This window comes from Lygodium microphyllum, chromosome 11, assembly GCF_053477565.2.
Source record: "Lygodium microphyllum isolate KBCC chromosome 11, Lygodium_microphyllum_v1.1.10, whole genome shotgun sequence".
In the NCBI taxonomy this organism is placed as follows: domain Eukaryota; kingdom Viridiplantae; phylum Streptophyta; class Polypodiopsida; order Schizaeales; family Lygodiaceae; genus Lygodium; species Lygodium microphyllum.
The window spans coordinates 154,769,818-154,841,906 of NC_141145.1; the positions used below are offsets into that span (position 1 = coordinate 154,769,818).

Here is a 72,089-nt window from a genome sequence, read left to right on the forward strand (position 1 = left end):
GCTATCAAATCTTGGTATTAGTGTTACTCTTACACTACATTTGGACTCTATGAGTGTTATTTAGTTAGCTAAGAATTCGATCTTCCATGTGATGACAAAGCACATTGATGTGCACAATGACTTCAAGGAGGTGGTAGAGGATGAGTCTATTGAGCTTGTCACGATCTCAACTAATGAGAATCCCACTGATTTGCTCACTAAAAGTTTCTCAACGGAATGTTTTGGCTTCTTTAGGAAGATGATGGGTGTAGGAAGATGATGGGTGTAGAATGAGATGATGTCTATCCCTCATCCTATTGTACTATATGTACATTTGTACTTTGTCATTGTTTTCTTATTATCTCCTCATTAGAGGCACATTTACCTTTAAGTGGGAGGTTGTTGGGGATAAATGTATCTATGCCTATGCTACGTTATATTTACTTCACACACTATGACTGCATACCAGTACCTTGCAAATGGAAAGCGCCTATCACTATCACTTTACTCTTTATTCTTTCAGTGACTATTGAATGAGGGAAGAGACCGGTCACACATTGACTATTGGAGTTCCCATGGATGATGTCTCTCTCTCTCTTATTCTCTTGCTCCATCTTCCATAGTTCTTGCTTTCACTTGTGTGCATGCATTATTTGGGGTAAAGGCACCTGTGCCTACACCACCCTATATTTACTTCACATACTCTGACCACCACAGATCCATACACTGCAGGTGGTAGGTGCCCATCACTATCTTTCTATCTCTTGTTCTCTTGCTCCATCTGCCATAGCTCTTGCTTTGCTCTTACTTCCACTTGTGTGCTTCCACTCAAGCTCTACCCTTTAGATCTGAAATGTAGAGTATCTTGCTTAGTTAACTTTGATCTCTTGCAATGCTACCAATTGGGGCCCATGTCTTCTATTAAACTATAGTAGACTTGTTTTCTTAGCTCACTTGATAGACCTTGTATATTCCAAGAACACAATTTGAGTTTTGGAGAGAGGCACCTCCTCTCAAAGCACCTAATGCACGTGATCCAAGAGCTCATGATTCTTCATTGGGGAAAAGTAATTCATATCCACCAAAGGTATCCTTGAGATCAAACAATGCCTTGTTATTTATGAAAATGACTCAGATATCTAAAGTCCTTCCCTTGCCCCTAAGGGCCCTTAAAATCCTATTTTAGAATCCACCGTAGTAGTTGTGAGAACTACTGCTAGTAAGCTAATAGCTACCAAATTCATGTTTTTAAACCACACAGTCCTTCTCAAACTATACATACCTTTTGATTTTAAACATAAATCTTATTTCACAATAAAAAAATTTGTTGAAGTCATATGTATCTTTTGATATTAATATATGATCTTATATTATATTTTAGAAAAGTTGCATGTTGGTGGCTATAACTCAAAATAGACAACCTTTACTTTGTGTAAAGTACCATTTTAATACTTATGGCTCCTCAATTCATGGTTCTCTCTCATCTTAGTTGGATTTCCAATCTCTCACCTCCACCCGCCACTATAGAAGAAAATTTCCAACCTTTATACACTTACCCCTTGAATCATGCTAGCTGCTCTGTGCAGGATATTCCTCCTCAAACTCTCCCTTGGGATTCGCAATTGCAATCCTTTTCTTCCCTAACACCATGAAACTCTTGATAAAAGTGCCATGCTAACTCTTGTTCACTATTGTAGTTCATCTTTTGTGGTGATGTTGTGCCTAACATATTTGCACACCTTCAAGAAATCATATTTCCAAAAAAAAAACTCCATTATGATTTCTTCCCATTGAGCCCTTCAAATTCATGATGACCACCTAATGAAGGCCATAAACCCCAGATAACTTTTTGAGGATATAATCAATACTTGTTATTTGTAAATTTCTTTTTGAGGATATAATCAATACTTGTTATAGATATAGATGCAATGGAAGATTCAAAGAATATGGGAGAAGGCCAAAATGATGAGAAAGAAGTGACCGCACCAAAGAGGCTTTCCCTTGCACAAGAATTTGGATTGTCAAAGAGGATGAGAAGAAAGTAATTAATGAAATATGAAGACCCATATGAGGTTGTCGCCTGGATTGAAGTCGCTCGATAAGTGAGAGGTGTAATCAAGCAGAGCCAAAAGAAGTTTGGCTTTATGATTAGTGTATTGTAAACTGTAGTCTAGGTGCATAGAATGATCTTGTATATAGATTGGCATGTGTGTATAAGCAATAGATGAAACTTGGTTAATCCCAATCTAAGGGTGAGGTTCTATTATGATTTGTGAAGGCTTGGAGATGCTATGGAGTGGTTTTCGAGGCATTCATTCATGCTAGTGTTCGTCCAAGAAAACCTTCCCTCAGTTCATGATCCTCCGACAAGAAAGAGGCATGTCCTTGATATACCATCTTCTTCATGGTACGTGACCTTTGGGATTCTAACTGTGGCCCACACAATAGGCATGCATGATAACCTGAGGTAACCAAACATGTCCCAACACCCCTATTTAGTCAGCACAAACTTGAATGAGCTATGATAGATATGCCCAACAAGAACGGAAGCCTACTTACCTGAGCACTCCCTGAATCCCAAAAAAGTCATGCATGGTCCACATGAGAATGGCTCGTATATTGGCAGACCATCAACCCTTGAATTTGCTCATATCTTCCATGACGGCGACCCCATTGAATTGATTAATCATCCCTTTGTAGGCATTGATGCATTTTTATTGCTCTTTCCAAAATTTTCTTTGTAATGAGACTCAAATTATTTTTGCAATTCTCTATGTCAAAATGTTATAAGCACCACTATTTGGTTTATTTTTATTTTTATTTCTTTATTGTAAAATATGCATATAGATTATGTGGATCTATTAACAATGCTTTTAAAATAAAGACATTGAACACAATTGAATTAATAAATGCGGTAGTCTTTTCTTTGAGAACCAATGATGATCAACTTCTGGCATACGATCTTCAAAAGTTCATGTGCATGTTGAAAAGAAGGAACCTATGCATGTGGCATCCAAACCATGAGATACTTCCTTTGGATACTATGCAAGTAAAAATTGTAAGAGAAGTAGCTTGAAGATATGGTTATACAAGAATTTGTCATTATTTGGGATGTAGGAAATGCATGTTATGGAAAATGCTAGGCAATTCTTCCATGAATTTAAACTAGAATGGGATCGATAAATTAATTTTTTGTTGGGGGTAAAGGCGCCTCCGCCTAGCCGCCCGTGTATTACTACACTGACAGTCACCGCTCCACTGCACACTTCAGGTGGCGGGCGCCCGTCACCGTCACTTTATTCTTTATTCTTTTAGTGACAGTTTGAATAAAGGAAGGCCCAGTTACACATTGTGACTATTGGAGTTTCCATTTCTTGTCTCTCTCTTTCTTGCTCTTGCTCTCCTGTCATAGCTCTCGAGTGCAAACTTTGATCCTTCTCACCTTTCAACTGGTATTAGAGCATGGCTTCTCGACTCTTGAGCTTGGCTCATGGCATTTTCAACTTCCCATTGACTCCCCACTTGCATTGGGTCTCCTTCCCGGCAGCCATAGCTCATTCTCTTGAGCTCCCGCCACTCCCTAGCTTCTCGAGCTTCTTCCCAGCCTATTGAGGCACCATCAAGGCATTGGCATTGAGGTATTGATTCATTTTTTTTAGAGTTTTACTTCAGTCCACAGGTCTAGGTAAACAGGGGAACAACCATTGAAGCTTCCAACCTTCATATCTCTTTGCCCCCGGTTTGTGGACTGCTAGAGGCTTGTTCCCAGGCCCCTTTGGCTCATGTTTGAGCCCTCCAACCACTCCAGAGTTGCCACATGGACCAATAGGAGCAACAGCAACATCACGCAATCTGCGCCTGTTTTTTGGGTAGCCACACAGTCAGCCACTTCAGCTCCAGCTCCAGCTTGGCATTGATCACTTGTTTGGGCTCCATTTCAAGCCTTTTTGCACATCTATTGTACTTGGCATTGATCCTTTGAGATTAGGCATTGGTTGGTAGCTGAAAACAATGTTTCAGGACTGTTATAAATAGTCCACAAACATTTGATGCCATTGCTACATTCGCAATCTATGCCTATGCTTGTTTGGGCATGACTATATAACCAGTTTGATGCCTATTGCATGATTAGGGGATTGAAGCTACATGTAATTCTATGATTTTGGCCTGATTTTAGGGTTGGAAATACTCAGTTTATAATAGAAAAATGTATGCTGAATACTCTCGAGCTGAAGCTATCTTTCATGCTTTGGCATATGCCTATTGGTTCCGAGTGTATGTCTTGGGTTATGCTATGATGTATTGATCATTGATGGACGACTTCGAGCTTGTCATTGGATCCAGATGCTTTTGGAAGCTTGAGCTTATTTCAGCCCGCACTTATTGACATTGGTCTATGCTTGGCAGTGGTCAGTGCTTTGACAGTTATATGCTATTTGGGTACATGCTTACCCAACGCCTACGGCTTGATGCATCTTGTCTTGGCATAGTGTACCATGTACTTGTTGAGCTTCAGTGCTTCCTGAAGACTTGGCTTGGATTCTCATTTGCTATTCTAGAATTTTGTATTGGATGTCATTTTGGTTGTCAGAGATATTTATTGGGATGTATGTCTTGCTCATGGATGCTACCTACAGTTGCCTTGTAGCCGTCTTGCTCTTGGGATGCTATTGAGACATTGTCTTGGTTACCTGTCTTTGGCACTTTGACTTGGTTTGATTGAGCTGTTGAGCTCTTTTATCTGCCTCTTGTGCCAGTGGGAGCATCTTGTATGCTTGACCGACATTGAGCAGGAAGTTTATGCTATTTTCAGCATTTTGCAGATACTTGAGACTTTGGGATCTTTTACACTTAAATGTTGTATGGTTCATGCACTGATATCTTGGAGTTGCTTTTGACATGAGCTTGGGCTTTGCACTCTTGTGAGCATACACCTATTGTTGTCAATGTATAATTTGCCCTACTGACAAGGGGGAATGGCTACTCATTGACGGATGCTTTGGGGACATGTTTGGGTGTTTGCTCAGGGTCTTGATGACTATTTGGTGCTGATTTATGCCCGTTTATGGCTGGTCATGTCTTGGCTGTCATTTATTGACTTGGTGCAGAGATTTGGTCAGCAATTGACTCTCACAGTACCTTGCTGTCATTTATTACAGCAAGCGTATAACTCCGGCCTCACATCGATTTTTCATGCTAAAATATTCTAAAATGATGTACTTTCACTAGTACTTGGTGGGCAGTAGCTTTGGTTACACTTTTCTCGCCATTTTCTCTCTATTTTAGTGATTTTTTGGTCATTTTTTGTAGTAAACAACAAGCAGTTTTGAACTGTCTATAGTCTTCCAGCCTACATTATGGCGAGTTCGTCCACTAATCATGTTATTTTCAACGTCACTAAGCTTGATGGTACAAATTACTCTTATTAGAAGAGCCAGATTTGGTAGGTATTAGTGCAGAAATCGCAAATCAAACCATTGAGGTTCAGCGGGGACAACCACCTGCAACTATGCCAGATGAGGAATGGTTTGAGCTTGATGAGTTATGCAAGTCTACCATTGTATTATCTCTCACAGAATAGGTTCATTACAATGTATTTGAGGAAGAAAAGAGTGCATGGAAATTGTGGGATAAAATCAAGAATCTCTATGACAAGAAAAGACCAGCGAGTTAGATGTTTTGGCTGAAGCAACTTATGGATCTATGCATGACGCAAGTTATCATGTATCTTTTGGAGACTCTGCATGGAAGATCACTCGTGGCTGACTTGTGATTGCGAGAGGTGCCAAGGCTGGCAGCCTCTATCCCTTGCTTGTATCCGCTTCTTCCCTTGATCATGTTTTGTCTGTGGGTTCTATCCCACATGTATCTCTTTGGCATGCCCATTTGGGCCATATGTCTTTGAAGGGAATGAAAATGCTTTTTGGTTTGTAGTACTTACCAACCCTTGATTATGCATGTTTTGATTCCTGTGAGCATTGTCTTTATGGCTGGCAGACTAGGTTTATGCATAAGAAGTCTGGTAGGCCACGCATGAGTGAGCCCTTGGCATTGGTACATTCAGATGTCTGTGGGCCCATGCCTTGTCAGTCTATGGGTGGTGCAAAGTATTTTGTTACTTTCATAGATGATTTTTCATGGAAAGTTTGGGCTTATCCCATTAAGCTGAAATCTGATGTCTTGGCTGTGTTTTAGAGATGGCTTGCATTGGTTGAGAACCAGTCTGCGTATAGGCTAAAATTCCTAAGGACATATGATGGGGGTGAGTATGTCTCACGTGCTTTTGAGCAGTTTTGTGATGAGAGGGGTATTAAGCGTCAGTTGACAGCCCCCTACACCCCCCCAGAATGGTTTGGCTGAGCGGATGAATAGAACTATCCAAGAGTGTGTACGCAGTATGCTTAGCCATGCAGGCCTACCACAAAGCTTTTGGGGTGAGGCAGTTAGTACAGCTGTGCATGTCATAAACAAATCACCTTCTAGTGGTTTGGATTTCCAGGTTGTAGAGGAGGTATAGACTGGAAAACCTCCCTCTTATGCACATCTCCGTGTCTTTGGATGTGAGGCATTTTTCCATGTGCCCAGGGACAAGAGAAGTAAGACGGATCCTAAGAGTGTCAAATGCATTTTCCTTGGTTATGGGGATGCAGGAAAGATGGGTTACCATCTCTGGGATCCGCAGGCGTGGAAAGTCATCCGCAGTCATGATGTAGTCTTGCATGAAGACAAGATGCATAGGCAGCCTGAGAGAGTTGTTGAGATCCGTAGGGTCATATTTCAGGAGGAGCCGAGGGCTCCCGCACAGCCAGTTGGACAGCCTACAACTGCAGCAGATTCTCATGGTCAGGGTGTTGGACAGGCAGTTGGGCAGGCAGCAGAGCCTGCCGTGAGATGGTCTACTAGAGATAGATGTCCATCTGATAGATTTCAGCCCTCGATGCATTATGTATTGGTTACAGATGTAGGAGAGCCTTTCACCTATGATGAGGCTATGTGCAGGGGTGACAGTCAATCCTGGGAGAGGGCTATGCAGTCTGAGATAGACTCCTTGCATAAGAATGAGACTTGGGATTTGGTTTCCTTGCTTGAGGGCAAGAAGGCTTTGCCATGCAAGTGGGTGTACAAGCTGAAAAGTATCCCCGGATACCCCAAGCTGGCATACAAGGCTAGACTGGTAGCAAAGGGTTTTAAGCAGGAGCATGGTGTGGACTTTGATGAGGTCTTTTCTCATATGGTTAAGATGACCACCCTGTGCTTAGTCTTGGCTTTGGTTGCTAAGCTTGACTTGGATTTATGCCAGATGGATGTCAAGACAGCTTTCTTACATGGGGACTTGCATGATGAGATTTATATGGAGCAGCCTAAGGGCTTTGCATAGCCTGGCAAGGAGCACCTACTGTGCAAATTGAAGAAAAGCCTTTATGGCTTGAAGTAGGCACCTAGGGAGTGGTATCATAAGTTTGATGCCTTTATGCAATCACAGGGCTACAATAGGAGTGCTATGGATCCGTGTCTTTACACGAAGAAAGCTCGTGATAGTTCTTTATTGATTTTGGTACTCTATGTGGATGATATGCTGATGCAGGGAAAGCTCATGATGAGCTAGATGCTCTTAAGGCTTAGCTCAAGAAGAGCTTTGAGATGAAAGATCTGGGACAGGCCTCTTGCATACTTGCTATGCGTATTAGACACGACAGGCATCAAGGACTCCTCTACTTGTCACAAAGGGAGTACATTCATAAAGTCCTTGAGCGCTTCCGCATGCAGGACGTAAAGCCTATTGGTTGTCCATTGCCTTCTTATGTGAAGGTATCATAGGCTGATTGTCCACAGATAGATGAGAGCAAAGGGCCGAGATGGCGAAGATTCCCTATGCATCCGCAGTGGGCAATCTTATGTATGCCATGATAGCCACTCATCCAGATATTGCCTTTGCAGTTGGTATTGTGGCACGCTATATGGCTACACCTGGCAAGAAGCATTGGGATATTGTGAAGGGTATCATGAGGTACTTGAAGGGTACTGCATATATGTGCATATGCCATGGTAGCCAGGATACAGGAGTCATGGGGTACACTGGCTCTGATTATGCAAGACATGCAGATAGTAGGAAGTCCACTTCCTGCTATGTCTTCACCTATGCTAGAGGTGATGTTTCTTGGATGTCCAGGGTGCAGAAAACCACGACCCTTTCTACTACAGAGGCAAAGTATGTTGCAGCCACTGAGACTTGCAAGGAGGCCATTTGGTTGGGTCGTTTGGTTGCTGACCTTGGTATTGATGCTATCCCTACACTGCATTTGGATTCTATGAGTACTATTCAGTTAGCCAAGAATCCGTTCTTCCATACGAAGACGAAACACATCGAGGTGAGGTATCACTTCATACGTGGGGTTGTTGAGGACAAGTCTGTTGACCTTGTCAAGATCCCGACTGACCAGAATCTTGTAGATCTGCTCACAAAAAGCCTCTCTACAGAGCGCTTTGCCTTCCTCAGGAAGTTGATGGGCGTGGGATGAGATGACGTCTTTCCTCATCCTGTTGTACATGTGTACATGTTGTACTATCTTTTTTTTCTTTTTCTTTTCACTCCTCACTAGGGCAGATTCACCTTTAAGTGGGAGGTTGTTGGGGGTAAAGGCGCCTCCGCCTAGCCGCCCTTGTATTACTACACTAACAATCACCGCCACTACACACTGCAGGTGGCGAGCGCCCATCACCCTCACTTTATTCTTTATTCTTTTAGTGAGAGTTTGAATAAAGGAAGGCCCTCTCACACATTATGATTGTTGGAGTTCCCATTTCTTGTCTCTCTCTTTCTTGCTCTTGCTCTCTCGCCAAAGCTCTCAAGTGCAAGCTTCGATCCTTCTCACCTTTCAATTTTAAACAATTTGATAATCAAAGAAATAATAGTACTTTGGTAAGTTTTGAAACTTAAGAGTATTTTTAGGCTTTTATAACTTTTGAGCCCCCTTTTATAACTTGTACACTATACATATGGCTTAACTTTGCAAAGAGAACTCACTAAATCAAATTCATGATAGCTAGCAAGAGCTCTCTTTTCTCACCAGACCATTCTCCTTTGGTCTTTGGTGCTTGTTTCTTGGCTTTTGCCTTCGTCTTTGGTGACTCCTTATCCTTATTGGGGTCGGCTTTACCATCTATGGCCTTGAGAGGTCCACCTTCCATATTGGGATTAAGGGCTTGTGTCCCCTTATCATCTTGCTTGCGGTTTCCCTCAACAGGATTTACCTTGGCTTTATCGACATTGATGCAAATAGCTTCTATAAGGCTAACTCCACTGCCACTAGGTAGCTCCTCTACCATATCTTTCCCTCTTTGTTCATCTTGCTTGAAATTATTCCCTTACACTCGATGATTAACTAGACTTAGCTGCTTCCTTGCAAGAGAGAGCTAATCTTACTCCAACAAGTGCTCGCTAAATGGCCGGACTTCCCACATGTGTCACATTTAACATTTGGACAATTCCTAGGGAAATATTGGCCACCACATCACTTACAGGTGAATCTTGAGGGTGCACCCTCTTCATGGTGTTGACTCCCTATCAAATTCTACTGCTTCTTAAGGAAATTAACATCAACGGCTATTTGTCTATATCATTTAATAATCATATCAGTATAGTACTTCATCATATCATTAACTTCACCAAGGACATTCGAGACACTTGACTCGTAGCCGCAATCATCTACCTGTCATTCCATTGGCCTAACCACTTGATTAGGGATTGGCTATTGATTCCCTACAAGGGTAGGATTTATCGTTGGGGTTCCAACAGTTGGTGGAGCCATTTGACTAGTCATAGGCATGGTCACACTAGGAGGAGCTGGCAATATGGGCACATCTAGAATTATGCTTCCTCTCCCATTAGGAGGACTCACAAGCATCCCCTAATCTCCATTCGTCACCGCTAAAGTATTTCCAAACCCTAAACTCAAATTCTAGTTTTCCCTAGAGGCATAAGCCACTTGTAATCATGATTCCACCTCTTCTGTTCGTGTAATAGCCATATCAATGTCGACAAGAGCACCATTGCTCAATTGCACTTGAATGTTAAAGTCTAGCCCATTCAAAAAGTATTGCAACTAAGCAGTAGAGCTAGAATAGGAATATAGGTTTACAACTTATGGAATACCTCCTTCAATTTCTTGGCATACCCACCACGAACATTCTCGTGAGGTTCTTGATGTGTAACATTGAGGAGACATAGCCAATACTAACCTCCCCTTTCAAGGGAAAACTCTCTTCTTTGAAAGTCCGCAAAGAATAAGTCGACTAGCCTCTATGCTGTGATACGCTGTGATACCACACTGTTACTCATCCTTTCAAAGTCATGTTGAAGAACATCATCAAGTGTCCCTTATCTTAAATTTGACATGTGTTGAGATAACAAGCTCAACACATGCAAACATTAATGATGGACCGCTTGGTTAGATGGATCCACACGTCTACACTTAGCACGTCGGTGGTCATTATGACTCTCACATGGCCACTGACTCATTACTTATTATATTCAGGTTGTTACACCTATTTACAGCTAGCATAGTTATAGTGCCAGTCGACTAGTGTAGTCGGTTATGCATTGTTTGAATTAGTAGGCCACTTTCCTTTATGTTGTATCTTATCTATACTTTGTATACATTGTAAAGAGTGTGGAAGAAGAAGAAGAAATCAGCAAGAAAACGTTTTGGCCTCCATCTCTCTTCTTGTCTCTTGAGTGAGCTTCTCCTTGTGCATTCTGTGTGTGTTTGGCGTAGCATCTTGAGCAAGTCCCCCCACCACGTGATTCTTGACATGGTATCAGAGCCGCGCCACTGAGAGAGGCTGATGTCAAAGGCTGAAGTGAAGGAAAAGAAGCAAGGTTCGAGCAAGCAAGCCACGGGTAAGAAGCTCTCCCATCCTTCCACTCTCTCTCTTGGATAGTGCCTGTGGAGGCACTAGAAGCAGGGCAGAGCAAAAATCTCAGATTGCAATGAGATTTGGTGTGCGCGAAGAGCGCTGTGTATTCTGCAGATAAGCCCTATAGGGCAATCCGTTGCTATTTTGGCCATCCGAGGTCATTTCAGACCTCGTTTTAGACTCGCAAGGTTACGGACAGCAGTTCGAGGTATCTTGCAATTTCAGTTGTGTCTGTCGTATACAGGTGCACAGGTTACATATTTCAAAGCTGTAAGTTCAAAGGTGTTTACCAACGAATAAACACAAGGTTTATCTGCAAACTAGTTGCAGATTGCATGCATTGTTGAGCAGACAGTGAAAAAGACTGTCTGGTGTATTGCCGTGCATTATAGGTCGAGAGTTGCAGAAGATTTGCTTGTTGTTTGGTATTAGTTTTGTGATAATGGCAGAGAACAGTGGAAACCTCATCATTGAGAAGCTTGACAAGGACAACTACCCTTCATGGAAGTTCCGTGTCACAAACTTCCTTATTGGAAAAGGCCTCTACGAGTTTGTTTCAGGTGAAGAAAAGGAGCCGGAGGTGAGTGATCCTCCAATTGCAGAAGAGACAAAGACACGAAAGGAATGGAATGCAAAAGACAAAAAGGTCATGTATTGGTTGTCTGCAATAATTGACAATAATATGCTGGGACATATTAGAAATACAGAGAATTCATATGCAGCTTGGACCATACTTGAGAGTATGTTTTCCGTAAATACAAAGGCACGAAAGATTCAACTCAAGCAAGAGTTGAATACATTGAAGAAAGGGAAGATGTCTATCAATGAGTATGCACTGAAGGTAAGAAGCATTGCAGATGCCTTGGCAGCAATTGATGCAATGCCCGATGATGATGATTTGGTGTCGCCTACCTTGGGTGGACTTAACAATGAAAAGGCTTGGAAGTCTTTTGTAACTTCCGTATATGTCAAAAAGCCATTTCTAGATTTCGATGAGTTGGTCTCCCTTATGATCACTGAAGAGATCAACATGCAGAGTGAGACATTTGAAAGAAGTGGTGAACAGGTCCAAGTTTTCTACTCCAATTCAGGAAGGAGACGTGGCAGGTTCTCTTTAAGAGGTCATGGTACAGGACGTGGTAGTGACAACCAGCAAAACAGATTGAATCAGCAATTTGGCGATATGCAGGTTTCAGGAGGTCGTGGTAACTTTAGAGGTAGGGGGCTTTAGAGGAAGAGGTGGATGGTAGAACAGAGGTTCTAAAAACTCTGGTATTGTGTGTCATTACTGTGGCAAAACAAGTCATATTGCAGTCCAATGTTATGCTAAGAAAGATGATATTCGCAGTGGTAAGTTGCAGCAAGGAAACTATGCATCGTCTTCACGACAGAATGAAGACAAAAATGAACATCTATTTGTTATGTAACATATGCTGAATGCTGTTACAAGAAAGGGAACACATGATGACGTTTGGTATGTTGATTGAGGTGCATCCAATCATATGACCAGCCATGCAGAATGGTTTGGAGAGATGCAGGATTTGCAAAATGCAGGTTATGTGCAGATGGGTGATGATTCATACCACCCAATTTCACACATTGGAAAAGCTCCCTTGTCTTTGCATGATGGTAAGACAAAGAGTCTTTCAAATGTATTACATGTGCCATCTATTACAAAGAACTTGATGTCAGTCAGTCAAATGGTAGAGCAAGGACTGCAAGTTAGATTTAATGCAAAGGGCTGCTTTGTAGAAGACTTCAATGACAAGTGCAGGTTGGTAGCAAAGGGAAGTAGAGTTGGAGGTATGTTCACTCTGGATGCTGGAATTCCTACTATGAATGCTGCTATGTATGCTAAAGGAAAAGGTGTTGTTGCAGATATTGAAATTTGGCACAAACGCATTGGACATGCAAATGTACAAAGGCTAAAATTAATGCAATCCAAAGGGTTGGTTACAGGTTTGCCTACATTTAGAGTTGCAGAATTTCATAAGGTATGTGAAGCATGTCAGTTTGGTAAGCAGGCAAGACAACACTTTTCACATGACAGAAATGTAAGCAGAAATATCCTTGATGTTGTGCATACAGACATTTGGGGGCCTACACAAAATGTATCTCTTGGAGGCAGTTCATACTTTGTCACATTCATTGATGATTGTTCTAGAAAGCTGTGGGTATATTTTATGAAGGAAAAGAGTGAAGCGTTTGAGCATTTTAGAACTTTCAAGGCTGCAGTTGAAAGAGAAACAAGCTTGAAAGTAAAGTGCTTGAGGTCAGATGGAGGGGGAGAGTACCTCTTGAATGAGTTCAGGGATTTTCTGAGGTCTCATGGGATACAAAGACAGTTCACATGCAGGTATACCCCACAGCAAAATGGGATTGTAAAAAGGAAAAACAAGCATATTGCAGAAGTTGCACGTGCCTTGATGGCTGAAAAGAATATGCCTAAGCATTTTTTGTCTGAGGCTGTTCATACTACTGTTTATATTATGAACAGAACTACCACAGCTGCAGTTCATGGAATGACTCCTAAAGAATGCTTTACTGGCAAGAAGCTTGATGTATCGCACTTGAAGGTATTTGGCTGTGTTGCATACGTTCATGTGCCAGATGAGCTACAGAAGAAGCTTGATCCAAAGGTAGAAAAATGTGCTTTTATTGGATACTCTTTAGAGCAGAAAGGGTATCGTTGTTATAACCCTGTCACATGTAAGTTCAGAGTGAGCAGGGATGTCATCTTTGATTAAATGAGTAATTGGTATGCATCTAGTGGTGATGTATTGTATGATGATCATGATCATGACACTCATGTGCAGGCTAAAAAGCAAGAATCACAGACTCTTAGTGGACCAGAGACATCATCTGGTAGTCCTTGGTTTGGGGAGTAGCTCTACATCTTCAGGTGCATCTAGTAGCACTACAGGTAAAGACAAAGGAAAGAATAAAGTGTCAAATGGCATTGATGCAGTTCTTGATGGAGACTCCAATGGCTCAGAGAGCTTGGATGATGAGCTTGGCATTCCTTCTGTCAGGACACCAGGTGTACAAAGAGCTCATAGTAATGTAAAGGCTCCATTGAGTGATCCGGTGGTACACAGATCTAGCAGGGTCAGATACCCTGTTAAAAGATTTGGTTTTGAAGGTTATACAACTCACCATTATGCTTATATGGTGAAACTAGTTGAGGATGTTGAGCCTACTTGTTTTGAGGATGCTATTGGTCATACTCATTGGGATGTAGCAATGGATGAGGAGATGGCTGCATTAGAGATAAGACTTGGGATCTAGTATCATTGCCGAAGGGCAAGAAAGCTATTGGATGTAAGTGGGTTTATAAGATTAAGCACAATGCAGATGGTTCTATTAGTAGGTACAAAGCCAGACTGGTTGCAAAAGGCTATGCCCAGACATATGGCATAGATTATGATGAAACCTTCAGTCCAGTTGCTAGGATGGCAATTGTCGGATGTGTGATTGCTTTGGTAGCAGCCAAAGGTTGGAGGTTGCAGCAAATGGATATGAAGAATGCCTTCTTGCATGGTGATTTGCAGGAAGAAGTGTATATGGATCAGCCAGCAGGTTATGAAGATTTAGAGCATCCCACGTATGTGTGCAGGTTAAAGAAGGCGCTCTATGGGCTCAAGCAAGCACCTAGAGCATGGTCTGACAAGATCAGAGAGGATGAAATAAATCAATAAAATAATCAATGTGTCTAGCAAATTGACTTTTGAACTATAGCAAAATGCTACCAACTCCTCAGTAAATAGTAAAATAATAAGTGGCATGCATGTGTACTACCATGTAGCACTGTCACCTACCTATAACCTATCCAATCTACCCAACAAATGGTTGAAAATGCCCAAAACTAATAGGAGATGCATAAATATTCTCAAGAGAACTAACTATACTGTCTGTAACAGCCTCAGAATGGTAGTCGAGGGGATGACTAGATCTCTAACACCCCCTCTTAGATCCCAAACATAAGACTCTGGGTTCTTAGAGTATTATAGTAGAACAACTTGAGGAAGTGCCTTCGTAAACAAATCCATTAGATTATCCTCAGTCTTGCAGTATACCACATCAATAGTCTCATCGAAGATCTTCTCTTGCATGAAATGGTATCATATCCCAATGTGCTTTGACCTAGCATGAAAGATAAGGTTCCGTGACAAAGCAATGCAATTAAACAGCCAAGCTCTTCTACAAACCTCCAAAGCCATATTGTCTCACATGTAGTAGAAGATGCCACTCTATACTCCACCTCTATAGAAGAAAGGGCAATTGTGGGTTGCTTCTTGCTACTCCACAAGATAACAACTACACCCAACGTAAAGCAATATCCTATCATTTGCTTCCATTGGTCAACATATCTGGCCTAGTCTGAATCTATCCAACCTATAAGAACCAAAGCCAAATCTTCAATACCTATTAGATAATGAATACCAAGATCAAGGGTCCCCCTCAAGAAGAACCGCAAAATCCTGATAGCATCCTTCCAATGAACCACCTTGGGTTCACTCATGAACCTAGCTAACAAAGTTACCAAAACCATGAATCAATCCAAGTGCTAAGGAACCATATCAACAATCGAATGTACTATTTGTAGCAAGAGACATCTGCTACCAATGAATTTTCATGAATCATAGCCTTCTAGTTCAAATCCATAGGAGTAGAAATGGCATTGCAACCCTCCATCTCAAACATAGCCAAAAGCTCTTATACATACTCCTATTGGGAGATGAAAATCCCCCTCAAATTTTTCCAAATCTCATGACCTAAAAAGAAATGGAGAAGGCCCATATCTGTCATCTCAAATACCTTATATAGTACCTCCTTCATCTACTTACCTTCTAGGCATGGTCACCTGTCAAGATGAGATCATCCTCATAAGCACAAACAATGCATGCCGGAAAAGGTGTGGACATACAATTGAGGATCACAAGAGGAATGTGAATACCATAATCTCCCTTGGAGGAATGAGTCTATCTTCTCATTCCAAGCATGTGTAGCCTATTTGAGGCTCTAAAGGGCCTTTGTCAACCTGTACACCTAACCACATGAGGCTACTCAACATAGATCTCCTCCTTCAAATCACCATTAAGAAAGGAGACTTCACATCAAGTTAATAAACTAACCATCTCCTATGGTTGGGTAAGGCAAGAATGGCCCTAATGGTAGCCATCCAAGTTGTAGGTGCAAAGGCATCATGGGAATCCACCCTTGGTTGCTATTTAAAGCCCTTTATAATGAGCCACACCTTGTGATTATCTAGAGTGCCATCACTATGGTATTTGGTCTTAAAGATGCATTAGCTCCAATGAACTTTCTATGAATGGGTAGAGGCACAAGATCCCAAGTACCATTCCACTCAATAACATCCAACTCCTGCACCATAGCCTTCTTCCAATGTTGTGACTGTAAAGCCTCATTCACAAAAATGGGCTCCTTATCCTACATAGCATGAGTCATCAAATAGTAATTAGTACAAACAAGCTCAGTGGAATATGCTTGGTTTCTCTGATAGTGTCGCGGGCCATCCTATGGTTGCCTCTCCTCAAGGACTCCCTCAATCCCTAAATCATAGAGTATATCATGAGGAGGAAGTCGATACTCCCCTTGCTGCTCTACCTATATCGAAGCCTCCAAAATATCCAGTGAGGATGAAGCTTCAACAGGTAGCGATTCCAAAGGTACTAGAGTAGGTTCCCAACTATCATGTGGATCTCCAAGAATGAGATGCTCAACAACCCCCCCCCTACAGCAACTAGAAACTCCACAAACCAAACATCTCAACTCATGTATACCTCTTTTGAAATAGGATCATAAAGCTTGTATCATTAAAACTACAAGCTACAACCCATATCATTCAAACTACAAGTTATAACCCATGAACACATGTTTCTTAGAAGTCAACTCAAACTTGTTCCTCTTTTTGTTTGGGGTATAAACATAAGCATCACACCTGATCTTGACTCATGTTACACCTATCGTGAAACAAGATCATAAATCATGTATCCTTCAAACTACAAGTATAACCCACTAACACATATTTCTTGGAAGTTTTCTCAAGCGTGTCCCTCTTTTTCTTTCGGATGTGAACATAAGCATCACACCTAATCACCTTGACATAAGAGACATCTAACTTTTGACCAAAGTAAGCCTCAAAAAGGTATCAGACTAATGACAACCAATGTAGGGGATTGATTAATGATGTGGATAGTGGTGGCCACTACTTCTACCCATAGATACTCAGGTGTCTATCAATGCCCCATCATAGTCCATGCCATCTCAATCACACTACGATTCTTTGGCTTCAATATGTCATTATCCTAAGGGGTATTTGTGTTAGCAAATCTTGATAAATGCCACAATCTACACAAAAATGAGTTGGCTCATGGGAGACAACTCCCCTAGCTTGTCAAAACACACAAGATCTTGAGTTTCCTATCGTATTTGTTCTCCTCAAAGATCGACCAATCCTCAAAATGTGAGAATGCTTCTAACTTCATCTCCAAGAAGTAGGCCCACATCATCCTACTAAAATCATCAATAATTAGCATAAAGTGAAAACTTCCCTTAAGAGACTCCATTCTCATCAACCCACATAAGTCCATCCAAACAAGCTCCAAGGGCTCCTTGGTGGGTGGCTCACCCCAATCTCTAGTAATCCTCACACTAGCTAACCACAAGTTGACTTCCAAAGGTACTCATAATCGAGGTGGCCAAACTAAACATGCCATAGATTAGTCTAAGTTTGAGAAGAAAGAAGAAGACAAGAAGAGGTAGAAGAACGCCACATCTTCTAGACTCAATTCTCCTCATTTCTTGCACAAAGAACCTATCTGGACATGCCATGATGTTGATGATTTCTTCTTCTCCCCCTTTATGCTTAGAAATATCCAAAGCTTCTAATCTCCTTGGTTTCTTCCCTAATGTCTTCTAATATGTCCTTAAACTTGCTGAAGATCGACCGATCCTCGAAATCTGAGAATGCTTCTAACTTCATCTCCAAGAAGTAGGCCCACATCATCCTACAAAATCATCAATAATTAGCATAAAGTGAAAACTTCCCTTAAGAGACTCCATTCTCATCAACCCACATAAGTCCATCCAAACAAGCTCCAAGGGCTCCTTGGTGGGTGGCTCACCCCAATCTCTAGTAATCCTCACACTAGCTAACCACAAGTTGACTTCCAAAGGTACTCATAATTGAGGTGGCCAAACTAAACATGCCATAGATTAGTCTAAGTTTGAGAAGAAAGAAGAAGAGAAGAAGAGGTAGAAGAATGCCACATCTTGTAGACTCAATTCTCCTCATTTCTTGCACAAAGAACCTATCTGGACATGCCATGATGTTGGTGATTTCTTCTCCTCCCCCTTTACGTTTAGAAATATCCAAAGCTTCTAATCTCCTTGGTTCCTTCCCTAATATCTTCTAATATGTCCTTAAACTTGCTAAAAATTACTCTTTATACGTGATAAAATAGACTTCAAGATCAAAATAGGATGAAAGAGGAGAGAAGAACTTGAAAATTTAAAGAAGTGGACAATCAAGAACTTTGGGGGGGGGGGGGGGAGGGAAGGGGGGGAATATGAGGGTATGGGATTTGTAGCTATACTATGGCATTGGAGCTAGAAACACCTATAGGGACTGATAGTGTAATAAAGCATAAATGCCTTACTCTAGGGTAAGTATAAAAGGTGGAGGTGTAACATGTCTAGGATCTTTTTGCCATTTTACAAACATTACTTGTTTGAGGTCTCAACCTCCCACCATCTAAGGGGGTGAATACTCTTGGCCACCATAGCTTGGGTGCATACCTTGCTACAGCCTCTCATCATTTGATTCTCAACCAATATTGGTAATACCATTTCTTGCCAAGCCACCTTGGCTATGGCTTCTTGGCATTTCATGTTTATTTCTTATATTTTCAATTTAAAAGCTTGCTGTGGAATTTAGCTTTATTACATTGGTATCAGAGCATGGCCTTTGATCCATGGGAAGTGTCATTTTCTTGGAGAATTTAATCATTGGGATAGGAACTAGTTAACTGGAGCACCAAGATTTGGTCAACAGGGTTTTATATAGTTCAAACCGTGACTAGTCAGAGTTCTCTGCAACAAGTCGAGACTAATTTTGAAGGCTTCTCAAAGAAGATCTTGAGGAAGATGGAGGTTCTTGGCCGAAATAGCAGGACGTGGTCAAATGGAGATCTATTTTGAAGACTTTTGACCCTAATTGAAGTCTAAGTGGGGTTATAATGGTTAAACTGAGATTACTTTTTGGGGACAGTTTCTCTCTCTTCTTCCTTTCAAGCTTCTCTCCAAGAATCCATGGAGTCACTTACTGAAATCTTCTTCCAAGATCTATTTTATCCTGAAGAGACAACATAGCCTGATTCTTTCTGCCAAGAGCTCCAGATTGAGTAGCATTGTACTCACCTTTGATGAGTGTGATCAGCCAAGATAGTAGGCTGAATCAGTGCATTTTTCGCTGAATTTCTTGCTTATCTTCTCCATGTTCCCAGTAGTCAAAGGCATCACCTATGCCTTGAGAAATAAGTAATCAACAATCTCTGAGTCTCCATTCTAGTATACTCAGCTGAAGGCCATTCTATTGAGCATTCTTGAGCTCTCAAACCCTAGCTATGGTAGATTTCAAGACAGCAGTGATTTTCTTGGAATTTCTTCAAAGAATCAAAGGGCTTTTACTCTAGCAAGTATCATGGATCTTCCTCAACACTCAAGGGACCGACATTGAAGCCTTCTTGGACATGAAGCTTCAAAATATAGTGGCTATGGAGTCAAAACAGGGCAGCAAGCTTCAAGAATCCAATTCTTGGATTATCTTCTTCAATTTCATGGGGCTTTTGTTGTCTACAACCCCGGGAAGGTTCAATTGAAGGCATTTTTCAATGATTTGGTTTACATTGAAGGAATTCTTAAAGTTTGAAAGCATTTTCAGTCCTTTACATGGCAATGTTTGAAAATTCATGGAATCCATGAATTTAATGAGAAATTACACGTATCAAAGCTCAAAGGATCTTCTCCAACAAGCTATTGTGGATTCCTATCAAGTCATTGACTTATTCTGATTGCATTGGATCAATCTTATTGATCGAGAGCTGAAGATTACTTGGGAGCAATCATATTGGACAAATCCTTCTTGAAGATTGGTCTTATTGATTTAAATCTTGGTCTATTGATGGTGTCTTATGCTGAAGGTTGATTGATTGGATTCATCCACTACTTTCCATCAGCATTAAAGAGGTAACGCTAGTACTTTCAGCTTAATCTCTCTTTTATCCAATTGTTGAACCAGTCCTATTGTTCATAAGAGAGATTAAGTGTAATAGAACCTCTTAATTCCTATTGAAGGCATATAGAATTGAGCCCAGTACTAATTATTATTATTTGATGAGTTCTTTTCTGCTCATTCAAATTTTGAAGCTCAATTGATTGTATAAATTCTACTCACTCCCTACTTGACTTGGATTTTTATTGGATGTTTGAGCATTGATGCTATAGGACTGAAATAATGATGAAAATGGTAAGTGGAAACATTGTAAAAGCAGTGAGTCTCTGCAAAAGGGTAATGCCCTATCCATAGCCTTTTCAATTCAGTCATTTCCCAATACCCAATTGTATTTCATTAAAAGTTCAAAGGCTTTTTCGATCAATGCATAGCATCATTGTTTGATTAGCCATTTGCCATATTGGTTCCCACAAGGAAAAGCGGATGCCAGGTGAGTCGGGAAGACAAAAGAGAGGTGACCCTCCCTTCCCGATTAAGACCCTGAAGGGGTGCACAACCCGGCTTGAGGTGGAACTTTGCACACCCCTCTTGTCCCGGAGCCCATACTATTCTCAAATTTAGGTGCAGGTACATTTCCATTATCAGAGTTTGGTCCAAGTACAGCATTGATCAGCAATAATCAGGGTTCCATAAGTGGTTGATGAACCATTGGAAGAGAGGCAGGGCATCTTCTATTTTCAGGACACCTACAGGTGTTTGACAGATAAAATAGCAGGTATATATCCATTTACAGGTTATTCTTGAGCCCTAAAGGTGCCCCATAACCCCCTCATAGTTGCTACAGTGGTTTACGAGGGTTTACTTCACTCAGGGTATTCCTATAGGGTCAATGTGTTAACAGGTTGCATGAATTCTTTGGACAGGTACATAATTCCTATTACAGAAACTTTTTTCGTGATCTGATTTAGGATCTTACTAGCTTGATTTGAAGAGGGGATCCTAAGCTCCAATTTGAATCAAAAAGTTAGTAAATCCGACATTGGAAGCAAAAGTTATGGCCAATTTACTGACAGGGGGCCTAGTGGACTGCACCTAAATAGGATGTCTGGAATACACTGTTTGAGTTCAATCTACCTATATACCTTATTGCAAGTTGAGATATTACTAAGTCTACTATATTCCCATATAATAAACTTTCCATAGAGCTATTAAGCATTGGGATTGGTGCCATATTCAGAGACAAACAAGGGGTTTAGTGACAAATTGTCTACTATTACAGCATTGTTTCCTAATGGCCAAGAATAAGAAGAAAGACCCTATTACCAGTAGATGAAGAATTAAGCATTGGGATTGCTCATAGCACACATCAAGGACAGCAAGACATACATGAAGAGCATGCATGGAATGATTATCTCCTACCGTCAAAAGAGTTGGGACATGTCAATGAAGGCCTTTCTAAGGATTTGAAGGCTTTGAATGAAGGTTTAACCCATATGAATCAAGGTTTGTTGCAAGGGATGGTATAGATAAACCAAGGAATCTCTGAATTGCAACAAAGCAATAAATTCTTATTCCAAGAGCTCATCTCAACCATAAAGGAAATCGGAGGCAAACCACAAAGTGAACCTCAAAATATTGAAGACTCCCATGCGATTCCCTTTGTTGGTAATCCTTCCCATCCAAACAAAGAAATGTCTCAACCAGTAATTCACACCTTTGAAAGGGGAAGAGCCATCTAGAGTCAGGGGCAACCATCATCCTTCACAAATTCATGGTATTCATATCCCAAGGCCTCAGTTTAGCAGTCCAAAGGATAATCATCGACATGAAGGGGAATAGGAAAACACTCAATGAGACAGTGATTATCAATCAGCCCCTCAAATGCACAAAAAGGAAATGCAGTCAACAATCAAGTCATGAAGGTGGAAGGCATGATGAGCGAACATCAACCCATGACATCCCAAACCAAGAGCGTGTTTCAAATGGACAACCCTCATCTCATGGTTTTGGGCCACCTACTTTTAGAAAAAATTCATGGAATAAAGATTCATGGAGACAACAATCTCATGGGCAGCCATCTTACAATGAAAAAGAATATAAAGAGAATATCAATATCACTAATTTCAAAGGAGATAATGCATCACCTTCAGAATGGGAGGAGTGGATCAATAATCTTGAATTGTACTTCACCCTTTACCCTAGAAGTGAAGAGACCAAAATTTATTTTGCTGCCCTTCATCTTGAAGGTTATGCCCATACTTAGTGGCGTTACATGCAAAATATTGGGCAAAGTTTTGACTCTTGGGAGGAGTTCAAGCAAGCAATGATTGATATCTTTGTGTCTCCTTTGGAAAAAGAAAGGATTCAAAGAAGATGGTATGCATGCGCTCAAAGGGGAATGTCCGTTAGAGACTATTCCAATGCCTACTTGAATCTTTCCATGTATGTTGAAGGTATTTCAGATTTTGCTAAGCTGAATAAATACATTTTTGGTCTTGACCCTGCCCTATCATCGAAGGTAGGAGCTCAACAACCAAAAACATTACATGAGGCCATATAATTGGCTGAAAGATATTCTTTGAAGTACAAAAGGGATGCAATAAGTTTTCAGCAAAGAAGTATGGGTAATAATGTTTCCAATCAACCTACAAAGTATGGGCAAGTTTTTAGCCAATCAAGAGACTCTTTTAGACAAGAAAACAGAGGTTATAATAGTCCAAACAATTATAACAACAAAGTGCCAACATTTTCCACTTGTTTATGCCTCTAAAAAGAGTGGAAATTTTGTACCAAAACAAGGACAAACTTTTATAAATGTGGCTGAGCCAAGAAATACTTTTTCAAGAGCTAAAAATGCTCCTAAACTGCCCCAAAACAGTTCTAACAGCAACTTCCTTCCTCACGACAAACTTTAGGAAATGCATGCAAAAGGATTATGCTTCAAGTGTAGGGAGAAGTGGTCACAAGATCATAAGCTGAAGTGTAAAGCTAAGAACTCAAAAATCAACATGGTGATCACTCAAAAAGTGGAAGTTGAAGAAGAAGAAGATCAAGAGGGAAATTTACTGCATGTTGATGCATACCCAATGGTTGAAGAGATTCATGAAGAAGAGCATGCCACCAACGAAGAATTCTATGATCCCATGGATGGATTTCCTTTTGATCTAGGTGGTAATCATGATTCTCATGTTTCCTTGTATACTATCTCACATGATGCATGGACCGGTTGCAAAGGGGAAAATACACTTAAACTCAAAGGTTTCATTAATTGCAAGGTTGCACATATTCTAGTGGATACGGGCAACACTCATAGCTTCGTCAACACCAAATCTTTGAATGGCTTAAGTTGCTACCCATTGATATGGATTCTTCCTTGCAGATACAAGTTGCCAACTGTGCATGAGTCTAGTAAAGAAGTGTGTCCATGTACCTCAATTGAGTTATCATCCTCTTGCACAATAAAAGTGGGCTTGATCACTTTGGATATGGGGCCTTTTGACATTGTCATTGGTTGTAATTGGCTAAAAACACTTGGCAAATTTACCTTGGACTTGGAGCAAATGCTAATGGAATTTAATTGGCAAGGACAACACATAGAGTTGAAAGGCATAGACCACAAACAAATAGAACTCATCTCCATGAAGAAATTGTGAAAAGAAATCAATGCAAAGTCATGCATCTTCACTCTTTTGCTTGCGAAAGTAGATGAAGGACAATCAACAAATCAGCCATCTTCTTCTTTAAAGGAAAGGGATCCAAGATTAGAAGAGCTATTGGAGGAGTACAAGGATTTATTTCAACCACCATCATCTTTACCTCCAAAGCGAGAGGTTGACCATCCTATTGACTTGTTGCCCAATACAAAACCCATCAACAAACCTCCCTATCGCTTGTCCAAGTTTGAAAGGGAATAAATGGAGCATCAAGTCAAGGAATTGCTACAAATGGGTTTAATTCAGCAAAGTCAATCACTGTTTACCTTTCCTGTGCTCTTAGTCAAAAAGAAGGATGGATCATTTCACCTGTGTATTGATTATCGGGATTTGAACAAGTCAACGGTCAAGAATAGGTATCCTATTCCCCGAATTGATGATCTTTTGGATGAACTTAAAGATGCAAAGGTCTTCACCAAAATAGATCTTCAATCGGGTTATCATCAAATTCGAATGAATGAAGGAGATGAGTTCAAAATAGACTTTAGAACTGAAAGAGGATTATACTACTTCTTTGTTATGCCATTTGGACTTTCCAATGCACCTGCTACTTTTCAAGCCCTCATGAATAAAATGTTGCAGCCCTTCTTGTTCAAAACAGTTCTTGTTTTCTTTGATGATATCCTAATCTATAGTAAATCCAAGGATAAGCATTTGAAGCATATGAGAGAGGTCTCTTTGACACTTTACGAAGACACACACTCTTTGTCAAGATGACGAAGTGTTCTTTCATGGAAGATGGAGAACAAGGGATTAGAGTGGACCCCAATAAGGTAAAATGTGTCAAAGAATGGCCTACTCCTACGAATGCAACCTCTTTGAGAGGATTCCTTGGGTTGTCATCCTTCTATAGAAGATTCATCAAGAATTATGCTCATGTGGCGGCTCCATTGACGGATAGGCTCAAAAAGGAAGCTTTCCTTTGGGACTCCATCACACCGATCAAAGTTTCAATGAGCTGAAATCTCTTCTAATTTCAGCACCCATCCTTGTATATCCGGATTTCTCTAAGGAGTTTATAATATGTGCGGATGCTAGTGGAAGAGGAATTGGGGCTGTTTTATGTCAAGATCATGGAGTCATAGCTTATGAGAGCCAAAAGCTTGATGACAAGGAGCGTCAACAATTACATGTTTATGAGCAAGAGATGTTAGCAATATTACATACTATCAAAAAGTGGCATCATTACATTTATGGCAACCATTTCAAGGTCAAAAGCGATCATTGTGCGCGCTGAAATATTTTCTTTCACAATCAAATTTATCTCCCAAGCAACGAAGATGGTTAGCTACTCTTCAAGGATATGACTTTGAAATATCTTATATGGCTCGAAAAGACAATGTGGTGGTGGATGCCTTATCAAGAATGTGGGCATGTTCCATTTCTACCATTTCAACCGTGCATAAGGATTGGATCCACGATATTCAAGAGGAGTATTTGTTGATGAGCAAGCATCAAAGACGATGAAGGAATTTCAGCAAGGCAAAGGAGAAGAGTATCCAAATTTCAAATGGCACAATGGTCTTTTATGGTATCGTGGTAGAGTATTCTTGACACCACAATCTTCTTTCAAAGACCGTATCTTGCATGAGATGCACTCTTCACCCTTAGCGAGACACCATGGGCTGTTCAAAATATTTGACAATATCCATAAGAGTTTCTATTGGAAGGGAATTTGGAGGAATGTTAAGGATTATGTTATGCAATGTCTTCCGTGTCAACAAAATAAAGATTCCTCTCTTCTACCCAGTGGTTTACTTCAGCCACTTCCTATTCCTCAAGGCAAGTGGACTGATATTACCATGAATTTTATCCCTACCAAGGCTCAATTTACAGCAAAGCATGTGGATGAACAGTTCATGGAATGTGTTTTTAACCTTCATGGTATGCCATTTAAGATAGTATCCGATCGTGATACTAAGGTCATGGAAAGCTTTTGGAGGAGTTTATTCACTTCTATGGGAACAATTTTGACTCCTAGCATGGCATATCATTGCCAAACCGATGGCCAAACGGAGCGTGTGAATAAATGGTTGGAAGTCTATCTTCGTCATTTTTGCCATGACACTCAAGCTTTGTGGGATCATTGGTTACATCTTGCTAAATTCTATTATAATAACACTCATCATATGAGCATTGGCATGTCACCATTTGAAGCACTTTATGGATACAAAGTGCAAATACCTTCAGCCCTTTTTCATGAAGACGTGAACCCACAAGCCAAGGTTGAAGTTGAGAAAATGAAAGCTCTTTTGCATCAATGCAAGGAAAACATTCAAAAGGCACAAGATGTTATGAAGGCTTATGTTGATGAAAAGCGGAGACCTTTGGAGTTTGAAGAAGGAGATTGGGTATTCCTCAAAGTGCCTAAATCTAGGTATGCTTCTCTCAAAGGCGGTCATAATAAGTTGGCTCATTGTTACTATGGGCCTTATCAAATCCTCAAACAAGTTGGTGATCTTACATACAAGCTTAATTTGCCTTCTTCAACAAGTATTCATTCTACCTTCCATGTTTCTCAACTTAAGAGATATGTGGGTCCATCCATAAAGGTTTTAGAAGAGTTACCTCCCATGGATGAAGATAGTCTTATCATTTATGAGCCTGAAAATGTTATTGGAAAAAGAGAAAAGGTTTTAAGGAACCGTCTGCTACTACTGGAGTACCTTATTAAATGGCGAGGTTTGCCCATGGAGGAGTCTACTTGGAAACCATCATCATACCTTGATTCTTTTCCATGGCTTTTGCAGGAAATAGAGTAATATCTGAATAGGACAGCTTGATGTATTAAATTTATGTCATAAAAATTTTTACTCTATGGTCATCAAAATTGGATATTTATGGCATGGAAGGATACTAGGGATTGTCCTCTACATTTCTATAGCTGATCCATGATGATTGGACATTCCTTCTTCAAGTTATGGCCATTCTTGTGCAGCAGCCTCTTTTGGATAGTTTCCAGCAATATATTCAAATTTCATACCTATACTTCATTGATATATGAGATCTTCTTCAGCCTGGAGTTTCATTCAGCATGGATTCATCACTTACAAGCTATTCTTGCAATCTTTCTTCATCAATTGTCCGAATTCCAGCTTTGAGGACAAAGCTCTTTTAGGCCGGATGGCTTGTAATAAAGCATAAATGCCTAGCATAAATGCCTTAGTCTAGGGTAAGTATAAAAGGTGGAGGTGTAACATGTGTAGGATCTTTTTGCCATTTTACAAACATTACTTGTTTGAGGTCTCAACCTCCCACCATCTAAGAGGCTAAATACTCTTGGCCACCATAGCTTGGGGTGCATACCTTGCTGCAGCCTCTCATCATTTGATTCTCAACCAATATTGGTAATACCATTTCTTACCGAGCCACCTTGGCTATGGCTTCCTAGCATTTTATGTCTATTTCTTGTAATTTCAGTTTAAAAGCTTGATGTGGAATTTAGCTTTATTATAGATAGTCACTCAAGCCTTACTTGGGATGTGCTTTTACAGATGATTATGTATACTCAATGTGAACCCTCACATATGCAGTATCACGAGGATATAGTCTTGAGATATGCCTCAATATTGTATATTTCTATATCATGAATACAAAGGATTCCTTATTGATATATCTTGTGTGCCTGTCCATTATGCCATTTATGTGCCTTATAACAAGTTACAACTTGAAGTCCCATGAAGGTCCGTAACACTTGGTATTAGAGCAACTCTAGCACGTAATATACTAGCTTGAGAGAGGAGCATGCTCATAGATGCAGAGGAGATGGGGGGAAGATATAAGGGTATGGGATTTATAGCTATAACATGGCATTGGAGCAAGAAACACCTATAGGGAGTGATAGTCACTCATGCCTTGCTTGGGATGTGCTTTTACATGTGATTCTGTATACTCAATGTGAACCCTCACATATGCGGCATCACAAGGGTATAGTCTTGAGATATGCCTCAATATTGTATATTTCTATATCATGAATACAAAGGATTCCTTATTGATATATCTTGTGTACCTCTCCATTATGCCATTTATGTGCCTTATAACAGGTTACAACTTGAAGTCCCATGAAGGTCTGTAACACTTGGTATTAGAGCAACTCTAGCACAAAATATACTAGCTTGAGAGAGGAGAAGGCTCATTGATGCAGAGGAGATCCTATCATAACATGTCCGCAATGCAACACCACAATGTCGACATGACATGATGCAACACGACACGATACAACATGCTGTGATGCCCCACGTCATGATGCCCCCCTGGATGTGTTACTTAGCTGCTGAAAATTGGGAGAGAATCTGTTGTGCCAACAAAGTTGAGATGGATCGGTAGCATGATAGGGGCATGCGACATACCATTCAAAAATGTCTTAGTAGAGAGAGCTGAAGCTATGGAAGGGCACTTTCTTTGAAGAGGAGGACAAGCTATGTCACTGGCTCAAAATCACATACACGAAGAAAGATTTGCGACTCAAACTAATCGAGCTGACAAAGAAGACCATTAAAGCATTGGAGAAGACCCAGAAAGGAACAAAAGTGCTACATAATCTCGAAGAGAAAGCTAAAAAGCTAAATGAAGACCTGGAGGAGGTTGACTACAAATTGATCATGATGTAAGAGAGAGCCAGGCTATGGCAAGTGAAGATGGCCCAAGACCTCGACACATAGCTACAAGAAGAAATCATACTAAGGTATCAGTAGGAGACTACCTCTAGACCTAAAGAAGACAAAGAGCGAGCCGAACCATACTTGAAGCAGATGAGAGTTGAAGGAGTCCAAGAGTTGAGGAATGGAGTAAAGCCAACCAAAGAAGAACCAAGGAGCCAAGAAAAGAAGAAAGAGGTGAGAGAATAAGAAGAGTTCTTGTCAGATGAAGATGAAGAAGAAGACCAGGAAGAGGATGAGCTAGGCCCATCTTGGAATACCTCGGCCCCAACAAGAAGGAGCAAACTACTACTACCCCGACTACTATCTTGAAGACTACTACCAAGAAGGTTACCCTAAAGACCAATACCTCTACAACAAAGACCATCCTGAAGAAGATGGATACTACCATCCCAAAGATTTTCCCATCGACTACTATCATCCAGAAGGTGAATACTTCCACATCAGACTACCCCTATCCCGAAGAATATCAACCTGAAGAACTTCAAGAAGAGGAAGAAATAGAGCTTGATCTTGATCTTGGAACACCTCCAACCATTGAGATTGAGGGTGAGACCAAGTTGGCACCCTCTTGTGAGGCACGGGATGCCTTTGGTGAAGAAGATGATGAATAAGTAGGTGAGGAGATAGACTTAGGAGATGAGAATGGAAGGGTGATAGCACCTTGGGTAGGGCATCCGCTACATAGAGTCAACACTTCTACTTTTGATGATGAGATAGGTGAAGGAGGAGAAAAAAATGAAGAGTTAGAAGATAAAGAATAAGAAAAGGGAGAGGATGAGTTCAACCCAGACCTTGGAACACCTCTATCCCAACAACTCAAAGAAGAAGAGAAGGGCGAGGATGAAAGAAGAAGAAAGTTAGGAAAAAGATTGAGCAAGTAGAAAGGGGCAGAGGATCCAAGCTAGAAGAACAGGTGTGGAGACTAGGAAGCCAAATGAAGAAGAGATAGAAGATGACTTAGACTTAGGTAAGAACAAGAAGGAAGAAGAGGACTAAAAGATAGACCTAGGCAAAGAAGGCCAAAAAGAGGAATGAAAGATAGAGAAAGAGGAGAATGAGAATTAGAAGAAGAAGAAGGCAAAACCAAACACTAAGAAACAAAGCCAAGCCACTAGAGCCAAGATGAGAGTTGACAATGAAGATAGACCCAGGTGAAGAAGGCCAAAAAGAGGAAGGAAAGATAGAGAAAAAGGACAATAAGAATGAGAAGAAGAAGAAGAAGAAGAAGAAGAAGGCGAAACCAAATGCCAAGAAATGGAAGCAAGCCACTAGAGCCGAGATGAGAGTTGAGAATGAAGATGCCTCCAAAACCCCCCAAGCTAAATTCATGGCTAAGAATGAAGCAAACCAAGCTTTCAATCCCCAAGGCCACATCTCATCCCAGCCAGCTTGGATCAAAGTAGAAACCAAGTGCACTTCAGCAAAATGGAGTCACTAACTATGCCTTTGAGCCTAAAGAAGAAAATCTTTATGAGCTTGGATAGAATGAGTCGAAGGATAAAGCCTCAAAGAAGGGAGAGCATGAGGGAGTGCTCACAATATGATCCAATCAAGGTAACTTAGTACCATGGAAGAGGACCTTGCTATTTGATTCTTGGAGAACCCTCCAACTCACTCTTAAGGTGAATGTCTTTGGACTATGGAACCCATTCTTAGTGCCATGGAAGGGAACCTGGCTAGTTGAGTCTTGAAGAACCCTCCAACTCACTCTTAAGGTGAATGTCTTTGTACTATGGAACCCGTTGGGACCATACTCAACACTAATAAAGATTGAGATCTCACCGTTTGGGTTGTAAGTAATGAAAGGAGTTATCATCCCGATCCCATGGATCCCTAAACACCAAGTACCCCAGATATGGGCGTCACCCCAAGAACTTCAATGATACCTCTACTTCTGCAACCCGAATTCTAGTCTAAGTGTGAGAATTCAGTCGATTCTCCCCCAAGAACTTCAACTCCAAATGAGGCTAAGAAGAGCCAAAGAAGTGCCATACACCAAGACCGCACCTTCTTGTGAAAAGGCAAGTCGAACCAGCTAGTTTGTCTAAGTTCCAAGGCAAGCAAGAAAGATCCAACAAAGAGGCCAAGGAAACCATCCAAGTTCTTAACTTAGAGCTAAGGGCAAAGTGTCTTGGTAAACAAACCAAGAGACCTAAGTCCCCAATGCCCAAGGTGATGGCCACGAGAAAGGGAGGAATGGTGCAACATGGCAACAATCATGTCACCACGCCTTGACCCCAATAGCATGAAAACTTAGGATTGTGCCTACAAAGCCTAGCATGCAAAGCCATAATAAGCACCAAGCCAAATAAAAGTTAGGACTATAAAGCCGCTACTCCTCAAATATAATTGAGTCGAGTGTGGAGGACTGGAATGAAGAAGAATTTAAAAAACTAAGTCTAGATTGATAGACCTTGGCTAGCTAGATAGAAAAAGTTGTGTTAAGATCCCCAAGTCGTAGTGGGACAGACACCGATCAGCTTGATAGAAAATTTTACATTAAAACCCCACAGAAAACATTGACCAACTTGATAGAATGAGCTGTAATAAGACCTCAGAATGAGTCAAGAAAACCACCCTTAGATTGATGAGGACAATGATCCACTAAGTGAGGGTGAGTGTAAGGGTATGGGCTTTGTAGCTACACCATGGCATTGGAGCCAGAAACACCTATATAGAGAGTAATAGTCACTCAAGCGCTACTTGGGATTTGCTTCTACATGTAATTCCCTATACTCAGTGGTGAACCCTCACATGTGCAGCATCATGAGGGTGTAGTCCTAAGATGTGCCTCAATGTTGTATCTTTCTATATCATGAATACAAAGGATTCCTTATTGATATATCTTGTGTGCCTTTCCGCTCTACCATTTCTATGCCTCGAGACACCCAGGTTTACGACTTGAAGTCCTGCGAAGGTACGTAATGGGGGGGGGGGGGGGGGGGGGGACTGTCTTATAAAGGGAGTTGCTAAAGAGGGAAAAAAATACACAAGAAAGTGGGGACCATTTTCATGGGAGCATGTTGATGATTTGTTGCAACATTTGGTCTCATTTCTAGTATCTATAGGCTGCAATTGAGATCAAACTCAATTGTCAACTCTAGAGCATAGATCTTGCCCACTGAAAGGAGATGATACCCTAAACATGGCACATAGAGCATCTCTGATGTGTGGGCATCACCTTGCACATCCAAAATAAGCTGCATATCACCTTTGCCTTTTATCGATACTGAAGAGCTATCACCTATGAGAATTTTCTCATGCATTGGACACATACAAGTAATACCATCTAAAGAAGGAGTCATGTAGTGGGAAGCACCACTATCCACAATCCACTCATGAGACTGTGGAGCCATCATCGCTGCATCAATGGCCATCGGAGGAACATCATCTATCACCTTCAAATGGAAAAAGGTGACCAATGAAGGACAGCCATTGCTCATAACTCTTTTGTAGTCAGAGTGCCTTTCTACACTGCTTTGATACCATGTTAGAGTGCATTGAATGCAAAAGCATATGGACAAGACTAAAAGACAATGAACATGAGAGAAGAGGGAGAGAGAAAAGAGACAGAAGAACGAAAAATCTGTAGTCAATGAATATTGAAATCAAGAAGGCAGATATACAAACGGACTACAAAGTATCTCCTCAAGGTAATATCTCTCTCTACCACCTGGAATGACAAGTGTGATGGGCAAGCTGCCTAGTCACTATATATAGGATAAAATAAAGTAATAAAATAATCAAGGTGGCTAGTAAACTAGCTTATCTATAACAAAATGATACTGACTTTTCACTAAATAATAAAATAATCAATGATCTGTATGTGTACTACCACGTGGCACTACTGCCTACTTGTAACCTATCTGACCTGTATGGTAAATAGTGGCTGCACTTGATGACTACTGAAAATGCCTAGAACTGATAGGAAATGCGTAACTGTGCTGCTCAAGAAAATTGATTGTACCAACTGCAGCGCGAGAATGCCAATCGAGGGGATGATTAAATCTCTAACAAAAGTACTCATGTATAAATCATCCATGGTGATCAAAAAAAGTGATTCCCTCCAAGTTGTTGTAGAGAAGTAGCGATATTTTGAAATCCTCTGATCCCATCCCTCCTCGCTCCTTGTAAAAAGTTGACCACTCTGATACCAACTATAAGACTTACTATCCTAATGCATGACTCAACATAAGATGGGAGAACCCAACAAAGGCAAAGGAGATCCTCAAATCTTAATTAAAGTGATTAAATAGACATTTGTACAAGTATTGGCTCCATGCGCCAAGTAAGAACTAGTACTTCAAAATCCACCAGTCATTGAATTGTCCTATATGGGACAAATCTTCACTTTATGATGTTCCTTGGAACATTTTCACCTTGATCAAGCCACAAACACTCCAGCTTGCCTCAATCTCTTGTGCACTACAATACACATGTACACTCGTGTAATGCTCCTTGCGATCGGGTATGAATAGAAGAAGAAGAAGATATGATTCTTCACTTGATCTGCCATGATGTTCACCACCATGATGATCCCAACAATTGGCATCAGCCTTGCTTTATCCAATTTGCCCAAACACGTAGCCCATACAACTTCTCAATTGAGGAAACCAACCAAAAAATGTATCATTTTTGTATTTTCAACAATTGACACTTTGTTTACTCATCACCTTGTGTTTCCATAAAACAAAGCAACCAACCAGAAAAGGTGCCATGTTACCAAAATTAAAAACACCTTTGCAAAAAACATCATATTCATCCTTGCACACTTATGAAGACAAGTTACTCTCCATGATCATTGAAAGGTGAGAAGGATCGAAGCTTGCACTTGAGAGCTATGGCGAGAGAGCAAGAGCAAGAAAGAGAGAGACAAGAAATGGGAACTCCAACAGTCACAATGTGTGACCGGGCCTTCCTTTATTCAAACTGTCACTAAAAGAATAAAGAATAAAGTGACGATGACGGGCGCCCACCAATTGCAGCGTGCAGTGGCGGTGACTGTCAGTGTAGTAATACACGGGCGGCTAGGCGGAGGCAGCTTTACCCCCAACAACCTCTTACTTAAAGGTGAATCTGTCCTAGTGAGGAGTGAAAAGAAAAAGAGAAAAAAAGACAATATAACATGTACACATGTACAACAGGATGAGGAAAGGCATCATCTCATCCCACACCCATCAACCTCCTAAGGAAGGCAAAGCGCTCTGTAGAGAGACTTTTCATGAGCAGATTTGCAAGATTCTGGTTCGAGATCTTAACAAGATCAACAGACTTGTCCTCAACGACCCCACGTATGAAGTGATACCTCACCTCAATGTGTTTCGTCTTCGCACGAAAGACTGGATTCTTGGCTAACTGAATAGCACTCATAGAATCCGAATGTAGTGTAGGGACAGCATCAATACCAAGGTCAGCACAACCAAACAACCCAACCAAATGGCCTTCTTGCAAGCCTCAGTGGCTGCAACATATTTGGCCTCTGTAGTAGAAAGGGCCGTGCATTTTTGCACCCTGGACATCCAAGAAACAGCACCTCCAGCATAGGTGAATACATAGCCGGAAGTGGACTTCCTACTATCTACATGTCCTGCATAATCAGAGTCCGTGTACCCCATGACTCATGTATCCTGGCTGCCATAGCATATGCACATATTTGCAGTGCCCTTCAGGTACCTTATGATACACTTCACGGCATCCCAATGCTTCTTGCCAGGTGTAGCCATATAGCGTGCCACAACACCAACTGCAAAGGCAATATCTGGATGAGTGGCGATCATGGCATACATAAGACTGCCCACTGCAGATGCATAGGAAATCTTGGCCATCTCGACCCTCTACTCATTTGTCTGCAAACAATCAGCATGTGATACCTTGCACATAAGAAGGCAATGGACATCCAAAAGGCTTTACGTCCTGCATGCAGAAGCACTCAAGGACTTTATGAATGTACTCCCTTTGTGACAAGTAGAGGAGTCCCTAATGCATGTCGCGTCTAATGCACATAACAAGTATGTGAGAGACCTGTCCCAGATCTTTCGTCTCAAAGCTCTTTTTTAGCTGATCCTTAAGAGCATCTAGCTCATCATGAGCTTTCCCTGCTATCAGCATATCATCCACATAGAGTACCAAAATCAATAAAGAACCATCACGAGCTTTCTTCGTATAAAGACACGGATCCATAGCACTCCTGCTGTAGCCCTGTGACTATATAAAGGTATCAAACTTATGATACCACTCCCTAGGTGCCTGTTTCAATCCATAAAGACTTTTCTTCAATTTGCACACTAGGTGCTCCCTGCCAGGTTCTGCAAAGTTCTTAGGCTGCTCCATATAAATCTTATCATGCAAGTCCCCATGTAAGAAAGCCGTCTTGACATCCATCTGGCATAAATCCAAGTCAAGCTGAGCAACCAAACCCAAGACTAAGCGCAAGGAGGGTGGTCATCTTAACCACAGGAGAAAAGACCTCATCAAAGTCCACACCATGCTCCTACTTAAAATCCTTTGCTACCAATGTAGCCTTGTATGCCGGCTTGGGGTGTCTAGGGGTACTTTTCAGCTTGTACACCCACTTGCATGGCAAAGCCTTCTTGCCCTTAAGCGAGGAAACCAAATCCCAAGTCTCATTCTTCTACAAGGAGTCTATCTCAGACTACATAGCCCTCTCCTAGGAGTGAATGTGACCCCTGTGCATAGCCTCATCATAAGTGAAGGCTCTCCTGCATCTGTAACCAAGACATAATGTATCGAGGGCTGAAATCTATCAGGTGGACGTCTGTCACTAGTAGACTATCTCACGACAAGCTCTGCTACTTGCCCAGCTGCCTGTCCAACACCCTGACCATGAGCATATGCTGCAGCTGTAGGCTGTCCAACTGGCTGTGCGGGAGCTCTCGCCTCCTCCTGAAATATGACCCTACAGATCTCAACAACTCTCTCAGGCTGCCGATGCATCTTGTCTTCATGGAAGACTACATCATGACTGCGGATAACTTTCCGAACCCATCTCATCTGCATCCCCATAATAAGGGAAAATGCATTTGACACTCTTAGGATCCATCTTACTTCTCTTATCCCTGGGCACATGGAAAAATGCCTCACATCCAAAGACACAGAGATGCGCATAAAAGGGAGGTTTTCTAGTCAATACCTCCTCTACAATCTGGAAATCCAAACCACTAGAAGGTGATCTGTTTATGACATGCACAGCTGTACTAACTGCCTCAGCCCAAAAGCTCTATGGTAGGCCTGCATGGCTAAGCATACTGCGTACACGCTCCTGGATAGTTCTATTTATCCGCTCAGCCAAACCTTTCGGGGGGGTGTAGGGGGCGGTCAACTAACACTTAATACCCCTCTCATCACATAACTGCTCAAAAGAACATGAGACATACTCACCCCCATTATCTGTCCTTAGGCATTTTAGCCGATACCTAGACTGGTTCTCTACCAATGCAAGCCATCTCTGACACACAGCCAAGACATCGGATTTCAACTTAATGGGATAAGCCCAAAATTTCTGTGAAAAATCATCTATGAACGTAACAAAATACTTTGCACCACCCATAGACTGACAAGGCATGGGCCCACAGACATCCGAATATACCAATGCGAAGGGTTCGCTCATGCGTAGCCTACCAGACTTCTTATGCGTAGACCTAGTCTGCCTACCATAAAGACAATGCTTACATGAATCAAAACATGCATAATCAAGGGGGGCGGTAAGTACTGCAAACCAAAAAACATTTTCATTCCCTTCAAAGACATATGGCCCAAATGGGCATGCCAAAGAGATACATGTGGGATAGAACCCACAGACAAAACATGATTAAGGAAAGAAGCGGATACAATCAAGGGATAGAGGCTGCTAACCTTGGCACCTCTCGCAATCACAAGTCTGCCATGAGTGATCTTCCATGCAGAGTCTCCAAAAGATACATGATAACCTGCATCATCAAGTTGTCCAGCTAACATGAGACTACATATCAAAGCAGGTACATGATGTACATCCTGCATAACAAAACTGCTGCGAGAAGGAAACTGCAGCCTAACATCACCAATGCCCACAATATCAAGAGAGTTGTCATCACCCAAGCGCACAGAACCCGAAACAGTACGGTATGAATGAAACCACTCTCGGCAAGGTGTCACATGAAAGGATGCACCTGAGTCCAAGAGCCAACATTGTGCATACATAGAGTGTATCTCTGTCATCTGCGAAGCACTAGAAGAAGCTGCAAGGATATAATCATCATCAATATCCTCAGGCTGCATAACATTGATCTCTTTAATTTTAACACTGGACTTTGCAGGCACTATGCTGCGATCAGAAGACCTGCACTTTGTCTTTCCCCTTATCTTTGTGCCTTTCATTGCACAGTTCATGGCATCATGGCCTAATATGGCCCTTTTTTCCACAATGGTGACAAGTAACATCTGCATTCCTACCACGGGATTTGCTACATGACTTCCCACGAGACTTGGACAGAGATTTCTGAGAATCCCATCCACGGCCATTGCCACTGCCATGCTTTCACTCTCAACATCAGATAATTTCAAGGTAGCAGTAGAGGCACATAATACAATGCGAAATACATTCCATGACTCATTAAAAGTACCAAGCAAGAAAATAGGAGTGACATCCTCTGCAAAAGTGATGTCCTACAAAGTCAAGTTCTTGAGTATAGCATGGAACTGGCTCAAGTGAGCAGACATCGTCACATTCTCCTTCATGCGCAGATCCATAAGTTGCTTCAGTCAATACATCTGACTCGCTGGACTTTTCTTGTCATAGAGATTCTTGATTTTATCCCACAACTGCCATGCACTCTGTTCTTCCTCAAATACATTGTAATGAACCTATTCCGTGAGAGATAATACAATAGTGGACTTGCATAACTCATCAAGCTCAAGCCATTCCTCATCTAGCATAGTTGCAGGCGGATGCCCGCTCAATCTCAATGGTTTGATCTGCGATTTCTGCACCAACACCTGTCAAATCTGGCTCTTTCAATAAGAGTAATTCGTACCATCAAGCTTAGTGATGTTGAAAATAGCATGATTAGTGGACGAACTCGCCATAATACTGGCTGGAAGACTATAGACAGTTCAAAACTACTTGTTGTTTACTGCAAAAAATGACCAAAAAATCACCAAAATCGAGAGAAAATGGCGAGAAAAGTGTAACCAAAGTTGTTGCCCACCAAGTACTAGTGAAAGTGCATCATTTCAGAATATTTCAGCATGAAAAATCCATGTCAGTCCGGAGTTGTCAAAGTACCAAAGGCAGGTAACCAAGACAATGCCTCAATAGCATCCAAGGTCGTAATGGAAAAAGCCAAGTCATAACGAAAAAATCCAAGTCAATGTCCAACTGCTCAAGGGAATACTCAAATGAATGTCGAGATGAGCTCAAACAACTGCCATCCACAGCCAAAGCATAAAGCATTCACCAAGACATCATAACTCGTACTGGGTAGCCTATGCATAAACCATGTCATAGATGAAATGCCAATTGCAAAGAAGTGACAGTCAAGCCCAAATCGAGCTCTAATCTCAGCTCAGAAGCATTCCGGAGCATAAACAAGACATGCGGCATAGTCCAAATACATCATGACATCATACCGAGTAGCCGAGAGCACCCCATGACCAATAGGCATAACCCAACTATAGCATAAATAGCTTCAACCCTGAAGTTTCCAGCAACATATAACCTCTGTAAACTGAGCTGTTTTGGATAGATCTAGGATTGTTCAAAACAATCAATGGCTGAGCTAAATCAGCTCCAAATGCATCTCACATAAGAGGCATAACATCCACAAGTGATCCGGTATCAATAGACATCAGTAGAAGCATCACATAAGCCATAGGCATACAAATACATGCTGTCTCAGACATGAAATCTGTTGCAAAATATTCTGTCATCAAAATTTGGCAAATCCGGCATCACCATCGCGTCCGGAGCATGCCAAAACCCCAAGTTAGACTCTTACCTTGCCTGAATCGGGTTCCAAATGCCCGAGATATGACAAAAAGAGTAATTTTTGGGCCAGATTTTGAAACGGGTGCAAGAAGAAGTGAGCTGGCTGGGGGGGTCTAATGTCCCACGTGTCAACAATGGGACCCAAAGGGGGCACAAATGGGGGCCAAATAAGGCCTACACCAAGTCTCAACAAGCCTTGATAGGCTGGAAGCAAGATCCAGGTGAAGGAAGCTCCAAGAGGTGTGAGCTATGGCTGCCCACAACCTGTGAAAACCCTATTTACCTAGACCTGTGGACTGAGATAAATCTCTAAAATAATGAAGCAATACCTCAATGTCAATGCCCTGATGGTGCCTCAATAGGCCGGGAAGAAGCTCGAGAAGCAGGGGAGTGACGGGAGCTCAAGAGAATGAGCTATGGTTGCCAGGAAGGAGACCCAATGCGAGTGGGGAGCCGATGGGAAGCTGAGAATGCCACGAGCCAAGCTCAAGAGTCGGAAGCCGTGCTCTGATACCAGTTCAAAGGTGAGAAGGATCGAAGCTTGCACTCGAGAGCTATGGCGGGAGAGCAAGAGCAAGAAAGAGAGAGACACGAAATGGGAACTCCAACAGTCACAATGTGTGACCGAGCCTTCCTTTATTCAAACTATCACTAAAAGAATAAAGAATAAAGTAATGGTGGCGGGCGCTCGCCACCTGCAGTGTGCAGTGGCGGTGACGGTCAGTGTAGTAATACACGTGCGGCTAGGCGGAGGCGCCTTTACCCCCAACAATCATGTTGTACCCCATGGCATGTCTCTCCTAGCACATGCCTTGCCTCTTGTGCAATCCATTTTTTGTATGCTCTTGGCCACATCATCTACCTCTGCCAATCCCATCACATGCCCAATCCATAAGCACATGTATGTGCGTTGCACCCAAGTGGATTACAAAGGGACTATCTAGACTCCACTTTATTCAAAGCAGTAAGAAAGAAGAGATACACAACATGTATTGAAGGTGATGAATGTAGTGTTTTGGATGGGGGCAAGGGGAGGAGACTAGCATTCTTGTACATCAAGCACAAACCTATTATCAATTATCTATATTAGGATAGGTCCTTTTAAGATTTTGAACAAGGTACCAAGCTTGCTTTCCCATGGAAGTCTTGTTATTCTTGGTCACTCCTTCTTTACAAAATGAGCTAAAGTTCATCATGGGAAAAATGAAGAAAAGCACACCTTCTAGCTTGGGTGGGTTGAGTAGAGTTTTCCCAAAGTTCTAGGATCTCTCTGCCAAAACTTGCCATGCATGGTGACTATAACTCAAGAAATTAGGGCCATTTGACAAAGTTTGCTTATGTTGGTGTAATAAAGCTTGCTCCTAAAAGTGCAAAAAGATTTTCTTGTAGGACTAGAGGCCCATTACCTTCTTTGATGTCTCCTATTCCGCGCCAAAGTTCTAATTTCGTGCATCGAGTTTCTATGAGGAAAAACCATTCATGAGATGTAATTTGGGTTTTTGCAAGGGTAAAAAAATCATCACACACTTTAGCTAGACCACAAGTTTGTTTTGATTAGCATGGATCTTAACAAAGCCTGTGACATAGTCTGCTAGGATCTCATGCTTATTCTATTGGCTAAAGTTGGTTTGGACCTAATTTCTATAGCATGATAATTGCTATTCTCTCTAACGCTCCAACTCAAGTTTGTATCAATGGCTACTTGCACACTCCTTTCATGCTAAAGCGCTCAATGTGCCAAGGTTGCCTATTAGCTCTACTTCTATTTGCCTTGGTCATTAGAAAGTATTGCCATTGCCCGACAGCACCGGATTCACATGCCAACTGTTTGTTGATGATAACAAAAATATTGTTGCAAAGGAGCTAGATAGCATTCATCTCCTCCCACATTAATGATGACTTCTATAAGGTGTTTGGGTCTCAAATGAGTTTTAAAAAGACACAAGCCTTAAGCTCCACCTCAAGGAAGATGGAAAAATATTAGAGCCCTTCAATATTAAGGACATAGGGCTAGGTAAAGTTCTAAGGTACCTTGGTTGCCCAACTACTTTGAGCCTAACTGTAAGACAAAGATTCCAATAGCTTTTGGACAAGCTAGAGCTAAAAAAAGAAAAATGGAAGGGCATTCAACTCTCAGTGCTTGGAATGTTGATTGTGCTCAAGCAAGTTTTTCAATCCATGAATGTTTTTCTTGTGTTTGTCTTTACCTTCTTAAATCATCTTGGCTAGAAGTGGAGAAGATTTTTAGTGATTTCATTAACAAAACTTCCATTTTCGTTGGAATCTTGACATGAAGACCATGCACAACGGCATGCAATCAACTGGGCACATATTACACCACTTAAAGAAATGGAGAGCTTCGGTCTTACTAATCTATCAATTGAGCTTCTTGTTTTGCATTTAGGTTATTACAGGGACTAGAGAGGTTTCATCCATAGACTCAACCACTTCAATTTTGGATCATCATAGCCCCCTACGAAGGAAGATAGAATGTGGGAGCTACATGGTGGAACCGACTTCTAGTCCAATCTTTTACCTATATTGGCCAATCTCATCATCGATGCATTGAAGGAGCCTCGAGGACAACTTCATGGTTTGGTGATGCTTCCCTCAAACATTCAGCGTACTCAACTCTCTTGGTGTCTCTAACAATCAATCAAATGGCCTATTTGAAAAGAAAGTGGTAAGTAACATGAAGAAAAAATGTATTCAATGTCGGTTGGATTAGTTCATGTGAATTGGCTTCCCATGGACTCTATTGCCACAAAGTTTGGTTTAAATGCTAGTGAAGAAAGATGGCTCCAACAAATATTTCCATAAACACAAAGGACTAGCCTACCTTTTTCAGGGTGATGTCTAACTTTAGGGCATGGCACCTTGAAATTCAATCAACACAATTGAACAAATTCAAGATGAAGACGTGAGATCCCCAAAGCACTACTTTATTGGTGCAAGTTTGATCAACATGTTTCTTTTCCAACTTTTACTAGTTGACGCATGGAAGCTACACTTTTTAATAAGGTTAAGTTTTTGGTATGGAAGGCGGCCCTCAAGAAGTTACTGACTAGAGATAAATTTGGATCCTAGAAAACTATGTTATCTATTTGTCCATATGTCATTTGGAGAAGGAATCAATTTCCTACTTGTGTTGCATCTGTAAGCGGTCTATACAAGTGTGGAAAAGATGTAAAACAAGTTGACAATGGTTGTGCTACATAATAACGTTGGTTGGAAACAAGTGCCCGTACGATGTGAAGGAAGAATAAACCTAGTTCTGTGATCCAAACGGCATGTGATTAGACAAAGGGCTAATTTTGACTTTTATTTGGAAACCTTGGAATCTAGGTGGTGTGCAAGTCCCAACCATGGGTGTTGGTCTCTCTAAATATTAACTTCCAAAAGTTTTCTACTTGGATGCGAGGTTTTGAAAACTGTGTAACAAAGTGATAAGATCCTATTTTGTAAGCTGTCCTTCCATGTTACCTACATTGTAAGTATTACTTCTAATAGTATAAGCTTGTTTACTGTGTTTTTTTTAAAGACTTAAATATCAGATGCATATATGTGATTACAATTGCAGCTACTTTTCATCTCTACCTCTCACATGCATTAGCTATGGATGCATATGAGTGTATTTTATTTCTCAATCCAGCTCACATACTTATAAGAGTAGATTAGTAAGTGTTTTTATTGTAAGTCCCAATTGTTCTCGCATGCTTGCTTAATCATGGAACTCTCTTTAACAAGTTCCATTGTTAAAGGGAAGACAAGTAGCACTACATGGTCAGCTTTGAACACCCACTCCTGTGGAAATGGCACTAAAAAATTAGATAACAAATTAGGAGCAGCACAACTAGCTCTTTATAGCTACATCATTGAGAATCATCACCATTTTTGGATGTCAAACAAAAACTTAAAAGCATAACTTGCAAGTGCAATAACAGTACAAGTGTAATCCTGTGGGTGCAATATTGCAACAGCATAAGTCTCGCTCTTGGTTTTGCATTACCTCTCTAAAACCAACCTTCACATCCACCATTGTAGCCTTCTAGCTGCAGTCTGATTGCCACCTCACACACTCTCAATCCAGCCCCATGCATAACCAACCTAGCCTTACAGCCCTTGACTAGGTTCAGGAAACCATAGACATTTAGGTGCCATCCTGAGCAGTCCTGGTCAAACACAAGATATAAACAAAATTCAGCCTACATATCCAAAATGTCAAACTTCTGGATATTGGACACTAGAGGTAGCTATGTTCAAAGCCATATAATCCACACATTTAAGGGAGTATCCTATTCTCTTTGAGAACAAAGGGCAATAAGAAAATCTGGAAATTTGTGCCACACACTTAGTAAGCTGGCTAATTTGGTTCAAGTTCCATGATCTTTAGGTCACTCAGGGACAACCTTCTTTCAACCATAGCTACAACCAGTATCAGTATAGTTTCTTCGTCAACGGTCATTGCAATTTTGAACAAGAAAATTCAGAGTAAAGGGACTCCCCATGTCAAGATAGTATAGACTCAAAATGTTTAATGAAAATTCTGCTACAGCCATAAACTCCACACTAACAACCTGGAAGATAAAATACATATTACTGTGAATGCAAGTATAAGAGCAAGGTCCCACAGAAAGTTGGTTTTGGCTGGCACAGAAAGCCAGTTGATGCTTGCAGCTCTTCATCCACACATGGACAAACTAAAATTGGGGCAATAAGGAAGGAGTAGCTTGAGCTACAGACCACCTCTGCATTATCGATGCGGAAGCTAGCAGCACCAGCAATGGCTCGCAGCAAGATTGCACAGAAGTCTTTTCTTACTCCAATCAACAATATGACCTTATACCAATGGTGAATAGACGACAAGATGTTTCTTTCAAAAACTAGTCACTAAAAGGTCTTAAAAAGTGCACCTATCTTCTTAATTTCATCACCCCAATTCCTTATACATTGTGGATCTTTATGAAGATGTCACAGAACAACTGGAATATCACTATACGTCAATGAGCACATGTTTAAAGTAGTTCATAGAAGTAAAGAACAGCTGATATTAAAAGATTGACATCCTATTTCTTTGGTAAGACCTCGGCAACTGAAACTGCACACAATATGGCAAAGCTTGATGAGGATAACATATTGTGTTAATGTCTGAAGAACAAATAAGTTTCCAGCTTGTTACAAGGTTCCAGACTATCAACAGGCAAATTGGTGGGATTCTCATCTTGCAGACACTTTTACGAGTTTACCTTTGCCAGCTGTCAACTGCATCTAAAATGGCCAATACAGAACTGCACTCGGAAGTATTTGCAACTGGTGCAAGGCTCTCAGCAACAAAAGCTTCCCCCTAGGTTTGATCACCTTAGGGAGAGTTCATGTCACAATAAAAACCCATTACAAACGGGCTATTCTGTATCTTCAATTTGCAAACTTCCAATGCAGAGCAAAGAGAGGCTTTAATTGTTGAGAAGGGGAAGATAAGAAGGTAGAGGAGGGGGTATTTGTCACAAACAAACAGTTCATAAAAAGACAGTTCTGATAAAAGGAAGCCTTTTCAAGGGCCTGACACGTACCAATAAGACCCTTGACTTAAAGCCTTAGGCAAGGTAGCGATACAACTTCCTATCGGCTTTATCCCTCTCTAAGAACTCCCGCTCTATCAGAGACTCTATCCGTTTTTTAATCACAGCAGGGTTTGGCATGAACCGAGCTTGAAGTTGTTTGGTCACTTCACTCACAATGTTGTTGTGATCAAGCACCCGCCTAGACTTCATAATTCTCACTATCGCAGCTTCAATCTGTGGTTTCCTGTCTTCTTCAACCTTCTGCCGAGTCTCCTGTTTCTCAGGCTCACTTTCCTTTTGAGCAACAACAGTACCAATCTTCACCTTATAAAGCTTGCTGGTGAATTTGTCATTGAACACAAACAAATCATCTTCACTGATGTCTTTGCTCAAGGGTTCCTTCCTCAGAACATTTTTACCTTTTACACATGCCAGGGATTGTAAGCTCCTATTTAAATCTAAAGTCGGAATATCTGTAGCTTGTTCGATCTCTCTATACGTCAGGCGATCTGCAGAATTGAAAAGCATCAAAATACACATTTGATATGTTGAGACATTAAGTTCATGCTTCTGCCCTTTCCCAAATGTAGCTTTCAGATCTGCAGTGCCCATGTTTGTCTGCCAAGTGAGCCGCCGACCTGTGTGAGTGGATAAGTAATATGTTTTAAACTTATCACACATTGTCAAGATCTCAGTTGGCAAGTTACAAGTGGCCCCTGACTGAGTAGGCCATGAGCCCGTAGTAAGAACCTGCACAGACAATGCAGGACCATCGCTTGACTCATTACTTGTCATCATTGAGTTAAAGCCTTGCATTGTGTCTTTGGAGGTCCTCATATCAGTAAACATGCCTTCCAACTTTGATGTGAATTGGTAACCACACTCTGTCTTTAGCTTCACAATCAGGCTCCTTTCAGCATCATCTGACACACTCTTACCAGACAGAAGTCGCTTTGCAAGATGCTGTTTGTAATACTTCTCGAAGACATCTTTTTCTTGAAGGTAACGGAAAAGCATCATCACTTTGTCTAGGATGGTCTCTGCATCTTCCTCACTGACTCCCTTCAAACCCTTCCTGAGTTTGTCATCCACAAATAAGGAGATAAACTCAGGAGATCTGGCATTGAGATTGATGAAGTACTCAAATGATGAATTCAACGCATTCTGAAATGTCTTGTCATTGTTGAATGCTGATATGATTATTTTGTCATATTTGTCTTTCTCATCCAACAAGCGCTGCACAAATTCAACAGGGTCTTTAACTTGCTCCGAGTCTGTCACCAAGTGTCTACCTGTCTCACGCAAGTGAGCTGTCATGACATCCCGGATAACACCCAATCCTGCAGGTACCCGCCTAAACAGACTGTACATTCGGCCCAGATCATCATATCTGTCATCCATCAGCATGGACACAAGCCCAGAATTTTCCATATCAACCAGAAGCCTCATGTGTGTTGCAATCATTTCTTTCTCTACAACATTAGTGATTTTAGCCTCGGACTTAGGATCAAGATAGTGGGACACTCGCTCAATTTCTTCATTCAGCCTTCTCTCTGCTTTCTTTAAGTAATCACCACAATCACAGCATCCAATGTACTGCTGTGACTCAAGCCTATAAAAGTCTGAAGAAACTTCCAGATAGGTTTTCTCAAAATCTTCTTGATACACAAAGGGACCCAGATCCATCAGCATTTTAGTGATGTTGCGCATCAAGCCCCTGTTGATGACTTCACCCGTCCTCTCTCTATGAACTAGATCAAGAAGGGTGTTGAGCAGTCGATCTTTTATCTTGGGTGACCTAACCACATTATCCCTCCACAATTTCAAGCCAAGCTCATGAACCGGTGTTTTATTGAAATTTGTAACATATGTCCGGTCCATATACATCAATATGTCTCTGATCATCTGCAGTGCCTTGTTATGTTCACGCCAATTCCTGTTCAATTCCTCTAGAAACAGTCCACCCTGGGCAGCTTCTATGGACTTTGCCATGTCTTTCAGATGTTGAGTCATGGTATTACAAAGCCCAGTGTACAGCCTGTCCCCATACTTGTGAAGCACCATGTTATAGGCATTCCTGCAGAAAGTCGAAAAAGTAATACATGGCTTCGTCCATTAAGACAAACATTGTGACGGATAATAGTTGTAACTATGGCTTGAGAGGCTTCAGCAATAATCCACCATGTTGGAATGCAAGGATGAAAAATTCAAGTAGTAAATGCACTATTTCAATTGGTTTTTGTCCTTCTATTACGTACCTACTATCCTGCAACTGTTCTTTGAAACAAAAAGAAACATCATTCTACACTAGTTTGTTCACACACTAACAAGCTCTGAAATGGAAAAATGGATAAAACTTCATTGCCACCACACCAAACACAAATTCATATGTCGATCATCTACTTGGTGTTATCAAACAAACAAGCAAATAACAAAACTCTCTGATTAACAGCGGTGTGACATCCAGCTTATCACGGCAAAATCTATCTAAGGCATGAGATACCTTATCACATAAGCATGGTCACAGAAACGATCAGACCGGGTAACAAATGCATATAATAGCAAAAAAATCTGAGAGGCTTGCCTGTAAAGCTCCTCAAAACTCAAGCCGCTGGCATTGTGATTGTAGATTTCGTGAATGGCATCTTCGAGGATCTTCCATGTGCGTTCTGCGTACTTAGGGTCGATCTCCACCTTGTGCCGGAAAGGCTCGATTCGGAAGTTCCTCCGCCTGGGCATACTCATCTTGCCCCTCCTCTGCTAAACCCTAGGATGCAGAGAGAGCGCCGGGGGGAAGGGATGGCGCCAAACAAGACACGCTTTCAGAGGACGAGGAATGGCCCGGTTGCGGCACACACAACCGCACGCAAAACCTGCAAATTGGTTTATTCTTTCAGAAAGTCGTCGTCAGACGTTGTCGTCGTTGGGGGTCGTAGAAGACAAGCCCGGCCCGAGCTTGAATGTGATGGTATGGAATGGGAGGGATGGATGGACGGACCGACAGAAGAAAAAGGAGAGAGAGAGAGACACAGAGACACAGAGAGAGAGAGAGAGAGAAGGTTGATTTAGATTTAGGCTATGCTATGCTGATTGAAGTGAGTTTTTTCCTCACTTTTCAAGACCACCAACTCTTTTCATTTCTTCTTGCCTCTCTATTACCACATGTAATAATGTCGATCAGTACATTAGCATGGCCTTGTTTGATTGTAGGGGGCTACTAAGTAGTCTAGCAAGGTAACATTATCATGTGTCCACACTTGTGATGGTCCACCTAAGATGGCACTAGCACCACCAAGTGTCCATTAACATATTCATGGTTGTGTTGACAATCCACTTGTTAGAGGCCTCAATCCACCAAAGATGGCAGCACCAAGTACTCCTAGTTGCGCAGGCAATCCACTTGTTAGAGACCTAACTAAATCTTGATTCCAATAAGAGCAAAACAAGATGAGGACCATGGACTAGATAATCCTTGTTTACCATGCATCAAGGGCCATAAAAACCCTAAACACATTGTTGGAAGATAGAACTTCGTTAAAGAATAAGCAAGCACAAATCAAGAGATATCAATCACTACAATACTTTTGATGAAGAGCTCATGCTCATCAAATACTCTCAATAGCTACAATAGTTTTGAGTGAAGAGCTCGTGCTCATCGAATACCCTCAATAACTACAATAGTTTTGATGAAGAGTTGTTGTAACTCTTCCCTGAACCATGATTTGTTATAATCCTACAATGTTGAATAGAACAAAGGGACATAATACCATTTTGTATCTCAAAAAAGTAATGTATTGCCTCCTTACTCATAAAGGGGAGAGGATTAGTTGTTGAAAAAGAGAGAAAATGATGATGCCCAACAATGGCTCTTGTATCCCACATGCATAGTAAGGACAATGGAGTGGAGAAAGGTCGGAGACTATATAATGATGTACTTGGTTCACTTTTCAATGCAATGTCATAGTAATTTTTTCCTTCAATCAAGTGTCTATGTCATTGTCTTACATGCAAGATTGTGTTTATGAGTCCAAGTCTCAATCTTGGAACCTAATTCACTTGTGTGACTATTGGTCTTATCTGTGTCTATGTCTACATGAGTCTTGTCTACATCTTCCATCCTCCATAGCTCATGCCATGCTTTAGATCCACGTCTTTTGACATGGTATCAAACCTCAGCTAAGCATGGCCCAACTTAATCTAGCTTTCCTCTCTACTCTCTCAAGCTTTCTTAACTTTAATCTAGCTCAATGCTAGCTTATGACCTCATTTCACCTCTACCTTCTTTCCAGCCTTCATGGCTGCCATAGCCAGAATAGTACCTACCCTACTTTGAGCAGCTAGATCTTTTAAGCCGTGCCATATCTTTTTAAACTTTCTTATGGGCATATCTTCCTTAGCTCAAGGGCTAACTCCCTATCACTTCAAATGCCAACACTGAACTCTAGCTGCCCTAGCATTATACGAATTCAAGCTCGCTGACAGATCTGCACCCTGTTCTGGTTGTATCGTCTGGGCTCCTGATATGCAGTGCATTTCTTATTGCAAGTATGGGGCAAATGAAGGCTACCGTATGCACTATCTTCACCTCAAGTCCCATGCAAAATGCTTCAATGTATGAGCTACACAAGCTCAGAAATCAATCGCCAATCTGCAACCCTAATTGTGGAAGCCATAGCCAATCTCACTCAAGTTCATCCCCACTTCATTTTCCCACTCCTCTTAGCTCACTGGCCCACTACCACTCTGATTTGATCTTAAACTCAGTTCCTAGCAAGAGCAACACTTCAAATCAACAAACAAGAAGCAGATTAAGCACTAACATCCAACACTAAGCTCAAAGAATAGTATCCACGGATACTCAACCAGTGTCAGTTTGACACTGATCTTCTTGTGTCTCTTGACACATTGAACTACAACTCTTTTGTTGGTTATTTGAAGCTTATCAACATGGCAAAGCTTGAGCAAATAGCCAAGTTCAATGGAGAAGGCTTTCATGCCTGGAAGGAGAAGACCATGTACCGCCTTATGCGGAAGGACTTGTGGAACATGTTTGAGGAAGAGGAGGAAGAAGAAGAAAGTAAACATGAAAAAAAATCCTTGGAAGGGTCCAAAGACCAAAGTCCAAAGAGTGGAAAAAGATGAATAATAAAGCTCTAGGAATTATTACCTGGGCATTGTCTGACAATGTATTGCGCCATATCTCTGGCATCAAAGATGCTAAAAAGGCTTGGGATGAGCTTGACAGGATCTTTGGAAGTCAAGCAAAAACTCTAAGGTCAAGTTGTTAATGTAGTTCTATTAGCTTGACATAAAAGGCAGCACTTCAATGACTATACATATTAACAAATTCAAAATTCTAAAAACTCAACTTGCTACTCTGAAGAAAACAATAGATGAAGATGAAGCCATTAATGTACTCCTTCCTAGTGTAAACCAAGATCCTTATGAAAATCTTGTCTCTACTCTCAGCAATGTACCTAATTTGTCACAAAAAGATATTGAGCACTCTCTTCTTGATGAAGAGAATAAACAGAAGAACAAGAATGCAAAAGATGGTGTCCCATCATCTAGGGAAAACCTCTTATGCACCAAAGGAGCTGATGAACCTAAAGGAAGAGATCGAAGATTCATCAACAATAACAACAAGGATTGGATTATATGTCACTATTGTGGTAAGACTGGCCATGTAGTAAGAAAAGAGCCCAACAAGTGCAAGATGATCACCAATAGAATCAATTCATGAATGAAAGAGAAGATGAAGAAGATGCTTCCATATCAACAACAACTCTAACATATTATTTTAAAGAAATTATATTTCCCATAAGTGGATCTTATGTTTTCCCATAGTGTATTTTGTTTCCCTTAATGGATTTTCTTTGTAAAACAAAACCCTTGCCAAAGATGTAAAGTTTCAAGCTTGACCTGACTAGGCTACCTAAGAGCAAGTCTCTCGGGCCATGTCTACATATAGGGGGGGCAAATTGCAACAGGTGTAGGAACTCATCATTTGAGGAGGGGTGTTGAAAAAGAGAGCAATTGATGATGCCTACCTAGTAGAGGCTCTTGTATCCCACATGCATAGTGAGGAGAGTGGAGAAAGGTCGGAGACTATATAATGATGTACTTGGTTCACTTTTCAATGCAATGTCATAGTACTTTTGTCCTTCAATCAAGTGTCTTTGTCATTGTCTTACACACAAGATCGTGTTTATGAGTCCAAGTCTCAATATTGGAACCTAATTCACTTGTGTGATAGTTAGTCTTGTCTATGTCTATGTCTACATGAGTCTTGTCTACATCTTCCATACTCCATAGCTCATGCCATGCTCTAGATCCATGTCTTTAAACATTAGTATGGCATCTTCACTTAATAAAGGCGTGGTCACTTTCCACTAATACCCAAAGAAAATGTTTGGACATGGCAATTATGTTATAGAGGGTGAATTATCTATGAAGTGTATACATCCAACACACCATTCTTAGCACATGCTTACATGTACTACCATGTCTACTTATTCCAGACTAGTAGTATCCCATATCACCCTATTCTAAAGTGGAATAGACCCATTAAGCTTGAACCATCACTCTCCCATGAGCTTCTACTAGTTTTGTGCATTTTGCAATGGCAAAGAATGCTTTATTGTGATATCATTGAGACACCCCCATATGTCTTATGATGGTATAGGGCATCACCTTTTATGATTGGGGTTTGGCCTGATATGTTGGTCCTAGTATTAGTCCCAAGCTTAAGGTGAGTCATTGGCTCTAAACTAGGAGGTAAGTCCAATTTCCATCCCTCTATGTTTCTTTTTGTGCTTCACTAGTATACGTGGATGGGTTTTGGTGATGATTCTAATGTCATCATGTTTGGTTTCTGTCAAAGCATGCCAAGCCTCATCATTTGTATTTGCATCGAAACTTATATCGATATGAACATGTTGGTGTAAGCCTCAAAAAATATGCCTCAATATAAGAACCGATATGGACCTTAGTTTGTACCGAGGTACATATTGTTGCTTATATTCCATGAATTTGTGTAAACCCAAAACAAAATTATGAATTCGTCAAAATATGGAACTTAACATATGGATAGGTCTCCATCATTGATCATCTCAATTAGCATTCCTAATACATGCTTGGACAGTCCTCTCTTTCCGTGTGTGTGGGGGACCTAGCACATCTACTCAAGTAAAACCAAAAAATAAATAAATCATAAGCTAGTCATTTTTAAAAACTAAAATCATTACCCAAGTACTTAAGAAGTTAGCCTCAAAAGATAGCCATCCACCACTACCAAGGTGCAAGGACAGCCTTGCCACAACACATGCTTGCACTGCCTACTTCTGCTACTTCCACTTACCTAGTTGCTCCCTTCCTTCCTTCTTCACCACCTTCCAAGTCTCCTTATCCAATCATCTTAGTTTCACATTTCCATCTTTAAACACATCTCAATCCTTTATCAATGCTGCAATAAGTGCTCCCTCATTCTCTTATTCATCACATAGCCATTTAATGAGAAGCCCTACTCCTCCCACTCCTTTAGTAGGTCATGCCTAAAAGTCTATGTAGCTAACTCAGAGGACTAATTTGAGCAAGTACTTGTTTTTTAGAGTTTCAAATATTGGCTTCAGAGATCATTCATATCTTGGTGATGTAATTGTAGAGTTAGTTTATATCCTACTAATAGGTTTGAAGCCATCACAACTGTGGTGAATATTGAGATGAGAATAGATAATGAGATAAGAGTTTGCAAAAGTATATAATGCATCGATAGACTCTTATTATGTGTTTACACACAACTCATTGCAGGCATCCCCCCTCAAAGGGATGCCTATAATGACAAAAAGAAATTACCTCAACAACTTCAAGGCAATCTCATCAACAAGCCTAGTCCTACACGTGTGGAGCTCATTCTCAAATGTATTAGAAGACAAGCTATCTTCAATATTCAAGATAAGAGGATGTCAAACCATTTGGTTTAGAGATGTTTGATAAGAGAAATTCAAGTTGATAAGTAGTAATGAATGGAAAAGTGAAGGTAGCTTTGGATTGTTGCCCAAAATATGGGAAAGAGAGTGATAGATAAAGGGCCACGAACAAAGTTGTGGTTTGTAATAGAAGTGCTGACATGAAGACCTTTGTGATGAGTGCTCATGTATAAGTTAGATAGTCCAATGAGTTGCTTACGATGATTGTGAGGGGTCAAAGGCTTCCTCTTTAAAAGGCAATTGCACATCACCATGAGTGACAAGAGGCTTGCAACTTCATACACACGATATGTTAATAAGGAAATTTGATTATAAATTTGATTATTGGCAGAGAGAGCCCAAGAGTGAAGGAGAACAAGTGTAAGAGATGGTGAAGAGGATACCCTCATGGAGCATTGTGTTTGAATAAATATTTGCTTGAAAGATCAATGTACATTGGGACTTGTAAAGAGATATTTGAGATGTGAAATTAGGTGACGTGAAATAAATATTTGATGTTAGAGTCAATTGGCGCTTGTATAGAGTAAAAATATTTAGGTGCTTTCACAACAATGATGATAAAGGTATTATAGAGGTCAAAGAAAAGTGTGCATTGAAGCGAGGCATGGAGACACATCAATGAAATGGTCATAGAATAGAAAGCTTAAGGCTAAAAGGATTGATGGGGTTCTTCAGTGGAATCATGTGAATAATGTGATGAGATTGTGATTAGAAACTTGGATTTTGAAACCAAGATGTGAAGCTTAGTGATAATTTTAGGGTGCTTGATATGATAAATAGGCAAATTGGTTAGTGTGGACTAGGACGATGTGATAATGATGACATAGATTTAGTAGTGGAAGTAGCAATAGTAGAGCAGACAATAATCAATGGTTGAGAGACATAGCAAGATCTTGATAGTGATAGCAATTTGATGAATGCTTCTAACTAGTTCGGGGTAGCAATCAGGGTAGTTGGAGATGGATGACAACTAGAAGACGTTTGCTATCACTTGCTCACTTAACAAGGAGTAGTGAGATGTGGACTTCGTGGCATTGGTATTTGTCACCATTACTACGAGCATAAGTGTCAATGTGGAATTCTAAAAGGCTTGCAAACACGATGAGGTTGAGTAGAGGAGATGTTGGTTAGAGATGAGGTTGGAGCAATAAGAGTTATAGAGGAATGATAGTTGATTGTAGATGATGTTGAGGAGATACTCACTATAATTGGAAATGGAATCCCAAGATAACTACTTGTGCATCAAGAGATTCTCACTTTGTTGAGGAAGAGTTAATTTCCAAATGTAGAAAATGTATGTACTGATAGTAATTGTGGGAATTAGCTCAAACAATGCTTTATTTATTCTTCTTCTTTTTCCTTAATCTTTAAGCAATGTGCCTAAGTTAAATGAGACCAAGAAGTAATGTAGCCAATGATTGATGTGTCCAATGATGAATGCCAAAATAACCTCCAATAACGCTATAGATTATTTTCTTCTCCTTCCTTTTTATGAAGTATGCTTGCCCACATGAGATGAAAGTGAGCATGTGTATGTGAAGTAATACCTTTGATGAGACTATGAATAATGAAGATGACATCTGGAGTGTGTGGCTCAAGGGAGATAGAAGCAATGCGATAGAGAATCCTTGTTCTACTTCATTTTGTACATTAACAATTTCTCTTTTGATGATACTGAAGATGCTTGATGAATTGATCCTATTCAATAGATAGTAACAAAAATAACCATCCAATTAAGAAACAATAAGTAGAGATTTTGAACACTTTGTGGATGTAGAGGTTGAATTACATTGTTGCTCAAAATATGAGTAATCCAAGTGATAGAAGTCAAGTAGAGACAATGTGCATAGTGCATATAACAATAAGACATTATATAGCTCATGACATCCAATTATCAAACCTATTTGATTTATGCCATTTTGGATTTATCTTATAACATCTGATTTTTGCAAGCTCTCATTACAAATCAAGGTTATCGCATCTAATTTTCCACTTGAGAAAATAGCTCCACCCTATATGTCTCATGTTGGCTATGTTTTCTTTATTGCCATCAATTTGGTGTAGCCCATTATGTTACACATGATGCTATCATTGATTTAGAGGGGATGTTTAAGTAATGAATCTAGGGCCTCCTTGGGGATGTTTAAGTATGGAGTCTTTGTGGTGCAATTATTTAGAATCAACAAGTCATTATTTGTATACTCGATATTCCATGTGAAGGAAGTGGAGGAAGGCTTATACGTAATCCACTTGTAGTAGCTTTCCTTGCAAGAGTCTAAATTTCCAAAGGGTAAGTGTCAAGTTTTTTGAATAATGTAGCTATCTTGACCCATCCTATTATTTTCTTTGTTTCCTCCAAGTCAATAACCTTCCTCTAGACTTCCTTGAACCTATCCACTCTCCATGTCCACATCTCTCTCCAACTTGCTCTACACAAAGTTGAAGAAGATATGACCAAAGTCCCATTTTGACCTTAATTGCAACTATCAAGAATCAACTCATATGCATGTACATCCAAACTCTTTCCAAGATATCATTTGATCAGTATCAAGGATGCAAACAAACATGAATGCACAGAGTGCACCATCTTCTATCATGTGTGCCCCTTACTTCGCATCTACATCATATAAGAATCAAGATGGACTTGTAGAATCATGAAGCTCTACATGGAGTGACCCATCTTGAGGATGAGGTGGCATGGGAGAGGAGTTGTTAACCTTGCTCCATATTGCATATTATTATATTAAAGCGCCCAATAGAGTACATTATAATGATACCAAAGTTGCATCTATTTAGTGTGGCCCATATTATTTTGTTACATGCCATCTAGTAACTTATAAGGATGAGACAAGAAAGCCATATGCAATTAAAAAGGTTGGTTGAGATAGAGAGCAAAAGGCCTTGTGGTGGGTGATCAAGTTGTGGAAGGCTTATTGATCAAATCCTAACATTATTTGTATGAATTGGTTGAAAGAGATAATTGAAGCAATGGTATTTCCTATTTGTATGTCCATTGCAAGAGTGCTTGCTCTTCTTCTTCATTTTGCTACTCTCTCATATCACTATTATTTGTTTTTCCTTCTCAAGCTTGTTGAAAATTATGAATAGAGTGAAGTCCCACTCATTATTCTCTTTAAGTTCTTTTGAGTCTCTATATTTCTCCTCATCCAAGCTTGTTACCTTGGTTTTGTGATCAAGCCCCCTTGAGCGTTCATATGAGAAGAGGCAAACAGAGAACACCTCTTTGAGTAGTAGAATTGCATGAGAAGAGAGTGTCCCCTTAGCTACATAGCTAGAGTGCACCTTAAGAGGTATAATTAAATTAGAAGAGAGTGGAACTTAGCCATAGCTAGACTACATATTGAACCCACCATTTGGAAAGCATGAGTGCAACTATGAATACCTAATGGCAAATCAAAGCATACTTGGTGGAGAAGCCTTCAAGATCCTCTTGGCAAAAGAGGATCCTCAAATAAAGGAGTGATGTGGAACATAGAAAGAAGTAAGTGCTAAAAAATCATGTGCACTTGGATTGCATAGAGAAGGACCTATGTTTCCCTACATTAGTTTTTGCATGTTTCCTTAGTCTACATTTGAGGGAGCTTGCAACCCTTTTCTCTTTGCCATTCTCAACCTCTCAAGCAACAAAAAGCACCAAAAAAGTGTATTTCTTATTGTGAACAATACTTTAGAAGCTAATGGAGAGCCATTCATCTTAACTTCAATGCCATTGTTCCTCTTTGGTGCTTATAGAATGTTATGCAAAGGAAGCACACATTCGTCTCACAAATTCATGGTTGTAGCTGCAAGCACATGAATAGAGATGTTGTTACAAACATTAGAATCTACGATATTGGAAGACCAAATAATGTGGCCTTGTTATCCAAACTTTACAAATTGGTGCACCAATATGATGTGCACCTTATAACTACACAAGCTTTTTAATAGAGAAATCTATGCATAAAACGGTCTCAAGAAATTGAAGGATGATGAATGAAAAGAGCATAGATCAAAGGCCAAAAAGATGGGTAGAGTGCCTAATGTATAAAGGGAACCCTAAACTCAAAATCCTTTGTATAAAAACTAAAAAGTGAATAGGGGACCTCATTATTGTGTATGCAAACTTTGAGAACTCCCTTTTCTTACTTCCATCTTATCTATTTGAGTACCTTATTGAGAGTGAGGGAGAGTGAGAGTGTAAGTGATGAACTTGGAGGATGCACCTTTTCTATTTTCTTACCTTTCTTCTCCTCTTCCCCTTCTACTTCCATAGCTTGAGGGTGAGAGGTACAATGTGAGGTTGAGGTTAGTACATTTCCACCTCCTCTATGTGGCCTCTCTACAATAGAGCACTTTTGGATTGGATCAATTTCAATGGAGTAGTAGGGATGGATCAAAGATCATCACTTGGATAATAAAGCCACTTGAAAACCCATCAAGTGATGAGCATGCAACATGATAGGTGAGCTCATATAATATCTCAAATCTAATCATGTATTTGTGATGAGTGCTTGGTTGGATCAAGAAGGAATGTAGGAAGCTAGGTGAGAGATAGCGTAGCCAATAAGACCAAAGCTCTTGAAAAAAAAAAGAGCTCCATTCAAGTCCCAACGTTGAGCAAAAAGCCCAACATTTTGATTTTGTTGATGGGATAAAGACCAAATTGACCATTGAGATTCTTTCACATTTATTGTGCAATAGAATAGGAGGCATGTTGATGATCTGAGCACTCAAAAAACGTTCATGGCTAGCTTAGGAAGGTTGGATTAAGATAGTATCAGTTCATTGGTTTGGTTTTTGAGTCCATGAGTGTAAGGTTCTATGGGCGTTTATGAATGAATGTTATGAATTAAGTAACAACTCAAAGTAAAGTTAGTAAGCCATAAATCTAATTGGCCAAAGCTTCAAGAATAGTGTAAGGGCTAAGACAAGGATTGCATATGTACTTAATCAAACCTAACAAAATTAACTAGGACAAGGAATCTGAACTTGAACCTTCATGGATGGAGTATGCATATATTTTTCTAAAAGAGTTAATGGAACTTCCACCTCCAAGAGAAGTTGATCGTAAAATTAAGCTACTACCAAGAGCTTCTATCCCTTATGCTATTGAGTTGAAAGAACAACTCGATTCACTTGCTCACATGGAGAGCACTCATTCATAGATACACAAGGGTTTTCTACGAGAAATCAAGATAAAAAACTCTCGAATGATTGGGTAGATGGATGGGCATGAAGATTTGAAAGAAGGCATGAAGGTAGTGAGTGGATGGATTGAATGGAAGAGGAAAGATGTAAGAGAGAGATGGTGTGAATTAGGCCCAATTCACAATGGGGAAGTAGGCAAAGGGTCACTCAAGATCCCCATCCACTAGGATAAATATCGACTATATGCCTTCACTTTCACATTTGGCTGCTTGGGCTAGTGGTAAGCAAGTTAACATTTGAACTAAAGCACATGGGTTCTAGCCCTAGGTCATGAATCTCATTGAGAAGTAAATACATTTTATCGTATAGATGCAATGGATGGCCTTTTGGGCATGAGTTTCCTACTGCCTCAAAAATTGGTGGGCTAGGATACAAATTGTCTCGCCACATCAAGTTCCCTACATGAAGTATCCATCCATGTGTGAAACCCTAGCTCAGATGTGTCATGTAGCAATTGTTCAACTTTTTGCCTTTCAAATCTTGCCCACCCTAATCTAAATCCCCCCTTAATCACAAGACTTGTTCACAAGAGAATAGAGCTTATTTATATTGAGTTAGCTTGTTGAGCATTGCTAGGAAAATAAGGGATAAAGCAAGCCCTTCAAATTGGCAAAGGATAGAGGAAGAAAAGCACACTCTTTTGCTTCCCAAAGGCTTGAGTTTTGAGAGAGGCTTGGAGGCATAATGGAGAAGAAAAGGAAGGGTGATCAAGGAGGGAGGGATCAACCATTACCATCATCTTCTTTTTTTCAAGAAGGAAGGAGCCATCGTCATCAATCCACCTCAATAGGGCTTGATCACCCTTGCACAAGCATGAGAATCCCTCTTCCTCTCACTACCTTACAAGCAATAGATAAGCTGTCTTTTTTCTTTTTGCTAGCAATAATCGGCCATAAATCGTGTGGTCGAAGTCATTCAATCATATAGTCGAGCCTTTTAATAATGTGATCGAGCTTTTTATAAGTCTATATACAATTGGGCTCATGGTTTGATCGGCCCCCATAAGAACACTTCCTCTGGCACATGGGTTGCTATGGTGATCGGCCACATAAGCTGTTGATTTAATCTTACTGCCATGGTCCATGGTGGTCACACAAGGTCTGTCATGTGATGATGCACATGACCACCATCTTTGATGCACATGATCCCCCCCATGTCAACCTTGATGTTGTTTGATTGCTGCCTTGATGACTTTTGATGGCTGCCATGTCAGCCACACATTTGAAATGGTTCATTAATTGTATAATAGTTAGAATGCTTGTCTGAGGGATCAACAACATTTTGAAGGCCAAGGTGTTGATCGACATGCATAAGAATTTAGGACAATTTAATTCATTATAGAAATTGACAATGCTTTGAAAGCCAATAATATTATTAAAGAGGCCATTATGAATCAATACACAACAATAGAGTCAAGATCAATGTTGCCAAACTTGCATTTAATCTCATCCTTTTTATGGGCACCTTTCGTGTAGTATATCGTTATAGAATGTGGCATTGTTTAATTGTTCACTTTGCAACTAAGTGCTTCCCTTGATCATGGCCTCCTTGGAAAGTATCGAGCAACCTTGTGCCAACTCGAGATATTTTATGTTGCAAAAAAAAAAAAACTATTGTAAAATGGGTTCTTACTAGAGAGAGAGGGGGTAGAAAATAGAGAGAAGGATAGAGAGACAAAGATGATGAGAGAGAGGATAAATAAAGGGGGAGAGAGGAAGAGATGGATATGGCTATTTACACACACACACACACACACACACACACACACACACACACACACACACACACACACACACACACACACACACACACACACACACACACACACACACACACACACACACACACACACACACACACACACACACACACACACACACACACATACACACACACAAGAATATCAAAATTTCTCAATACATAGACTGACTTAGGCATATAGATTGTCAATACTCCTCACTATTCTCTCTCTCTCTCTCTCTCTCTCTCTCTCTCTCTCTCTCTCTCTCTCTCTCTCTCTCTCTCTCTCTCTCTCTCTCTCTCTCTCTCTCTCTCTCTCTCTCTCTATGCATGAGCACATACATGTATATGTATATACATATGTATCTCTCCCTCATTGTGTGTGTGTACATGTGCACATGCGTGTTACATATATGCACATACACATGCACACACATTGAGAGGGGGGGGAGGACGAAAGGGAATAAAAAGATTAAGGGATAGAAAGATAAAGTTGACTAGATAGAATATATTATGGAATTATATTTGTTGATTTTTATTATTGTGGATTGATCTATTTTCCATTGAACTCCATCCAATTATCACACATTAGTATCTTTTCATTTATCTGCTAGGCATAATGTGACCACCACAACATGCAGGCGTTCGCTGCTTTGATAACTCACGAATTATATAAAAAATAGATAAAATCCACAATAATAAAAATCAACAAATATAATTCCATAACATTGGAATTGGTCACACTATTCTTGGTAGTTAGATGGAAGGATACCAATGTGTTTTGTGTTGTGGTGAGCAGATAATTAGACGGAGTTAAGTGGAATTATTATTTTAGAGTGTGCATCTTAATGTGTGAAATTTATGTGCTTCTCATAGTGTGAAAAAATATTATCAAAGATTAAATTTTGTGTGCACCTATTAATGCAAGGATTTTGTGTGCACACATACATAATAAAGTTATTTTTATATAATTATTAGAGAAAATATTATTTTGATTTTAAAGTTATTTAGACTATAGAGTGTTTGATTTATTTGCACAAAAGGAAATCTTGCCAAGTGAGGAAAAGCAAGAACACAAAAAGGCTGTTTCCAATGTATTTTGAGCATAAAAGCTTATTTTAATACTATAAATGCATGCATGGAGGAGGTGCTCACCCATGCATAGGGGAGATTGACCCATTCTTGTGTCATCGTGGCAAGTTCTAGAAATTCTCTTTTCTTATGCAATTTGTTCTCTTTTTAAATATGTTTTGTGTCTTTGGCAACTAGATTATTCGGGTCAAGAAAGTAAAGAATTTATGATTCATTATATTTTTCGATGTTTTGGATACTCTTATTGTGCAATGTATTATTCATTAATGTAACTATGCATAAGAGATTTGATATTTTATATTTTATTGAGTAAAAACTATTATTTAAAATTTATTTTTTAGAATTTTATCTAGATATTAGGAAGAGTTGGGATCTTTAGAGAAAGAAGCAAAAAGTTGATGCAATATTCTATTTTTGAGCACACAAGTTTTTGGAAATATACATGAGGGAAGTTTTCACTCATGTAGGGGGCAAGGGGAGGGGAGATAGTATTTGTGTTCTACTCTCTTTACATCTCTCTCAATTTATTTTGTGTTCAATTCAATTTTCTCATGCTATTAATGTGTGATTAATTTAATAACCATGGTGGAGGATTCTCAACATTGGTATTGGAGTAGAGGTTTGGATTGGTAGACTTATTGCTATCAACCATGGCTTCCTTACATGCATGAGAAGCTTCATCATCAATATCATTAGGAGACATCCTTTCATCTCCCACGCAATACTCTTGCCTAGTGGTTCATCGATTCAAGATTCTCTCTCCTCTTCAATTTGGGCTTACACTTCTTTTTCCAAAGCTAACAACACACCTCCTTCTCTCCTTTATCTATCTTCATATATTTTTTTGGTTCTTTGTAGGGGGGAGAATACTAATCTATATTTCACAATCTATAAAGGCCTTATCATTATTTGCTATTTATTTATTTTAAAAAACAATAATGATAGGTGTAGTAATTGTGAGAGAAGAGGGCTATCACTTTAAACCCCTCTCTTTTTTATCTTCACCAACTTGGATTTGGACGCAAGAGGCGCCAACTTAACTCTCACTTCCATCTATGTTAAAATGACAACCTAAGTCTATACTCAAATGTGGAGGTTGTAGCTTGTAGGATATGGGCGCCAATAGATTGGCAAAACAACCTTGTAGAAGAAACTTAGCGCTAAGCCATCTCTCAATTTATTGGCTCAAATGAGCATTGCAAAAGTAAGAGAAAGATAGAACATTTCTTTCATCCTAATTGATGGCTTGTAGATATAGAGCCCTTCACAAAAAAATTAGGTGACAATCGAGGGCAAGAAGAAGGACAAATTGCTTCATGCTATCGAAACAATCGTACGTGTTCATTTCCAAATTTTGCCAATCACCTTTCTCAAAATGCGAAGGAAATCATCACTCTATTGGAAAGGGATACAACAAGTTACATAGGGCCATCGCTCTATTAGCCCTTGTACCCTAGGAGGAGGCACAATAATTGAGCCCCCTCCCTTCTTTATCCTCTCCTTAACATTGCTATAGCAACACTAGGCTACTGGGTCTCAAGTACTACAAAGGGGCCACTTATAATTACAACTACGCTTAATATGTTAAGCATATAGCTACATATTTAGTTGTTGTAGTGGAGATTGTTGTACATCTAACAACAGTCGATGGGTGAGTCATCCATTTTTGTTCTATTGAGAAGGAGGGAAATTAACTACATTCCCAAAGGCTTAATCATAAGCCTATTCAAGAAGGCACTATCTACTATTAGCCACACTCCAACCATCCAACATGGCTAGAGTATCTAGCAAACTAGCATGACCCCAATCATCTCCATGAAATGTTGCAACATCTGCTCATCTCCATCAAATGTTGCATCATGCTCCCTCGTGGCATCTTCACAAATTACAACCACAAGCCAATTAGGATTTAGAATTATACTCATTTAAGAAGAAGCCTATTACTAACCAAATGCATCATGATATTTAGGCATTAAAGAGGGCATTCATTTTAATTTCCTCTATCTCTTAAGTCTCCCCTCCTAAGAGCTTATCTTCCTAAGGTTCCTTTTTTGAAACCTTGGTCCACCAACCTTGAACTTAAGGCCACCTTGTGAAATTTTCAAGGGCCCTTGAAAAGGACAAAGGATATGTCACCTTTATCCTTTTCAAGGGCCCTTGAAAAGGACAAAGGATATGTGAGCCATTCTTATTACTCCTAACAAATGTCTAGGTTTTTCTTCTAAATCTATTATAGATCTCTTATTAAGGCCTGAACTTAGTTATGTAATACATTGACTACATTCTAATTATTAGATAAAGTTATTGTAACTGTTACATGTTTATTTTTTAAAAGACCTATTTCTCTATGAGCTTTGGAAAGCAACATAATCTGACTTTTGATTAATTTTTGCATTAGAATTTGAGTTTTTCATTCCACAATTTGAATTTGATGATTATGACTGCTAGAAATTTGTATTGAGCATTCCGATTGAGCTTGATTAGCTGCTTTCTTCTCAAGGGAATATTGATTTCTTTGCTTGGTGATATGCAAAAGTTGCGATGTGTACTTTATTATTGCATTGAATGTCCTCTATATTTGTTTCTTTGAGAAGAATGAGTGATTGTTTGCTATTTGTTGCTAAAATTCTTATTGTAGTGTAGCACTAAAGCATTACTTAAAGGGGTACAATGCATGGCCTTTGTTAGAAGGATTGGCTTTTCTGAACTCTTTGATGTTAAGAGGGTAGTCCCTAGCCAACTATAGGTCTCTAGGTGTTTAAATTTTTGAACATCTGAATGGCTTGGTGTTTAGGTATGACTAGATATTTATAAAACCTATTTACCAATCACTTTTTGAAGTCATCTATGCAAAGAAGTTACCCATTTTGATGATCACAATAACCACTAATGATCCAACATAGCCTATACTTTAATTGGTGACCATATCAAAATTCTAGAAGAATTTACTAATAAGAAATTCATTTGGACTATGTAACTCGAGAAACACCAACCTATGACATTCAAGAAAAATGTTTTAGTTTGGTTTTGTATTAAAAAGACAATATTGAAAACTATTGAAAAGCATCCCAAAAAATTAACACTACAAGGGAATGGGGCAATCACTACAAGGAAATAAAGCAATAGCGACAGTGGCTGGCGACGCCCCACAGAGAAAAAAAAGCGGGCCGAAACCCGAGCGCATTTCATTTCGTGCATTCTGAAACTTTTCGAGAGGGAGAGCGAGAGAGAGAGAGCGACCATTTTGCATAGAGGGTGAGAGAGGGAGAGGAAGAAGGCTTGTCACCGCCACCGCCATTGCCGCCATTCGCGAAGGAGAGGAGGAGCCGCCAAACCCTCCTGCAAATCTTTACAGTGAGTCCATTCTCTCTCTCTTTTACTTGTTTAGGGTTTAATTTGTGTATATTGAGAGAGGGAGAGGAAATGAGAGAGAAAGAGAGGGAGAGGGAGGGGGAGGAAAGGGAGAGGGAGAGGGAGGGAGAGAAAGAGAAAGAGAAAGAAAGGGGGAGAGAAAGAGAAAGAGAGGGAGGGGCAGGGGCAGGGGGAGGAAATGAGAGAGGGAGAGGGAGGGAGAGTGCATTCTCTCTCTCTCTTTTACTTTTTTTTATATAATTTGTGTATATTGAGAGAGGGAGAGGAAATGAGAGAGAGAGAGGGAGAGGGAGAGGGAGGAAATGGGAGAGGGAGGGGGAGGGGGAGGGGGAGGGGGAGGGAGAGAGAGAGAGAGAAAGAGAGGGAGAGGGAGGGAGAGGGAGGGAGGGAGAGAGAGAGAGAAAGAGACAGAGCGGGAGAGGGAGGAAATGGAAGTGGGAGGGGGATGAAATGAGAGAACGAGAGGGAGGGAGAGTGAATTCTCTCTCTTTTTTTTGTATAATTTGTGTATATTGAGAGAGGGAGAGGAAATGAGAGAGAAGGAGAGGGAGAGGGAGAGGGAGGAAATGAGAGAGGGAGGGAGAGAGAGAGAAAGAGAGGGAGAGAGAGGGAGAGGGAGGAAATGGGAGAGGGAGAGGGGGAGGAAATGGGAAAGGAAGAGGGAGGGAGGGAGAGGGAGAGAGAGAGGGAGGGAGACATTAAATATAATAGGGAAATGAGAGAGGGAGAGAGAGAGGGAGAGGGGGGGAGACAAAAACATAATAGGGAAATGAGAGAGGGAGAGGGAGGGAGAAGAAATGAGAGAAGGAGAGGAAGAGAGCAAAAGGAAATGAGAGAGGGAGAGGAGAGAGAAAAAATGAGAGAATGAGAGGAGAGAGAAAAAGAGAGAAGATGTTAAACATAATAGGAAAAGAGAGAAAGAGAGGGTGTGGGTGAGGATGAGGGAGGGAGGGAGAGGAAGAGAGTAAAGGAAATGAGAGAGGGAGAGGAGAGAGAAAAATAAATGAGAGAGAGGAGAGAGAAAAATCGTTAAACCTAATGGGGAAAGAGAGAAAGAGAGGGTCAGGATGAGGAAGGGAGAGGAAATGAGAAAGGGAGAGAAAGAGAGAAAGGGAAATGAGAGAGGGAGAGGAGAGAGAAAAAGAGAAAAAAAATCATTAAATCTAATAGAGAAAAGGAAATGAGAGAGGGAGAGGAGAGAAAAAATGAGTGAGAGAGAGAGAGGAGAGAGAAAAAGAGAGAAAAAGAGAGAAAAATCATTAAACCTAATAGGGAAAGAGAGAAAGAGAGGGTCATGGTGAGGGAGGGAGAGGAAATGAGAGAGGGAAAGAAAGAGAGAAAAGAAAATGAGAGAGGGAGAGGAGAGAGAAAAATAGAAAAAATAATACTTAAACCTAATAGAGAAAGAGAGAAAGAGAGGGTGAGGGTGAGAGAGGGAGAGGAAATGAGAGAGGGAGAGAAAGAGAGAAAGGAAAATGAGAGATGGAGAGGAGAGAGAAAAAGAAATGAGAGAGAGAGAGAGAGGAGAGAGAAAAATCATTAAACCTAATAGGAAAAGAGAGAAAGAGAGGGTTAGGGTGAGGGAGGGAGAGGAAATGAGAGAGGGAGAGAAAGAGAGAAAAGTAAATAGGACCTTACAATAAGCTCATCCTAGGCTCATAGGGGTTAGGCCAATCCTCAACAAACCTAAGGGATATATGGCTAGAGAGCCCTAGCATACTTGTGCCTCCTAGCATAATGTTCTTATTGCAAAGAGACCTCTCATACATGGGGCTTGTCCTAGCCTCCACCACACAAATATACAATGAAGGCAATTAGCCTATCAGTATGAAAAACATTCATTTTTCATAACGTAATCCCAAAAATAACTTTGGATATTCCATAAAAATCAATCTCTTCTTAAAAAGACAAATACAGAAAACTAAAACAGCATCATTCAAATACTTCGCAAAACTAAAACAGCATCACCACAAGATCTCTTATGAAACTCATCTTCAACTATCAATTTTAATTAATAAATATAATATAAAATCACTTGCAAGGAAGGACACTCTTTTATCATTAACCCTCTTTCTTCCTTAGAATAGTCTTAGGAACAAATTTCTACTCTAACAAGCATATATTTGAGCATAATAACTATTTTAAGGTTTATTCCATGAGTAGTAGTAGTATATATGCAACCATCAAGCTAGAGATCATACTTTGGTATCTGTGGAGATCCCAATCTCGTGCCCTCGTAGAGATTGTAGTGTGCAATAGTGTGGAGAGAAGATGGGTGAGTTATAAATGGTAAAGGAGAATTCTATTGATGATGGAGAGAAGATGAGGTGAATCGCCAATCCTATTCTTAGTGAGTGCAACCTACCCATAGTCATGGTCGTCGTGGTCATGGTCATGGTCATAGTCGTGGTCGTGGTCGTAGTCGTGATCGTGGTCGTCGTAGTCATAGTCGTAGTCGTGGTCGTGGTCATAGTCATAGTCGTAGTCGTATTCATAGTCGTGGTCATGGTCATGGTCGTAATCGTGGTTGTGGTCGTCGTAGTCGTGGTCCTGGTCGTGGTCGTAGTCGTAATCGTAGTCGTGGTTGTAGTCATAGTTGTAGTCATAGTCGTGGCCGTGGTGGTGGTAGTGGTCGTGATCGTGGTCGTAGTCGTAGCCGTGGTCATGGTCGTGGTCATAGTCGTAGTCGTAGTCATGCTTGTGGTCGTGGTCGTGGTCGTAGAAAAAGAGAGAGAGATTGAAGGAGAGGATAACAATTTAAGAAAGAAAAAAAAAAGAGAGATGGAAGGAGAGGATAACAATTTAAGAAGAAAAAAGAATGATAACAAAAACAAATTGTTTGTTGTAACATAGACAAAATGGAAAACAATGAAGGTCTTGTTGTTCAAGATCGCGAGGCGTATCTTAATCAGCGTGTCCCATGTCCTTGCTCTCAATGCAAGCTGGCAATTAGACGAAAACGTCGATTGTCTATAGAACACGTATGACGATTTGGTGAGTTTCAATCTGAGATCATTGATCAGGCGATTGCGAATTTTCAGCAAACGGTAAGAAAAGTTAATATCAATCATGCATTGTACTCGCAAGCTAATCGAATACCATATACAATAAGATTGGGTCTGGCTGGCAAATTTTCTATCCAGGGAGGTGATGTCTCGTCCCAAGAAGGAGTGTATCCTTTGCGGCCAATTAGAAGAGTTCGAGGGCGTGCGATGGATGGAGTGCATGAGCCAATCCATCACTTGCAAGGCCAATCTATACTGTCAATGCCAGAGAAGACAAGCAATCTTTCAGACCTACCTACAATCTTGGAGTCTGAGATGGAGGCAATGATCGATGCATTGATTCCCATGGATGTCAAGACTTCTGATCCGCTTAGAGAGGAAGCATCCATACCATTATATGATGGGTGCCGAGTATCTCGCCTGAAGACACTGCTTGCACTCTTAAGTGTGCAAGCAAAATACGGGTGGAGCGATGTGAGTGTGACCGAGTTGTTCAGGTACCTTGTTCAGGTACCTTGTACATACGCTTCGTTGATTTTTTTTTCGGCACTATTATTAAAAACATTTGTGCTTTTTCAAGGTGTTTATGATTTTTTTCAGGTTATTGAAATATCATATAATACCACGTGCAAATATTATGCATGAGTCTCATGATGATGCACGACATGTTTTACGAAAGCTTGGCATGGACTACAACAACATCCATGCATGTATCAACGATTGCATACTGTTTCGAGGAGAATACGAGACTATGGAGACATGTCCAAAGTGTGGTGCTCACAGGTATCGACAGGACTTGCAAGGGCAAACCATCCCTCAAAAAGTTCTCAGACACTTTCCTCTTATCCCCTGCATAAACCACATGTTTCATACGTCTGACATGGTGAGCTTGACAATGTGGCATGCACAGAATAGGTCCACAGATGGAGTTCAATGAATATCAACGGATTCACGCGCATGGAGCCACATTGACTCCACCTTCCCAGGCTTTGCTCGAGAGCCAAGAAATCTTTGGCTCGATCTTGTAATGGATGGCGTGAACCCATTCGGTCTGTGCTCAACTTCTTACAGTGTGTGGCCTATAGTCCTTGTCAACTACAATATCCCTCCATGGCTTTCTATGAAGAAAGGACATCTCATCCTTAGCTTACTCATCCCCGGCCGCTACAAAGTCAAAAATATAGACGTGTATCTTCGTCCATTAGTCGATGAGCTTAAGATTTTATGAGAGGAGGGGGTCACCGTGCAAGATATGAGCAGGCGCAATCAGCCAATATTCGAGCCATTCTCATGTGGACGATGCATGACTTTCCAGGATTCGGAGAGTGCTCAGGTGAGCAGGCCTCCGTTCTCGTTGGTAATATTTATATTTTATCTCGTTCAAGCAAGTATTCACTGGGTCATGGTGTTGGAACAGGTTTGGTTACCTCAGGTTATCATGCATGTCCATTGTGCGGGCCACAGTTAGACTCTCGAAGGTCACGAACCATGAAGAAGATGGTATATCAAGGACACACTGCTTTCTTGCCAGAGGATCATGAACTCAGGGAAGGTTTCCTTGGATGACCTCCAACACATATGAATGCCACAAGCTGGTACGAGCTGAAAATGGTCCACGTGGAATCACATCCAAACGGAATGCGACGGTTCTCAGCTTTCTACGAGTTGCCATATTGAACCCACTTACAAGTCAACCACTTGTTGGATCCCATGCATATTTTCAAGAATGTAGGCAGCTTGCTATGGGACCATATCACAAGAAAGAGAGACACTATAGGGGCACGAATGGATTTGAAGGAGGTAGGTAAGATGGAGGCGCTTTGGCCACAGTCGAGTGCTGATGGTCGCATGCAACTTCCTCGTGCTCCTTGGGTTTTGTCCACTAAAGAAGAGCGCATTATGAAGCAAGTAATCAAGTCTATCCACACTCCGATGGGTATGATGCGTTCTCTTAGGTCCGCATTTTCTAAAGACGACCAATTATCAGGGCTAAAATCCCATGACTAGCATAAGATATGTCAGGTTTGTACTACGAATGGATTGTAATTGGCGTGCGCATTTTTCTATTTGGAGTGTAGCCATTATTCATAATGTTTTCTCATTTGTGACAATTTGTACTACCGATCGTAATCGCAGGATGTCTTACTCTAGAAATACGCGAGGCCATTTACAAGTTGTCGACTTTGGTACAATGGATCTCACATAAGAAGATTAAGACGTCCTCTATTGAATCCGCGAGGCGGGGAGTAGTGGAGACGGTTTGTCTCTTTGAGAAATACCTGCCCACCAGCATGCTCACGATACAAATCCGCCTTCTTGTGCATCTTGTAGATAAAGTGGAGATTGCTGGACCTGTCCATACACGATGGATGTTCTTCTTGGAGCACTTCATGAAAACCCTGAAAGGCTTTGTGCGACAACGAGCTCGACCAGAAGGTAGCATGGCTGAAGGGTGGTTGGTGTCTGAGGCGCTAGTGCATATTTCACAATGGCTACCAACGGTGGATCCAGACAATGAAATGCTATGGTCGCTGAAGGACGATGATAGACTGACTAGAGATGTGGTGGTTGGAAATGGGGTAGAAAAAATAATGGATGACTCAATGGAGGAGAAGATGAATTGCTTTTGTATGTTGCACCATGCCTCTATGGAGACGTGGCTCGCCAAGTACCAGATCGCTAGGCAAGATCGAGAGGAAGCGCGAGCTAAATTCCGACGTAGTACACGCCATCGACCGATTCGATATCCCAAAGGCATGGAGGAGATGCCGCGATTCATGTCAACGTGATGATTGCATGGAGCTTTGACCGCAGCGTCTTGCGAAGGGACAGAGGTCTCAATGGAGGAGTGTGAATTCTCGAGGGGATGTAGTCCAAAGGTGATGAGGGGTTTAGAATCTGTCATATCTAAATTTTATATGCGACATCTAATTTGAGTGTTTCAATGTACAGTACAAAATATGTAGTGCAATGTGATCGCGGGGACGACATTTTCGCGTGGAGCGTATTGACAAAATGCGCTCCACAATGGACTGTGGTATCATGGCAAGGTTCGAGCAAGAGAGCCGGCGACGAGCAACGGATCCAAACACGGTTGTGGATGAAATGGAGTATTTTGGAAACTTGCAAAGTATTGTTACGGTGGATTATCGTAGCTTCTCCATGATACTATTCGATGTGCAGTGGTTCAAAGTGGTACTTGGAGGAGCTGGAACAACAGTTCAACAAGGTCTATCTAGATTTCTCGAAATAGATTCTGAAAAAAAATGGACGAATTTGCGCAACACCTTTGTGTTGCCGGCCCATTGTGAACAGGTGCATGGACTCATTTGTTTGCTAATTGTATTACGACATGGCTTATGTCACAATGGTTTGAACTCTCTTGTACATGTTTGTGAACAGGTAATCTTCTATCCAAACCCCCGACAACCTCGATGGTGGTATATTATACCTTCAACTCCCCGAAGTGCGAGAGTATATGATCAAAGCGATGTTCCGAGCATAGATGAAGATAATATGCAAATAGAGGGGTCAATATTGCAAGGGGTGGAGGCCATCGAAAGCTTGGAGCCAGCATCGACTAACAATGATAGAAATACAGGACTCCAAGAATTCTTTGAGAACGAGGTGGACTCATTCTTTTGTGGTGACATGTCTATCGACCTTCTAGTGTATGTGGAGTTGTGTCAAGAGATTAACATGGGACCATAGGATACTTCATACTTGGAGCATCCACTTACTCAATTCATTGACCAATCGCTTACAAGGGTACATAAGATATGCATTTTTAAGTGAGATTTTTTTTAAATGATTTATATTACTGTGCTTTGTATGATTTAAATTAATTATTCTAACATCATTTTTTGTCTGTGCAAGTGATATTTTCAGGATGAGTCGAGGGATGAGCGATGAGGAGTTACAGGACATCTTCACACGCATGTCTCAAGATCAAATCGCGAGATTTAGAGATATGGCAGACCAGGAGCTATCTCGGTCTTCGTCAGGGCGCTCTGCTAGATCTACTTCAGTGCGATCGGATGCTTCGGCTTCGAGTAGATGAGCTCGACGCTCACGACTTGGGCCATAGAGAGGGAGTGCTTCGAGGTTAGGGGGATGTTGCAAAGATACAGAGGCAGTGAGCCTGCAGTTAACACGAGATACATGTGCGACTCCTCGCTCTCGTAGCCCTTCCAGGGAGCGTGGCTAAGGCTCAGGTGGATGCTGTGGAGGCACAGACGCGGTGTCTCCATCTCATCATTCAGCTGGAGCTATGTCACCTCAGGGATTTGTCACACCTGTGGGGACGTCTACTCCAGTTACTTCGGCTTTTTCTCAGTCGTCAGTAGGTGGCACCCACAAGGGTGCCACCCCGAGAAATATTACCCCGGTCGGTACACCGGATGCACAGGGGTCTCCTGGATATGCCCATGAGCGTGGACGTAGATGGCAGAGGACCCATCTTAGGTAGACTCTAGGGGGATATGGATATCTAGTCGATGGTAGGTCAGGAGCCATCATCATGAATGATGAGGGGAGGAGGGTGATGGCTCGCATGAGAGAGTTGTGCCAACAAGTTTTTTGGCACAACGTCTTGGATCATTGGAAGAACATACCGGAGGGGAGCAAGGACTACATAGTAGCATCCTTACACGAGGAGTTTTCGGTGCCAGCCTCTGTAGATAGATTCTCTATGGGCTGGATGATGGATTGCAAGCATGCATACATGTCACATAGACGATCCGACGCATGCAAGGCAATCAAGAGTGGGGCTGCAAAGCCCGAGTGATTAGATGCAGACGACTATCGCCAACCGAGGGAGGAGACTACAAATTCTCCAGGATGTTGGAGTCAGCAGCGCGAGGCAACAAGGGCACGACTCGAGGCCGGAGTGGTCCATCATCTTGGGAGTGGTGGTCACAGGACATATTTGGAGGACTTTGTAAGTTTTTCTTTTGTCTTGCTTGTTTATTTTTTTGCAATATTCTTTGTACTGACAATCATGTTTCTAACAGTTAACATTTTGTTTTCTTTGCAGCACTTCATTACAAATCGCGATTCAACTGGCCTTGAGACTCGATATGCAGAGAGGCATGGTCTCAGTTCATTGATCGACCGATTATATAGACGCGACGGCCCTATAAGTCACTCATCTTTCTTGTCCGTAGTTACCGTGTTTAATTAGAATGCATTATTGTATGGTGGACTGATGTGTTGTTTCTTTTTCTGCAGAGTCCATTCGATGCTCCTTTGCGGCGGGACGAGCTTTCGGGAGACGAGCACATGTAGCTCGCCCTTGGATCCCTGAAGCTCACACACCTTTATTTTTGAGTCGCCTAATCTATGTAGACATTTTCTATGTATTAGTGATATCTTATCATGATTGTATCGATCGCTTATTTTGCGATCATGTATTTATTTCATGTATCAGTGTTATGATTTTAGTATACATTATTTTTGTTTGCAAGCGCATTGTACACAGTGCAGAAACTATTTTGTATGGCTCTAATAGAGCACAGAGTGCTATATGTCCACAAATTTTTTTTACCTATTACTGACACTATTAGCATTGCAAATTTTACTGCTTGCGTTGTTATTGGCGTCGTTATTTACGTTGC

The 72,089-nt window shown here is 40.8% G+C and overlaps 1 protein-coding gene across 1 annotated transcript; it reads right to left on the reverse strand.

Annotated features, from left to right (window-relative positions):
• Nucleotides 1–43,466: 43,466 nt before the first annotated feature.
• On the reverse strand, nucleotides 43,467–47,162 carry LOC148029558 (cullin-3A-like). The gene is made up of 2 exons (XM_087688420.1): nucleotides 46,654–47,162; nucleotides 43,467–46,146 (listed from the first exon to the last, which is right to left on the reverse strand). Exons 1-2 carry the CDS (start codon nucleotides 46,812–46,814, stop codon nucleotides 44,103–44,105), a joined length of 2,205 nt encoding a protein of 734 aa, XP_087544546.1. The 5' UTR covers nucleotides 46,815–47,162; the 3' UTR covers nucleotides 43,467–44,102.
• Nucleotides 47,163–72,089: the final 24,927 nt, after the last annotated feature.

Bases quoted from the DNA above. Each gene is read 5' to 3' on its own strand.
- LOC148029558 (XM_087688420.1), bottom strand. From the start codon at position 46,814: ATGAGTATGCCCAGGCGGAGGAACTTCCGAATCGAGCCTTTCCGGCAC. The intron at 46,147-46,653 runs GCAAGCCTCTCA...GACTTTCTGCAG, and splicing joins AGTTTTGAGGAGCTTTACAG to GAATGCCTATAACATGGTGC.